General features: G+C 42.3%; 1 protein-coding gene across 1 annotated transcript; it reads right to left on the minus strand.

Annotated features, from left to right (window-relative positions):
* Positions 1-12,040: 12,040 nt before the first annotated feature.
* Positions 12,041-46,917, minus strand: LOC124262028 (secreted frizzled-related protein 3-like). The gene is made up of 5 exons (XM_046696449.1): positions 45,350-46,917; positions 16,363-16,428; positions 15,485-15,753; positions 13,902-14,035; positions 12,041-12,260 (listed from the first exon to the last, which is right to left on the minus strand). The coding sequence occupies exons 1-5, from the start codon at positions 45,822-45,824 to the stop codon at positions 12,221-12,223; spliced, it is 984 nt and encodes a 327-aa protein (XP_046552405.1). The 5' UTR covers positions 45,825-46,917; the 3' UTR covers positions 12,041-12,220.
* Positions 46,918-72,089: the final 25,172 nt, after the last annotated feature.

Below are 72,089 nucleotides of genomic sequence, written 5' to 3' on the forward strand. Positions count from 1 at the left end.
ACTATTTGTAGATGAGTGAGTGAGTGAATGTTGGCAAACACAGCTATCCACTGTAATCGATGGTACCCATAGTACTGACAATCGGGGATCATGATCTGGGCCCGATCCACAAAGCGATCGTAGCGTTAAGATGATCGTAACTCCCATACTTTAACATAGACTTACGACTGTCGTAGCGCTACGATTGCTTTGAGGAAAGGAGCCCAGGTCCAATCGGGGATTCGAACTCACCAGCACCGGATCCTGACAAGACAAATGGAAGTAACCCCGAACAGTGAAATGCGACACCGTAGAAACTGTGTCAACGCTACCTACTTAATTTTGAGAACCATATAAACTATGTACAACTTACGACGTTCAGCATGTTGGCGGCTCCCGGTACGCTGGCCCGATGGTAGTTGTGTCGGTCTACAATGTCCTGCTTCTGCTGGGGGCGAGGCTGATCGGGACGGCGCCTGGATTGTCCGCCAGACACATGGTGTGGTCAGTTCGTAGGGAGGAGTAACTGACATCACATGTCTGGGAGACAAATTAATTATGCATATGGATATCGACGGTGGAAGTGATTTGTTCGTTGTTTAACGCCGCATTCAGGAATATTCCAGCTATATGACGGAGGTCTGTGTACAATCCAGTGATTGATATCATGAACGGCAACCAGTTTTCTTTTACTTTAATTATTGTCTTGATTTTAAAAATGTTCCAGTTCGATTATTTTCTTGTAATTACAGCTATTTTCTCGATATTTAATGTTCTATAAACCTTCGAAATTACGAATTTCTTCTATTACTGCCTCGTATTTCCGAGTTTCTTAAACAAATACTAAAAGCGAGAAATTTCGGTTAAAAAGATAATTTGTGCTACGAGAGTGGCACCCATTAGGCTTTCGTACTTTTACATCCTAACAGGATCAATGCCAGGCATGCTGTATGGCTGTACAGACTGAATAACCTAACCAGCTCCATGCGTCTCAAAAACATCTTTATGGTTTTTTTAGTTGCACCTGTTGGAGTGTGGTTAGTTTTACGCCGCACTAACCAATATTCCAGCTATATGGCGGCGGTCTGTAAATAATCGAGTCTGGACCAGACAATCCAGTGATCAACAGCATAAGCATCGGTCTACGCAATTGGGACACGATGAAATATGTCAACCAATTCAGCGATCCTGTCCACCCGATTCTTTTAGCCACCTCTTACGACAAGCACGGATTACTGAAGATCACTTCTAACCCGTATCTACACGGGTGCATCTGTTGGAAGATACGGTAACGATCAATACAATCTGCCACAAAAACGTTCAGCTTTTATGGGAATATTAACGCATGTGTCGGCGTTTGACTCTGTGAACCGGCTTTATTTTTTCATAGAGTAAAACGACTATTGTTTCACGCCGCACTCGGCAGTAGGCCTGGAATAAAAGTATCCACCTGAAAATTGAATTTGACCGACATGTCAACGTCATGACGTTACTCAAGGCTGAAAAAGTCCCCGAAACACGATAGGTGAAAAGTGTGACATCAATTAAATCACAATGGAAAAAGCAGCTCTTGTTTTTCTCTTTTTAACACCCATCAAACGTGGGTGTATACTTTCTTTTGTTTACATGGAAACCACGCGACGTGTATAAGGACTGGAATTCAAGACCAAAATAGGAGGAGGAAAGTACTCACCGTCGCTCGTCTGCTGCGTGCATAGCCTAAACAAAAACAACAAATGTAAAGACCATGATCGAGATGAAAGCGATCATTTTCGAACGATATATTTCGATTCATGTCTGTTTGAAACAGTGACTGTATAATTGTGTTCAGTATATTTAAAAACGAAGGTAATATTTGTTTGTTTCTTTGTTTAACGCCGGCTCAATGGCTCAGCGTACTTTTGTACCGCATTCAGCAATAATCCAACTATATGATGGCTGTGTGTAAATGATGGACGCTGGATCAGACAATCCGGTGACTGACATCATGCGCATCAATCCTCGCGATTGCTGAAACCCACATGCTCGGGTATACCGCGGACAAACATCGAACCTGGATTCAAACCCACGGTTTCTGGCAAAACCTGAAGGACATGGACTGATCACATCGCTTCACCTGAGACGACGTAACCACCCCATATCTGTTAAGAGAAGTAGTGGTATGGCCAGGTCGGTATTCCAGATCGGCGGTGGGGTAGCCTAGTGGTTAAAGCGTCCGCTCGTTACGCTGAAGAACCGGGTTCGATTTCCCACATGGGTACAGAGTGTGAAGCCCATCTCTGGTGTCCCCGCCTTGATATTGCTGGAATATTGCAAAAAGCGGCGTAAAACTAAACTCACTCACTATTCCAGATCACGTTGGGAACACGACGCTGTGGGTCATGCAAAATCAATGTTAGATTGATCCAAGAAGCTTGTGTTCACGAGGTTTCGGGGTCTATTAATACAGTAGACACTGACTTCATTTCAAAACGATTGTTGCACAATATGTACATACTGACCTTGCTGCTCGGAGGGTAACGCGCAGGGAAGGAAAACACTCGCAACGATGACAACATTGGTGAAACATCCCATGGTCGTGTATGTTACCTCAGAACGACATCGGGTACCGTAAACAACTGTCTTTGAGCGTCAATCTGCTTCAAATCTACTCCCCCGAAGTTCTTTATCACTGTTTCCAGTTCACAGCCTTAGTCACATACCCATGACTTGGCGCACCTCAGTGCGTGGGTGTCATGCTGAAAGGGTAGCTGTCTCCGGGCTCGCGTTTGACCTGAGAAGAATGGCCTACAGTGTCCAGCTCGGCCACCCGTCTGTCCAGATGGCAGAGGTCACTATAAAGCTGCTTAAGTCAGAGACGTATTGAAAAAATATCACCCATACCGATATGTCCGAGATGTGACTGACCTTGTATAAGTTGGATTAGTAAAGAAACAGGACGTTTTCAATAGTTTTTGCCAGCAGACCGCTATCTGAACAGCCTGTCAATATCTTGTATGTTCAATTACGTTATAAGATACTGAACCTGAAAATCCGGTTCGATAAGGTTTTTATTTTTGTGAAGGAGGCCCTCCCAGACAGACATTACTTCGGAAAACAAACATACCAAATGGGGTTAGTATAAGCGTCAGTCTTGTCTTTTTTTGATAAACAATATAGGTCACAGCGTAATGGGTAGCTACTTATTTTCGTCTTGCTAAGTCCAACTGCACTTTATTTTTATGTGTGTGTGTGAGTGAATGTTGTTTCAAGAAAACAACAAAGCTCAAGGTCCGTCATGGTAGGGAGTGAACAATCGAGTCTGGCACAGCCAAGCCAGTGGTTGATAACGCAGTCGTACGTCAAACCTTGGTTGAGTCATGCAAAAACGTTAAAGTATTATTGGATGTTTCCCAGCCTGATGCTCGGCTGGTCACCTCGAGGTCAATATGTTGCATCTGTGCCGGGTATCCATTGTAAACTGGTATCCCAGACTGCGTTCAGACTTCGTACTGGTGGAACAAGAGTATTCGTAGTGGTGGAAGAAAAGTATTGGTACTTGTGGAACAAGAGTATTGATAGTAGTGGAACAAGAATGTTGAAAGTGGTGGAACAAGAATGTTGATAGTGGTGGAACAAGAGTATTAACAGTGGTGGAACAAGAGTGTTGAAAGTGGTGGAACAAGAGTATTGATTGTGGTTGAACAAGAGTATTGATAGTGGTGGAACAAGAGTATTGATTGTGGTGGAACAAGAGTATTGATAGTGGTGGAACAAGAGTATTGATAGTGGTGGAACAAGAGTGTTGAAAGTGGTGGAACAAGAGTGTTGATAGTGGTGGAACAAGAGTATTGATAGTGGTGGAACAAAAGAGTATTGATAGTGGTGGAACAAGAGTATTGATAGTGGTGGAACAAGAGTGGTTGATAGTGGTTGGAACAAGAGTATTGATAGTGGTGGAACAAAGTGGTGGAACAAGAGTGTTGATAGTGGTGGAACAAGAGTGTTGATAGTGGTGGAACAAGAGTTTTGATAGTGGTGGAACAAGAGTGTTGATAGTGGTGGAACAAGAGTATTGATAGTGGTGGAACAAGAGTATTGATAGTGGTGGAACAAGAGTATTGATAGTGGTGGAACAAGAGTATTGATAGTGGTGGAACAAGAGTATTGATAGTGGTGGAACAAGAGTATTGATAGTGGTGGAACAAGAGTATTGATAGTGGTGGAACAAGAGTGTTGATAGTGGTGGAACAAGAGTGTTGATAGTGGTGGAACAAGAGTATTGATAGTGGTGGAACAAGAGTATTGATAGTGGTGGAACAAGAGTATTGATAGTGGTGGAACAAAAGGTATTGATAGTGGTGGAACAAGAGTGTTGATAGTGGTGGAACAAGAGTATTGATAGTGGTGGAACAAGAGTATTGATAGTGGTGGAACAAGAGTATTGATAGTGGTGGAACAAGAGTATTGATAGTGGTGGAACAAGAGTATTGATAGTGGTGGAACAAGAGTGTTGATAGTGGTGGAACAAGAGTATTGATAGTGGTGGAACAAGAGAGTTGATAGTGGTGGAACAAGAGTATTGATAGTGGTGGAACAAGAATTGTATTGATTGTGGTTGAACAAGAGTATTGATAGTGGTGGAACAAGAGTATTGATTGTGGTGGAACAAGAGTGTTGATAGTGGTGGAACAAGAGTATTGATTGTGGTTGAACAAGAGTATTGATAGTGGTGGAACAAGAGTGTTGATAGTGGTGGAACAAGAGTATTGATAGTGGTGTAACAAGAGTAATGATTATGGTTGAACAAGAGTATTGATAGTGGTGGAACAAGAGTATTGATAGTGGTGGAACAAGAGTATTGATAGTGGTGGAACAAGAGTATTGATTGTGGTGGAACAAGAGTATTGATAGTGGTTGAACAAGAGTATTGATAGTGGTGGAACAAGAGTATTGATAGTGGTGGAACAAGAGTATTGATAGTGGTGGAACAAGAGTGTTGATTGTGGTTGAACAGGAGTGTTGAAAGTGGTTGAACAAGAGTATTGATTGTGGTTGAACAAGAGTATTGATAGTGGTGGAACAAGAGTATTGGTAGTGGTTGAACAAGAGTATTGATAGTGGTTGAACAAGAGTGTTGATAGTGGTTGAACAAAAGTATTGATTGTGGTGGAACAAGAGTATTGATAGTGGTTGAACAAGAGTGTTGATAGTGGTTGAACAAAAGTATTGATTGTGGTGGAACAAGAGTATTGATAGTGGTTGAACAAGAGTATTGATAGTGGTGGAACAAGAGTATTGGTAGTGGTTGAACAAGAGTATTGATAGTGGTGGAACAAGAGTATTGATTGTGGTTGAACAAGAGTGTTGATAGTGGTTGAACAAGAGTATTGATTGTGGTGTAACAAGAGTATTGACAGTGGTGGAACAAGAGTGTTGAAAGTGGTGGAACAAGAGTATTGATTGTGGTTGAACAAGAGTATTAATAGTGGTGGAACAAGAGTATTGGTAGTGGTTGAACAAGAGTATTGATAGTGGTGGAACAAGAGTAATGATTGTGGTGGAACAAGAGTGTTGATAGTGGTTGAACAAGAGTATTGATAGTGGTGGAACAAGAGTATTGATAGTGGTGGAACAAGAGTATTGATAGTGGTGGAACAAGAGTATTGATAGTGGTGGAACAAGAGTATTGATAGTGGTGGAACAAGAGTATTGATAGTGGTGGAACAAGAGTATTGGTAGTGAGAAACAAGTCGTTGGTTGTCTTATAACAAGAGTAGTGATAGTGGTGGAACAAGAGTGTTGAAAGTGGTGGAACAAGACTGACTGACTGAGTTTGGTTTTACGCCGCTTTTAGCAATATTCCAGCAACATCACGGCGGGGGACACCAGAAATAGGCTTCACACATTGTACCCGGTGGAACAAGAGGATTGATAGTAGTGGAACAAGAGTGTTGATAGTGGTGGAACAGGAGTATTGGTAGTGGTTGAATATAGTATTTATGTCTTCGGCAACAGTTGGTGTGGTGGAAGTGGAACATTAGCTATTGATAAAGTAGGTGGTGTTAGCAATTGTAGTAGTTGTTGTGGTTGTTTTTGTACTTGTAATAGTGGTGGTAGCAGTATTTGTTGTAGCTGTGGTTCCATTTGGAGAATCTGAAGAGTGAGTGAGTGAGTGAGTTTAGTTTTACGCCGCACTCAGCAATATTCTAGCTATATGGCGGCGGTCTGTAAATAATCGAGTCTGGACCAGACAATCCAGTGATCAACAGCATGAGCATCGATCTACGCAATTGGGAACCGATGACATAAGTCAACCAAGCCAGCGAGCCTGACCACCCGATCCCGTTAGTCGCCGCTTACGACAAGCATGGGTTACTGAAGGTCCATTCTAACCCGGGCCTTCAAGGGTGAGAATCTGAAGAAGACAGTTTATACAAGCGCCAGTATGTCACTGGGAGCAAGACAGTCAGACATGTTGTTGACTTTAATAATGTTGGTCACACCCACAGTGTGACCGATAAAACATCACTATCCTGACCATTCGCCGCCCACCTCAACTCTTTGTCCAATGAACAAAAGCTTGTCGATCGAATACAAGTTGAGCTGGTACGCACTCTTCATTAAGGGAAAGTAACTCTTGTTGCCTTAGCATGGTGAAGCAACAACATTTTGACTAATAGGGGAAAAGTTAACAGATTTCAAGAACAGTTTAAGAAGGCAAACAATTTTGAATACTTCCTTCAAGGATGTCAATATGTTAATGCATCCTCTGAAGCAGAGTTTAGGCCAGATATTTCACTGGGTACAGTTGATGTTTCTTCCGATTTAAATACACCATTTACATGCGATTACCTTATGGGGGCAATTTCTAAAGTTCACAATTCCTCACTCGGAGCAGATAGTATGTGTTATTCGTTGTGTAAGAATATGCATGATTCTCCTCTGATGTGTATTGGATGGGTGAAGACGTATGTTCACTGTGGCGTCTGATTTGCATTGGATGGGTGAAGTAGTCTGTTCACTGTGGCGTCTGATTTGTATTGGATGGGTGAAGTAGTCTGTTCACTGCTGCGTCTGATGTGTATTGGAAGGGTGAAGTAGTATGTTCACTGCGGCGTCTGATGTGTATTGGATGGGTGAAGTAGTCTGTTCACTGCGGCGTCTGATGTGTATTGGGTGGGTGAAGTAGTTTGTTCACTGCGGCGTCTGATGTGTATTGGATGGGTGAAGTAGTCTGATCACTGAGTGCTCTGATGTGCATTGGGTGGGTGGAGTAGTCTGTTCACTGTGGCGTCTGATGTGTATTGGAAGGGTGAAGTAGTTTGTTCACTGCGGCGTCTGATGTGTATTGGATGGGTGAAGTAGTCTGATCACTGAGTGCTCTGATGTGCATTGGGTGGGTGGAGTAGTCTGTTCACTGCTGGGTGTGATGTGTATTGGAAGGGTGAAGTAGCCTGTTCACTGCGATGTCTGATGTGTATTGGAAGGGTGAAGTAGTATGTTCACATGGGATGTCTGATGTGTATTGGATGGGTGAAGTAGTATGTTCACTGCGGCGTCTGATGTGTATTGGATGGGTGAAGTAGTCTGATCACTGAGTGCTCTGATGTGCATTGGGTGGGTGGAGTGGTCTGTTCACTGTGGCGTCTGATGTGTATTGGAAGGGTGAAGTAGTCTGCTCACTGCGTGCTCTGATGTGTATTCGAAGGGTGATGTAGTCTGTTCACATGGGATGTCTGATGTGTATTGGGTGGGTGAAGTAGTCTGTTCACTGCTGCGTCTGATGTGTATTGGGTGGGTGAAGTAGTCTGTTCACTGCTGCGTGTGATGTGTATTGGATGGGTGAAGTAGTCTGTTCACTGCGGCGTCTGATGTGTATTGGATGGGTGAAGTAGTATGTTCACTCTGTGGCGTCTGATTTGTATTGGATGGGTGAAGTAGTCTGTTCACTGCTGCGTATGATGTGTATTGGAAGGGTGAAGTAGTTTGTTCACTGCGGCGTCTGATGTGTATTGGATGGGTGAAGTAGTCTGATCACTGAGTGCTCTGATGTGCATTGGTAGGGTGGAGTAGTCTGTTCACTGCTGCGTGTGATGTGTATTGGAAGGGTGAAGTAGCCTGTTCACTGCGATGTCTGATGTGTATTGGAAGGGTGAAGTAGTATGTTCACATGGGATGTCTGATGTGTATTGGATGGGTGAAGTAGTATGTTCACTGCGGCGTCTGATGTGTATTGGATGGGTGAAGTAGTCTGATCACTGAGTGCTCTGATGTGCATTGGGTGGGTGGAGTGGTCTGTTCACTGTGGCGTCTGATGTGTATTGGAAGGGTGAAGTAGTCTGCTCACTGCGTGCTCTGATGTGTATTCGAAGGGTGATGTAGTCTGTTCACATGGGATGTCTGATGTGTATTGGGTGGGTGAAGTAGTCTGTTCACTGCTGCGTCTGATGTGTATTGGGTGGGTGAAGTAGTCTGTTCACTGCTGCGTGTGATGTGTATTGGATGGGTGAAGTAGTCTGTTCACTGCGGCGTCTGATGTGTATTGGATGGGTGAAGTAGTATGTTCACTCTGTGGCGTCTGATTTGTATTGGATGGGTGAAGTAGTCTGTTCACTGCTGCGTATGATGTGTATTGGAAGGGTGAAGTAGTCTGTTCACTGCAATGTCTGATGTGTATTGGGTGGGTGAAGTAGTCTGTTCACTGCGGCGTCTGATGTGTATTGGGTGGGTGAAGTAGTCTGTTCACTGCGGCGTCTGATGTGTATTGGAAGGGTGAAGTAGTATGTTCACATGGGGTGTCTGATGTGTATTGGATGTGTGAAGTAGTCTGTTCACTGGAGCGTATGATGTGTATTGGGTGGGTGAAGTAGTCTGTTCACTGCTGCAACTGATGTGTATTGGAAGGGTGAAGTAGTCTGTTCACTGCAATGTCTGATGTGTATTGGAAGGGTGAAGTAGTCTGTTCACTGCGATGTCTGATGTGTATTGGAAGGGTGAAGTAGTATGTTCACATGGGATGTCTGATGTGTATTGGATGTGTGAAGTAGTCTGTTCACTGCGGCGTCTGATGTGTATTGGGTGGGTGAAGTAGTCTGTTCACATGGGATGTCTGATGTGTATTGGAAGGGTGAAGTAGTCTGTTCACTGCGATGTCTGATGTGTATTGGAAGGGTGAAGTAGTATGTTCACATGGGATGTCTGATGTGTATTGGATGTGTGAAGTAGTCTGTTCACTGCGGCGTCTGATGTGTATTGGGTGGGTGAAGTAGTCTGTTCACATGGGATGTGTGATGTGTATTGGATGTGTGAAGTAGTCTGTTCACTACGGCGTCTGATGTGTATTGGGTGGGTGAAGTAGTATGTTCACATGGGATGTCTGATGTGTATTGGATGTGTGAAGTAGTCTGTTCACTGCGGCGTCTGATGTGTAGGCCCTATTGGGTGGATGAAGTAGTCTGTTCACATGGGACTACTCAACTCGACACACAGATCAGTTGAACATAATAAGAAAAGCACGCATTATAAGTTAAACACCCCGCTGTGACGAGAGACTTACTTACCAGTCCTTGAAGACGTTCACTGAACGCGACCATAGAAAACACAAACACGATATTAAGCAAATATACATAACTTTATTTTTGTCAACTGCACGCTCTTGACGTATTTTCACAACCATGTTATGCACTGACAACGAGGTTACATCAGCGAGACCCCCAGTACATCAATACATTAACCCTACACGTAACAAGCACAAGTCAGTGGAACTTGAACAGTTCCTTATCAGAGGCAGGTTTAGTCAGTTCGGGGGCCATACTGCTAAAAGCGAAGTGCGCTAAGCCGAAGGCCTCTTGACAACTACCCGGATGTACCGTGTGTCAAGTCTATTCTTAGACAACTAACCGGATGTACCGTGTGTCAAGTCCATTGTTGGAAACCGCAGGTATTATTTGGCACGAACATTGCTCTAAACGGAGCGTAAACATACTCAAACACATGGCAGGAGTGATCTGTGCCTTTTAATTCTGATATATTTGATATATGGGATTGGTAGGACGGGAATATTTAACTTTTTGTCCACGGTCACTACAGAGCATAGAGCATGTCGATCTGGGTGGGGTATGACAGGAATATCGATAGTGAATGTGTATGAATATATCATAGTTATTAGGATATTTTCATGTTGTTTTATTTTTTTCTGCATTAAATTTTACGGAAGTTGAACTTCATACAAACGTAATTATTGCTTCACTTTATAGTTTGTGTTATTCTCTGAAGTTTTGTTACGAATCGTCTTTTCTGGAATAGGCCTCTAAAATTAAGCCCGAAAGTATTTAAAAATTATTCATTTTCGTGGTCATTATATGGTCTAATAACTGCGTAACCAAAAACAAAACCCTGGAAACGTATTGAATTTGCTGGAGGCAATGACCAAAAGAGGGGAAATCGTGATGATTTTACTGACGCTTCTATTACTTTATTACCGGCGTCATTTTCCGTATTTTAGTCCCAGTGGTTTTATAATGTTTACACATAGGCCCCCACTGTGTGTCAGAAAATCGATAAACTAAGCCCCGGATAACTATCCAGCACCCCTACTTTATATTATATACGACATGATCGAAATCCGGACAATTACTCACACATCAATAAATATATCGTATCTTAAGGGTCTCACAAGTATCAAAAGCGCTTGCCCATATCGCGATGTGTGTAGGAGGCATATACACGTGCTTTCCGTGGGGATGCATTTGTTTTGTTTTTTATTAAATCGCCAAAGGCAAAGTTGCTGTGCCGGAAGTATACAAAATAAGGCCTTGTGTTTACACGCTCAAGGCGGAAATAGGCCCCTTGGCGGGCGGTGGTCACATTTAAACCAACTTGGATCTTTAAAGCGTCAATTCGATCAGATCAGACGTACGTGATACAAGATTTGGGGCGTTTCAAATCCTGATCGTAACAAAGCACATGTTATAGGGATATATTTTAATAGTGACAGTAGACCTGTGCAATATTGCTCATACAACGTCTTGGCTACACTGTCAATATGTACATAAATCATAAATACGTTACTAAATATCTACGATCATTGACATAAAAAAATGTTCAAATCTAGTTGGTATTGAAGCAAAAACTAAAATATACATAAGATTCATCTCGCACAAAAATCATATCACAAAAATATATAAATGATAAATGCGTTTCTCGTTTCAAACATAAAGAAGCATCTGCATTGATAACATATACAACGTATTTACAGTGTCTGATCAGCGTATATTTATGACTTTAACAACTAGCAACAAGAGGGAAATGTACAATGAATACGCAAGCATTCAACGATAGGATACGTGTCAAAACCCAACGCGAGTTTTACTTGAATTGCGCACTTAAGTCACGAGGCTAGGTAATCCGGACAAAAAGAACATTGAAATATCGTTACAGTCACAGTACATTTTCAAACGTCCATATTTCCACTTAAGTGAAAGACAACGTTCAGGTGAAAATTTACATCATATACCTTATCTTGTGAACCTCCTTGCAGTTCAGAACCCCTGTAATCCGCATTGTTACTAATTAATTCAGAGAGAGAGAGCGAGAGAGTGAGAGAGAGAGAGAGAGAGAGAGAGAGAGAGAGAGAGAGAGAGAGAGAGAGAGAGAGAGAGAGAGAGAGAGAGAGAGAGAGAGAGAGAGAGAGAGAGAGAGAGAGGCGTCCCGACGGATCACAGACAAGGGTACACACACACAGGAGTTCACCTCACGTCTGACAGAAGCAGCATGTCGATTCACGGTAAGACAAAACATAAATATGCACAAAATGGGACAAAGGTAAGACCAACTGTTGACATATTCGTTAAAGCTTGGTCTGGCTAAAAGAGCTTTGACAGCTTAAAACACACTTCCGCCACAGGCCCCCACTGCGGGTCAGAAAATCCATAAACTAGGCCCCGGTTTAGTATCAACACCCCCTACTATATGTATTATATAGTAGGGGTGTTGTCTGAACTCGGAGCCCTTTATCGATTTTCTGACCCGCAGTGGGGGCCTGTGACTTCCGCCTTTGCTCCAAACCTAACGTCAAAAACTCTTAACTGACAAAGGTCGCCTTTACTTAATGAATGGACAAAAGCGTAACGCTATGAAGATATTTACATCGTGAAAACCTGTACAAGCGATGAGGTTACAAAGTAAGGGAGACAACTCTCATTGTCTAAGGAGCATAGAACTATCTTCATGATTTTAGAGCCGCTTCAAACACTGTCGTTCACTGCGATAATCGAGATTTTCTACGATTCATCCGCTTTCTGAAAAGAGAAATAATACCAGAAACTCTGAAACACCGAACTGAGGGTATTAATATGAAATCTCTCATACGCAACCATTGTTCGAAAAATAATCGGTAGTTCTGAAGTCGTTGAAACACAACGGAGTAGCTAGGTGAAAGATAACTAGCTCGTACATGGTAATGCTCTTGTAGTGTGTTATCCTGTAATACTGTGAGAGATTAGTGATCCTATGAAACTAGTTTGTTTGTATCACAGTCCCACCCGCTAAACAGTATGAAAGGCACTATTCAAAGTAGTTGCTCTTCTTATAATGAAGTAAGGGGTAGACACATGAACAGTGGGTGGGTTAGTAGGTTGAACGTCGGGTATGTGGGTGGTTGAGTGAGCAGGTGGGTAGGTTGGTGGTTCAGTGAGCAGGTGTGTAAGTTCGTATTTAATTGAGCAGGTGTGTAAGTTCGTATTTAATTGAGCAGGTGTTTAAGTTTGTATTTGATTGTGCAGGTGTGTGGGTTGGTGTTTGATTGAAAAGGTGTGTAAGTTGGTGTTTGATTGAGCAGGTGTGTAAGTTCGTATTTAATTGAGCAGGTGTTTAAGTTTGTATTTGATTGAGCAGGTGTGTAAGTTGGTGTTTGATTGAGGAGGTGTGTAGATTGGTGTTTGTGTGAGCAGGTGTGTAAGTTGGTGTTTGATTGAGCAGGTGTGTAAGTTGGTGTTTGATTGAGGAGGTGTGTAGGTTGGTGTTTGATTGCGAAGGTGTGTAAGTTGTGTTTGATTGAGCAGGTGTGTAGGTTGGTGTTTGATTGAGCAGGTGTGTAGGTTGGTATTTGATTGAGCAGGTGTGTAGGTTGGTGTTTGATTGAGGTGTGTAAGTTGGTGTTTGATTGAGCAGGTGTGTAGGTTGGTGTTTGATTGAGCAGCTGTGTAAGTTGGTGTTTGATTGAGCAGGTGTGTAGGTTGGTGTTTGATTGCGAAGGTGTGTAAGATGTGTTTGATTGAGCAGGTGTGTAGGTTGGTGTTGGATTGTGCAGGTGTGTAAGTTGGTGTTTAATTGAGCAGGTGTGTAAGTTCGTATTTGATTGTGCAGGTGTGTACGTTGGTGTTTGATTGAGCAGGTGTTTAAGTTTGTATTTGATTGTGCAGTAGTGTAAGTTGGTGTTTGATTGTGCAGGTGTGTAAGTTTGTATTTGATTGTGCAGGTGTGTGGGTTGGTGTTTGATTGAGAAGGTGTGTAAGTTGGTGTTTGATTGAGAAGGTGTGTAAGTTGGTGTTTGATTGAGCAGGTGTGTACGTTCGTATTTAATTGAGCAGGTGTTTAAGTTTGTATTTGATTGAGCAGGTGTGTAGGTTGGTGTTTGATTGAGAAGGTGTGTAAGTTGGTGTTTGATTGAGCAGGTGTGTAAGTTCGTATTTAATTGAGAAGGTGCTTAGGTCGGCATTTGAGTGAGTGCGTTCAGTTGGTATTTGAGTTAGCGGGTGAGTAAGGTTTTTGACGAGAGAGTGAATGAGTTTGTGTGTTTGTAAGTTGGTGTTTTAGTTAAGTAAGTTGGAATAAGTTGATATATCGAACTAGGTTCTTCGTCATGCCAACGAACACTTGAACTATCAGGCTGCCTAACACCTTAATTTCACAAAAACAATACAATCTTTACATTTTCTTACCTTTTTCGTTTTATGGCTGTTTTCTTGCGTTTGCCAATTTTGTTTGTTTTCTTTAGACTAGTCCTGCCTTTGTGGACGCCATTACTACGCCGGCGTCCGGATGAAGGCGGTCGGTGAAGTCGGCGGTCCCATTTCTGTAACAGACGAGTCGATGATTACTTCCCCGAAATACGTGAGGATCCGGGTTATAATTGATCTTCAGTAACCCATGCTTGTTGTAAGAGGCGACTAACGGGATCGGGTGGTCAGGCTCGCTGACTTGGCTGACACATGTCATCGTATCCCCACTGCGTAGATCGATGCTCATGCTGTTAATCACTGGATTGTCTGGTCCAGACACGATTATTTACAGACCGCGCCATATAGCTGGAATATTGCTAAAAGCGGCGTAAAACTAAATTCACTCACTCACCACTCCTCACTCACAATAGTTGTCACTGCCGAGAGATGTGTTCGGTTCTTTAAGCTTTAAGTCTCTTATCTTCAAGCGCGATCAGAGCGTCTCCGAGTAGTAACGCTAAGAAGAAGGGGATGCGTTTTAGAGTGTCCTGCCTACGGAACCTGATAACGTTTGTTGAGACCCGTTTCAAGGTACACGATACTTGACTAGTCTGACAAAACACTCATGAAGATAAGGCTATCATATTAAGGCAGATAACCTTGCGTTTTACAATTTACTGAGAAATCCATTAAATCATTGACCATGAGGACAGTAACCCCACAGAGGATAGATGTCGCATGTCGACTGAGGGTTTTACTCTGACGCCACTCTGACAGTATTTAATTAATTACCGTATTCATCCTAATCTAGGAACTCCTAAAACGACATGTTAAGCTAATCTATTGAGAACGGATATGGACAATGAATGGATGGGTAAAACGTTGCCATATAAAAAAACACGAGTGATGATTCCTGTTTATCATTTTCACACGGTTAATAAATGCATCAATATTTACATTAGAAACTTGTCAGAATCCTACATAGATATCGGCGTAGTGATACATGTTTTCCATTTCCGTGTGAACCAAAATAGACAAGCTGTTAACTCCTTCCTGGCATATTCATTCACTGAGAAAAAATGTCCCGCGGATTATCTAAATAAATGCTTAACAGATTCTTTCGGAGTAACTGAAGCCTAAATAACGGTATGAAGAAATCGATTTGTCATTTGACTATATCTCCAGTATAATTTCACTGATATTTAGCTTTCGAATCAAACTGCGAGCGCCGGCGAAAAATATCCCACTTCCGGTTAGCTAATTTGCATATTTCTGTCATTGGGGTATGACTAGCCAAGGCTGTACTGAATGCTGAGCCCATGGATGTACAGTAATTCTGTCCCCCGAAGAGGCAAGTCTAGATAAGTGGACAGTATGGTCCCCAGTCTGTTGTTTATTATTTTTTTAGAAATTATCATTTAAGCTATTAATTTTTACCTTAGAGACTTGGGCAAGACAAGGGTATGACGTCTTTTACGTCGTAAGCTTATATCAACGTATTACATGCTTTAGTTAAATTACACACACACACGTAAGCACGAACGCACGAACTAATCGGAATCGTCCTGATCGTTGGCTCCTACCTGAATCTTCTTGACCCACTTATCCTTCCACTTGGCCGCTATTGTGTTGGGCAGGATAAGGAGCCTGTTAAGCCGCTTGTCCTCGTGGCCCAGGATCAGGTATTCCCTCCCCCTTTTGACCGAGGGACACAGGCAGCTGGAGTTGGTCCACAGGTCCACCTCGCTGGTCAGTCCAACCTTGCCGCAGCGTATCACATTGGTCACTTGCACTCTGACCTTCATCTGGCCGCCACTGTTTAACTTCTTCCGGACCACGCGAGCTCTGATTGCTGATGAAAAAAAAGGACAGAGTGAGTGAGTGTGTGAGAGTGTGAATAGGGTTTTCGTGAGGTACAAGTTTAGGGTACTTGGGACATTTGTGGGGCACCCACAGAGGTTGATTGAGTCAAACTAACCCATATTCTTCTAATGGGTAAGGGAGCAGTAGGGTAGCCTAATGGTAAAAGTGTTCGCTCGTCTCGCTCAAGACCCGGGTTCGATTTCCCACATAAGTACAATCCATATAAACTCACAAGATTTGCAAGCACCATAACCATCTTCTTTAGAAAGATTACAATTGTTAAAGATATGAATTGGCCTCATCTGAATACTACTGAAACCGCTTCAACACTCACTCACTAACATCCTCATTCACCTATTAGGTTACTTTGTCACTCATTCATCCATCTAAACTCACCAGGGGGCGACAGTCGAGTGGTTAAGCGTTAGCTCGTTACGCCAAAGATGCGGGTTCGATTCCCCACATGGGGACAATGTGTGAAGCCCAATTCTAGTGTCCCCCGTCGTGATATTGCTCAAAGCGTCGTAAAACTAAACCCATTCACTCACTCCAAACGCACCCACACACTCCCACATTCACTCACTAACTCTATTCTCACCATAATCATAGTGGTGCTTTCTGTAATTCCTCCATTTTGGACGAAGACGTTTTCTGCATTTGCAATCTGAAACATAAAGATGAAAGAAATGGCATATGGGACGTTAAGTGTTTCAGTTCAATATGAAATATATGCTCTTTTGCACGAATAGAACCAAGGATATATTAGAGCCAGATATCATGACACGTCCTGGGTTAGCTGGTCACGAAGTCTCGCCAAGGTGAGTGAGTGAGTTTAGTTTTACGCCGTAGTCAGCAATATCCCAGCTGTATGGCGGCGGTCTGTAAATAATCGAGTCTGGACCAGACAATCCAGTGATCAACTCTCGCCAAGGCCACGCACAAGTTGTAACATATCATAGTGTTGGCCCGGTAAATGCCTTGGGGTGGGGGAGGGGGTGGGACAGACGATGACTTGGGGTGGGGACAAAGATGAACATGACAGTTAAGCACGAGCCACTCCATGTTTATTACTAGTACAGTGACTACGTGTTTCTTCTTATGGTGAAGTTGGGACCAATATGGATTTCTGAAATATCCGTATCACGTATAACATTGCAAATGTGTAACATTGGCAGTGGTGTATCATCGTTCCGTCCCCAGACTGCGTAGTGCGATACTCTCTCCCACGTTTCCATGTGTCTAGCCAGTGTAGTGTTGTGTAGGGTCATAGTATATCCTATTATTCCCCGTCTATAGTCACTGTAGTGTGATGTAGGGTCTTATTACATCACATCACTCCCTGTCTCTATCCAGCGTAGGGTCTTAGTATATCACATTATTCCCCGTCTCTATCCAGCGTAGGGTCTTAGTATATCACATTATTTCCTGTCTCTAGCCAGTATATGGCCTTAGTATATAACATTATTCCCCGTCTCTAGTCAATGTAGGGCCTTAGTATATCCTATATTCCCCGTCTCTAGCCAGTGTAGGGTGTGAGTATATCACAGTATTCCCTGTCTCTAGCCAGTATAGGGCCTTAGTATATCACATTATTCCCCGTCTCTAGCCAGTGCAAGGCCTTAGTATATCACATTATTCCACGTCGCTAGCTAGTGTGGGGCCTTAGTATATCACATTATTCCCTGTTTCTAGCCCGGGTAGGGTCTTAGTATATCACATTATTCTCTGTCACTAGCCCGGGTAGGGATTTCGTATATCACATTATTCTCTGTCTCTAGCCAGTGTAGGGTCTTAGTATATCACATTATTCCCTGTCTCAAGCCAGTGTAGGGTCTTAGGATATCACATTATTCCCTGTCTCTAGCCAGGGTAGGGCCTTAGTATATCACATTATTCCCTGTCTCTAGCCAGGGTAGGGTCTTAGTATATCACATTATTCCCCGTCTCTAGCCAGTGTAGGGCTTAAGTATATCACATTATTCCCTGTCTCTAGCCAATGTAGGACCTTAGTATATCACATTATTCCCCGTCTCTAGCCAGTGCAAGGCCTTAGTATATCACATTATTCCCCGTCTCTAGCCAGTGTAGGGCTTAAGTATATCCCATTATTCCCTGTCCCTAGCCAGTGTAGGGCCTTAGTATATCACATTATTACCGGTCTCTAGCCAGTGTAGGACCTTAGTATATCACATTATTCCCTGTCCCTAGCCAATGTAGGGTCCTAGTATATCACATTATTCCCTGTTTTAGACAGTGTAGGGCCTTAGTATATCACATTATTCCCTGTCCCTAGCCCGGGAAGGGTCTTAGTATATCACATTATTCTATGTCTCTAGCCAATGTAGGGCCTTAATATATCACATTATTCCCTGTCTCTGGCCAGTGTAGTGTGATGTAGGGTCTTAGTATATCACATTATTCTCTGTCTCTAGCCAGGGAAGGGTCTTAGTATATCACATTATTCCCTTTTTTCTAGCCAGTGCAGGGCCTTAATATATCACATTATTCCCTGTCTCTATCCAGTAAAGCGTGATTCTTACTAACATTATTTCCAGTCAGTCTGATATAGAACAGCACAGGTATAAATCCAGACATGACACAACATAATCTCACCACTGGTACGACATGTCTTAATTAATATCCTTCCCATATAGTCTGTCATCTTGCGTAAAACCAACCCACCTTAGCGACCACATTTCTTTGAAAAACATTATGAAACGACTCCGAAAATGAATCGCTGCAATAAAGGGAGCACTGTTATTGGCCTATAAATATTTCCGCTGGGACGCGAGGAATGGTCGGATTGTCTGCGCACCTGCAGATAGCCGTCTGATTGTTTCTTATGTCACAAAACACCAGCTTCAATCGGCGTAATAGATAAAATATACACGCCACTTGACGTTCCGTAAAGCCACAACATGCTTTAGTTTGAAGCATACACCAATTACACTAATATGTTAATTCCTAGTGACGCAACCATTAAGTGGGGAGTAAGGTTGGCCAACAAACACTACCGTATTTCCTCAGGAAGTTACCCGGGATTGTATTGATTTAGCATAGTCGTCATTCATTGCATCTTACCTTTAGAAGTTTAGACAAGGAGCGTGTAATTTCAGATTAAATTACAACACGGACATTGTTCCAAGCTTGTTGATTAAAGACGGGGCGGGATCTTTACAGGTATTGTTTTGCCTTGTACTTAGAGATACCGGAAGTGACGTGGAGGAGCGGGTTAATTTTTATAAAGTGTAGTTTGGTATTCAAACGTGATGACGATACAATGTCAGCCTGTATGACAAGATAAGCGCTTATGTCATACCATCTCTCATCTACTACTACTACCACTACTACTACTACCACTACCACTACTACTACCACTACTACTACCACTACCACCACTACTACTACCACTACAACTACTACTACTACCACTACCACTACCACCACTACTACTACTACCACTACTACTACCACTACCACCACTACTACTACTACCACTAGTACTACCACTACCACCACCACCACCACCACTACTACTACTACCACTACTACCACTACTACTACTACTACCACTACTACTACCACTACCACCAACACTACTACTACTACTACAACTTCTACTACTACAACTACTACTACTACTACGTCCTCAGTGAACATTGCTTTCATTCGGGTCCCCAAAAAACAAGTATTGACCACCTAAAATGTATTATAGCATTATTAATATAACTGATACCCACTTCACAGCTAATAATGAAGATATTCTGTACAGATTAGTGCCTGTTGTTGAAATTCAGACAATTAAAGATAAAACGATCTGTTTACAACATACTCCCAAACATCTGACCATATGTAATATCAGCCTAATGGTCATCATGTATAATATTGATCCTGTGTATCTGCTTGAGTATTGCTAGGCTCACAACTGGACTACTATTTTTCAGAGTCACATAGAATACGTGTTTCCTGGTTCAAAAAACGTGGAGAAACTGTACAATATATGGTTAATTACAGCAGACAAGCATTGGGTTAACACAAGCTGTAACACGGGCCAGTAGCAGCCCGCTAGCACCACTTCCTGGAAACATATACCAATTGTTTTTCTGAGCTATCATCAGTGCCACACACAGAAGCTGTGGAGGAATCTAGAAAGCGTCTAACCTGATAAAGCCCAACTCTTCTCAGCTGTGGAACTGTATGATGAACACCCAAGTCCCGGGGGAACCCCCAAAATAGCCAGCTTCTAACAACAAAGGAATTCCAACCACCTATCAAAAATTTTGGAATTCCAGAACTCATACTTTTAGAAAAAAAACTGATAGCGATGACCTGAACTATAGGTGCACTTTGTGTAGCAACAGGTCTGTGTGATTCCCAGGATCCATACACAGGGGGGTGACTTAAACTGTTCTCCGCGCCGGCTTAATCATTGATGCAAAGGAAGGGGATCTCTTTGATGGTTAAATGACGTTAAAGGAACGGGCAACCAGACCTATCTCCAAATATCCTTAATATACTAGGTTCCCTATGATGTGTCCTTTGACAGACTGAGTCATGGCCTCACCTATCACTCGCGTTACAGTCTTCAAACGTATCAGCTGACGGTGGAAGACGTTCAAACAATTAAGCATGTAGCTATCTTAAGGAGCGATTTTATCAGCTATAACGAGAACCATTGAGTCAGATTATTTTCTTGTTAGGAAATACCTGCCTATGTCTAACTGATGCTCGTTACACAATGTCAGCCCAGGGGCCTGAGGTAACGCGGTGGTTGGCGTGAAAGAAGCTGTATGTACACATATGATCAGACCACTGTCAGACTGACCACTCGACCAGTGAGGCTGGAGCAATCACCAATCGAAGAGCTATCATTTTGACTGGGTTTTGGAGTTTGACTGGGTATAGGAGGAGTGAGGCTGGGTATAGCAGTTTGACTGGGTATAGGAGGAGTGAGGCTGGGTATAGGAGTTTGACTGGGTATAGGAGGAGTGAGGCTGGGTATAGGAGTTTGACTGGGTATAGGAGTTTGACTGGGTATGGGAGGAGTGAGGCTGGAGCAATCACCAATCGAAGAGCTATCATTTTGACTGGGTGTTGGAGTTTGACTGGGTATAGGAGGAGTGAGGCTGGGTATAGGAGGAGTGAGGCTGGGTATATCATTTTGACTGGGTATAGGAGGAGTGAGGCTGGGTATAGGAGGAGTGAGGCTGGGTATAGGAGTTTGATTTGGTATAGGAGGAGTGAGGCTGGGTATAGGAGTTTGACTGGGTATAGGAGGAGTGAGGTTGGGTATAGGAGTTTGACTGGGTATAGGAGTTTGACTGGGTATAGGAGGAGTGAGGCTGGGTATGGTAGGAGTCTATTTAGAGTACAACAGCATTCAGATTAAGTATAGGAGCAGTCAGAGGGTTTGTTTTTTGTTTAACGCCGCACTCAGCAATTTTCCAGCTATATGTTGGCGGTCTGTAAATAATGGAGTCTGGACCAGACAATCCAGTGATCAACAGTATGAGCAGAGTCAGATGGGTATCGGGGCAGTCAGGTTAGGTATAGGAGCAGTCAGATTAGGTATAAGAACTGCCAGATGGGTATAACAGCAGTCAGACGGGGTAAAGGAGCAGTCAGATAATACCACGATAACAGTTTATTGAGTGTTCCAGTGGCTTCAGAACCTGTGAAGGGTTTCTCAAGTACTGCCTCAAGTATTTACTTCCATTGTTTTGTTTGTTTATTTCATAATATACGAAAATTATTTCATCCATGAAATATATTACAACTCGGACCGGCAAAAGGCTTGATTAAAACAACACTTTTGATATTTATCCAGTGAAAACACTAAGCAATTATCTTACGGGATGAGTGAGTGAGTGGGTATGGCCTTTTTAGCAATATCATGGCGGGGGACACCAGAAATGGGCTTCAAACATTGTATCCATGTGGGGAATCGAACTCGGGTCTTTGGCGTGACTAGCCAACGCTTTAACCACTAGGCTACCCCACCGCCCCCCTACAGCGTGAAGTTACCGGTATTGGACAAAGAGTGACCCAGCATGAGGTTACGTGAGTGTCGAGGCTGGTGCTGGCCACACCCATCCCTGTCTAACCACTAGCCACCACCAGTCGTAAATTATTCTTAGGACCTTCAAATGTGTGAAGCCCATTTCTGGTGTCCCCCGCCGTGATATTGCTGGAATATTGCTAAAAGTGGCGTAAAACTCACTCAACCTCCTCAAAACAAGGCTCAAATACACTAAAAATTACCTGAATTTCTTTGCAGTATACATAAAAAATGATTGAATGTTCTACGAAAAACTACTCAAATTTAACCTATGTCCAGATCCGCCGTGTTTTCAAGGCAATTACAAATTACGCAACAATGAGACTGTCGGTTCGATGTGGACTCCACTCGTGGCACCAGACATGGGTATCGCCATTGAGTGATTCATGCCAGACAACCCGACCACCGTATCCTATGTCAGCGAGGACAATCACACCTTATGTTGTCTTAAATAGGAGGCGTGATGTTCCCCGGGAATCAGTATGTCTGACAATCAAAGCTGTTCGCAGCTCTTGGATCCCCTGGCCTAACATCACCCCTAACGTATACACTCAATCCCGACGGAAGAGAAGATTCCATGTCACCGGGTTTCGTCATCTGTCATAGACGAAAATCGTCAGTCACTTCAATGCTAGAAATGTAAACTGGCGGATTAACGCAGTTTATCTTGGAGTGAAAAAATATACAAGGAGAACCTTTGAAAACCGATTGTATTCCTGCGCGGTGTGGAGGTGAGTCGGTCAACCGCGTTACTGCCACTCAAGTCGTGCCTGCGCCGCTCCAATGACGATTTGTGTTGCGGCATTGACAGGTAAGTTGGTTACCTGTATACACATCAAAGGCGTTGCTAGTCCGATTAACAAGGAGCGTTAGCGGTGGGTCGCAACGAACACAACCCCCATTCTCGACGCCCGCGGATAGGGTTACTGTGCAAATCACGAGGCAACGAAATCCCTGGGACTTGATGTCAGAAAACGGCGTTTCAAACCCGTATTGAATTCGACGTCAGATCAGGCCATGATGAGTTACGTCCCATGCGTTTTCATTGCAAAGGGGCCCCCTGTGGGGTGTGGAAGTCACGTGACTCCTCATCTCCTAGGGATGCCGGGAATAAAAGAGGTATTCGTTTCATACACCAGTACATTAAAGACGTGTTTCTTTCCAACCTCAGTAGCATCAATACCTGTATACGAGATGCTCACTGGGGACTTTTCACGCAACGAGATCAAAGAGACATATTATTTCACAGACACCAGTTCGTGTGAAGTGCGTCCAATTTGTTGAGGGTTTCTTCCATGTTGTAACTGATTCAGTCGACTGCCGCGCTGACGGACAGCACGCATGTGTTTGTTGAAGGAACAAGTCAGTGGGGATACATTGTTTTGGTTTCTTGCAACTCATTACGTCATACTTGCAGCTAGTTAAATCAATTATATTGATTATTATTTCAGCTTCCTGTTAAATATGCCTTAGAGTTAAGTGTTTTGAAGAAAAGCTCACGCAGGGACAGTAACTCACCGGCAGGGGAGATAATATAAACTGTGCATTAATTTCACGGTTGGTGTCGTTTGATGAGCATTTTTAACATTGATTCTTTCATGGGATTTTTGTCAAATGGGTTACACCTGTCTTTCTGCACACACTAGGCAGTTCAGAGGCCAGTATTTAGTCTTTAGTGAAATTTCAAACAGAAATAAAGATATCCTAGTACAGGGAAGCTATCCATAAATCGTAGCATTACGCCATTCGTAAGCCCGTGATACAGTATAGCGCTACGATAGGTCGGGATCCAGGGGCCCGTGTGACAAAAGTATGGGAGTTACGATCACCTTAGAGCTACGGCTGTCGTACCTCCTATACTGGGCCTAGATTTTCGAAGCTGTCTTTGCGCTAAGATAGTCGTAAGTTAATGTTAATGTATGGCACATACGACTGACTATCTTAGCGCTTAGAGAGCTTCGAAAATCTAGGCCCTGTAACATACACTAACGACAGTCGTAGCGCTACGATAGCTTTGTGGAATGGGGGCCCAGGGCCTAGATTTTCGAAGCTCTCTTAGCGCTAAGATAATCGTAAGTTAATGTTAATGCATGGCACTTACGACTATCTTAGCGCTAAAAGAGCTTCGAAAATATAGCTACTCAGCGGAGTATATTTTACGAAAAGTTCCAGCTTCGAGTAAAGGCGTAACTACGGAGCTTGACAATGTTAAAAATTAATACGTCTTCTATGGAAAACCACTAAATGAAGATATCAACGTTTGTTGAGGAGGTGGTTGAGGTTGGATGAGGATGTTTGTGCACTTGTGTTGTGATAGGGTTGGGGGAAGTGGAATGCTTTGGGTATTATTGATCATTTTTCAGAATACCCACGGGTACTGAGAACCTACTTAGTCTGGAATCCAGCCACATGGGTAATAAATGGCTATTTGTGTAAGGAATCCCTACGGGTGGAAACGTTAGTGCAGATAGAACGAGACAACACAAAAGGAAGTGTCGTGTTTCAGCCGTTTGTTTCCTAGGACATTAGACATATTTTAAAGTGGGTTACAGTGACTAGGTTTATTTCTTTCCGAATCCGAGTTTAGCTCTGTGCGGGGATTACACTTATATTTCAGGTCTAACATGTGACTACTTCAGGAACGTCAGACAGAGTTTGCGTAATCCGATTCCAAATATTACATCAATGTGACGTTACGAGAATACATGAAGGAATGTCCCCACGGGGAATGCATGAGTGAATGTTGTTTTAAGTCAGCGTCACAAATATCACAGTTTAGTTACATAGGTCTCCACTGGATAAACTTGTAATGAAAGAAACAAACGTCAACGAGTAAATGTGGTCACATCACATAATACATGACCAGGGTTCGTACAGATTATTAGCAATCAAATTTATGTTTTTTCAAGGCCCAATCAAAAATTTAAAGCACATATAAACTCATAATTTGTTGAATAAACACAAGGTTGGTCATATGTGGGACCGACCATCAGGTGGGAATAACTCTTGGCTACATCGCTGCACCTGGAAATAACACCCAGTGCCATTGCAGGTGTTTTTATTGTGTATTATTTTCCTGTAAAATCATAACTTCACACGTTTTGTAAAAAAGAAGGCCTTTTTAGGGCAAATCACTGGCAATTAGGAACTATTCAAGGCTAACATGAATTTATGACATTTTTAGGGTAAAATGTCAAAATTTCATGCTTTTTCTCAAGCCCACGTGAACTCTGGTGACCGTGGCTAATAAGTAAATGAGATTAAACCAGTGATTAAAAGCATGAGCACTAACATGCATCAACAAAATGTCTGATCACCTGATCCCCAATCTTGTCCGCATTTACGACAAGCAAGACGTACATACACGATCAGTATAAGTCCCAAGTGTGTTGTAGAGCAATACAAACTACAACGCTTTTTATCAAAAGCTACGAGGCACAGTAGATAAGCTAGCTGAGGAACAAGCATCATCAGATTAATAACCGGCATTCATGTTTCATATGTTTATCCCATCCGTCAAAAAGTTAAACCTCATCTCAACAAAGGCGCATTGTAATGCTACCAACTTCATTTCGGGTAGAGTCAAAGTTCCGAGATACGAACTCAGAACATTAGCATCTCAGGTCAAACTCAGCCCTGGCCTCTGAACAACAGGTCAACCCGTACTTAACTTCTCCTGTCTCAAAGGAACGTCAGCTAATACGAGAAATCATATGTTTGCATTAGCGTACGGGTTATCAATGACTGGGCTCCTTTAAGCTTTCATTCCAATAAAAATGTAGCCTTCGCCAACGAGCTGGTCCGATGGAAGATATTGCCTGGTGCTTTATCTCCGTACAATTCTGAATGAAGGTGGGCTACCTGTGGTTTTGTTCATCCTTCACTACAATAGAGGGCCTTGTACACCAAGCAAGGTACACAATGTCGGAAAACTTCAAAGGAACATGAACTTCCCTACTCCTGGAGTCAACGCGAGTAAGATTAAAATAAATTTCTCGCATGATAATTTGATTAAAACGCAACATGGAAGACTCATTGTGTACGAGGTGGCGTAGCACATAAAAGCGCTGTGTTGGAGATAAAAACGTTTACCTACAGTTAGCGTGTATCGTTTTCTATTATGGTTGTGGAGGCTACATATCTATGAATTTAACGTCGTTTATGACAGCGATAAGCAACACAGGCGTGATGCATTCAAGTTGTATAGATAACCCTATCTGCTGGTAATATAGGGAACGTTTTCAATGTATTACATGATAGACACGATTCATAATTTCTGAATTTGTTTGTTCCAAATTGGAAAATATGCAATGTTATGGTATACAAGGTTATCGTCTTGGACGTTTGGTTTTGATGATAGTACGTCACGTATACAATTGCAATTCATGTTGTTACTTGTCATTTCAAAGCATAAAACTAATGTTGAAACAAAAAATACGATGTCATATTGCGGTCATACAAGGTTATAGATTTAGCCGTTCCGTTTTTAGCCTATTTAGAAATATTTCTGCTAATAACATTTTTAACATTGTTAATCGCAACCATACACTGGAAACAGGATAAATATTATAATATTCACAACATATTGGTTTTAACACGAAGAATATTGCGGCATTGTGGGTAGATATTATGACACAGGTAATGGTCGTAGTCTGTCTTTCACATTCGGTTTCGTCCTGATAATAATAATTGTGTTTTTCAGCAACATACCCTTATACACCTGTGACCCACTGCTCCACATCTTAATTTAATTAACTCCAACCCATCAAAGTGTCCTTAATTATAAAGAATTGTTGTTGTTTTTATTTCAAAACGATATCAACATTGCCTTTCAATTACCAAACTAAAAGCAGAATCAAAATTTCGCGTACACCAATCCTAAGATCCCAAAATAAAATACATGGTAAAATACACAAAGAGGAAAAAAACTACTTTTTAAATTGACTGTGTGTCTGTTGACTAGAATAATGGATGAAACGGTGAAAGGATCTAGAGGTATAAACACAGATATTAGAGTCTCGAAATTCCAACAGACTGAGCAGACACAGAGTGACATATCGGCGTTTGATGTCTTATATCAAATAGTTTTATGAATGTAATGTAAAGGCAGTTCCAGAGTTGACTCATTTGCCCCGTAGCGATCTACTGCGTCACTGTGACGGGACACAAAGCTAGCTGAGGGCCCTGTCATTCCCGTATGTAATGTATGCCAACCCTCATATTAACCCTACAAATAATACTTACTGTACACTCTAGCATGGTGACACTTGTATATTAAAAAACCTTTGATATATGAACCACAAGAAACATAATGTTTCGTGGATCATTAAAAATGTCATTAAACAAAAGCTAATTCGTTTGAGGTTCCAATAATCCTGTCTAGGATATATCACATGAATACTTCCTACCACGATCAAAGGATCTTCTGAACGCCTTCTTCCAGCATGACTTAGAGATGACCCTTAACGAAAGGCAATGGGACTCTATCATTGATAGGGCTTTGTTGCTACCAATTCAAGACGTGAAAGATATAGTTCTATGTCACTGGAGTTGCGCGAAAAACACACATTTTCTGTTAATGTTCCTGAAGCGAAAAGGTATCAAGGGGAAAGTACCTGTGGATGTGTTTAGGGAGACAGGCCTCATGCTGTTATAGCTATACAATACCTTACACAGCATACAACACTGTTTCTATACGAGCAGGTGTCCCGCGAGTTAAAATGTATTTATCTATACCTTAAAAGAGTAATTTCATTTTTTTAGGGGAAGCAGCAAAAAATGTAAGAAAATATTATTACAACACAACAGTTGGATTTGAAATAAACATAGATCTATCATCTTTCCGCGTCTCATTCTTACTTAATATGATCTACATGTGTTACATCTATATTCCATAATATATATTCCACATTTTCTCCTTGTGTAAAACAGCGAAACAGAGGCCTGCATCGTGACACTCAACCACAAAGGACACATGTCATCAGAACATTGTGACACTCAACCACAAACGACACATGTCATCAGAACATCGTGACACTCAACCACAAACGACCCACGTCATCAGAACATTGTGACACTCAACCACAAACGACCCACGTCATCAGAACATTGTGACACTCAACCACAAACGACACATGTCATCAGAACATTGTGACAGTCAACCACAAACGACCTACGTCATCAGAACATCGTGACACTCAACCAGAAACGACCCACGTCATCAGAACATTGTAACACTCAACCACAAACGACAGACGTCATCAGAACATCGTAACACTCAACCACAAACGACCCACGTCATCAGAACATTGTGACAGTCAACCACAAACGACCTACGTCATCAGAACATCGTGACACTCAACCACAAACGACCCACGTAATCAGAACATTGTGACACTCAACCACAAACGACCCACGTCATCAGAACATCGTGACACTCAACCACAAACGACACATGTCATCAGAACATTGTGACACTCAACCACAAACGACACATGCCATCAGAACATCGTGACACTCAACCACAAACGACACACGTCATCAGAACATTGTGACACTCAACCACAAACGACACATGTCATCAGAACATCGTGACACTCAACCACAAACGACACATGCCATCAGAACATCGTGACACTCAACCACAAACGACACATGTCATCAGAACATCGTGGCACCCACCCACAAACGACTTACGTCATCAGAACATTGTGACACTCAACCACAAACGACCCACGTCATCAGAACATTGTGACAGTCAACCACAAACGACACATGCCATCAGAACATCGTGACACTCAACCACAAACGACACATGCCATCAGAACATCGTGGCACCCACCCACAAACGACACATGCCATCAGAACATCGTGACACTCAACCACAAACGACACATGCCATCAGAACATCGTGGCACCCACCCACAAACGACACACGTCATCAGAACATTGTGACAGTCAACCACAAACGACACACGTCATCAGAACATTGTGACAGTCAACCACAAACGACACATGCCATCAGAACATCGTGACACTCAACCACAAACGACACATGCCATCAGAACATCGTGGCACCCACCCACAAACGACACATGCCATCAGAACATTCTGACAGTCAACCACAAACGACACATGTCATCAGAACATCGTGACACTCAACCACAAACGACACATGCCATCAGAACATCGTGGCACCCAACCACAAACGACACATGCCATCAGAACATTGTGACACTCAACCACAAACGACACACGTCATCAGAACATTGTGACAGTCAACCACAAACGACCTACGTCATCAGAACATGGTGACACTCAACCAGAAACGACCAACGTCTTCAGAACAGCGTGACACTCAACCACAAACGCCCCACGTTATCAGAACATGGTACACACGTTATCAGAACATGGTGACACTCCAGCAGAATCGACACACGACATCAGAACATTGTGACACTTAACCACAAACGACACATGGAGTCGTATAAACCAAGACACACGTTTTGACTTTTCTATCCCTATTTTAATCTGCTTATATGACAAGCTATGACATGTTACCCGGAACCCCTCCAAATATATGGACTGTTTTATATATGGTCACATGACGTATAACGGGAAATGTATTTTTCTTTCCTTGGTTGGTTGTCTTGGCAATGAGTATATTGGAGTATGTGAATTTTGCTTAAAGCCGCTTCTCCAATTTTGCAGCCATTCGGGGCTGATTAAAAGTACTGGTATGTCCAAGAGGTGGCTGAGTGGTCTTACCATTGTGGTTGATAGTTACTGATAATATTTTAACATAATCCCCTATGATCTCCACACACGTCTGATAATGGTGCTGGGTTACTTCATTCCAACTGGTGCAGAAGGCTTCTTCTTGGTCATGTAAAACGTCCTATGCGGCATATTGATGTCATCATTATCATAATGCATTCCAGAGAAGAAGTGGAAATATAATGGTACCGCTTGTGGTGATTACAGAAAGGTTCTATGACTTCAAATCACAGTCATGTGTTGCAGTCATGGAGTGTGCTGAGGTAGACTGTCCTTTTGGAACAACACACATTTCGGGAGATTCCACGACGCTTTGCCTTCATATTCTCAAGCAGTTGTCTAACTAGCTCAGGAAAACATTGGCAATTATTGGCCAGACCTTTCAGGCAACAGTCCACCAGTAGAATTCCACAAGAGCAACATTCAGCTGAAATGATCCCCTTTCTGTGAAGGCAGAGGAGTTGATGTTTCAACTTCTTTTACTGAAACCCATCCATGGTTACAAATCGGACAAACTTCACTTCATCTGCTTCAAAACGACGTCCATTCCAAGAAATGAACCGTTTCTAAAAAGTGGTCAGAATCATTATTAATCAGCGTGATCAAACCTTTGTCATGCCCAGTACGTTCGTCAGAATGTTCTCGGCCTGCTCAAGAGAGATAATACTACATTGGTTGTGTGGCATATAGGGAATCGACCACCATCCTGAATCATGCAATGTGATTCATCAACATTTCCCTTGATGATGGCCGTTGAAGGTCTGCCTGATATAGGGTCATCTCATAGGCTTTCCATTCTATTTTCTACTCCGCCCTCTGTAACGGTTGGAAAGAAAAGTGGAATCATCTCTTTACGCTGACACCACGTGCTTATGGCTGTCTGGCGGAGTTGTTGATATACTTGATGAACGAAACTCAGCCAATATTGTTTGTGACCTCAACAGAGAATGCCTAGTTACTGTGATGCCTGCTGTTGCTGCCTGTTTATGTATTCGGCGTAAAAGCACACTGTAAAAATAGAAAGTATAGTCCAACCGGAGACTTACGTTTTCTCCTGTATAAATGAGTTCCGGGATATTTTAATCTCGGCAGTTATCTCCCTTACCCACATTCAACAGAAGCAAAAACGCTCTAGTGAGTTATGAGAATAATGGTTAATAAAAACGGATATTTGCGATCAAACTTTACTAGACACAATGTTCTAACATTAACTTATTAAGAACTAGGGCCCTTATTCTCGAAACGCTCGTAGCCCTAAGAATTCTTAACTTTGATCATAGCCAATGTGTTAAGAATGGGCTTAAGAAGTTCGTAGCGCTAGGAACCTTTCGAGAATAGCTAGCCAGGATAGTTACGCCCAGATCTGTTCAGCCACCACTGTAGTACAGGGTCCCCCATGTCTTGGACGGGTGCTGTGTTCTTACACACTACTGTAAGAAATCTGTTGATGCAGATAGGTGAATAATATATATATAGAATAGTGGTTGAAGCGTTGGCCCGTTACTCATACATGGGTTCGATTCCACAAATGGGCACGTGTCGTGATATTGACGGAATGCTGTAGAGTGTTGTAAATCTCTGTATACTCGTTCAATCCAACACTAATGCGGGCATTCTTGCAGAATCGTACCGAAGGTTTACCGTTGATGGTTTCTTTTCATTACAAATGTTTATATCATGTGAATTACTGTTTGGCATAGCACTAGCGTCATAAGGATATCACCATGATTACATCAAGGTTTAGCTACACTCATACTATATATCGAACCCATTGATAAACAGGGGTATATACCCCAAAGCTCCTAAAATGTCCAATTTAAATAACAACACAATATGTACCTAGACTATGTACCCGTGAAGATGCGGGTTAGAACTGGTCTTCAGCAACCCATTCTTGTCCTAAGAGGCAAGTAACAGGTTAATGTGATCAGGCTCGCTGACTTGGTTGACACATATCATCGTATCCAAACTGCGTACATCGATGTTCATGCTGTTGATCACTGGATTGTCTGGTCCAGGCTCGATTATTTACAGACCGCCGCCATATAACTGGAATATTGCTGAGTACGGTGTTAAATAACAAATAAACAAAACTACACTTTGGCTTCGGACTCAAGTGCCTGTGTAGATACAGCCTGACGGTAATCTCCGTAAAAGAGAGGTTTCCGAAATATCAAGGTTTATGCAATCGGGGTTATTTATAATATGGGAACTATCACGTGATCGACCACAAGCACAATACCGACATTAGTGACACACGGTATCTATTTCATCGTGATCATCAACGTTAACCTTTGTCCCTACTCCGTTTCTCCCTGTGGTAATATACAAGTCTGTTATGACAGATTAACCAGTACAAATCCTATGAAGTACAGAGGACGCCATCTGTAACAACATATCTGTCGTCAGTGGACTTCGTGACGATACTACAGACATATCTACACATATATTGCATTCATCGAAAACCGCTACATATACGCATATGTACTCCCTCACAATTACCCTATCATGTTGCCTGTGTCTTCGTGCTGAGAAAGCTGTGTCTAACACAGAACATACACCGACACATACAACAAGCGACAAGGACACAGTGTCTCCTTTACAAGGGTGAATGTTGGTACCATGTTAATATATTTGCTTAACGTCTATGTTACGCTATTCTACGGTCTTCATCCACCACAAGTGTTCCCCGAGTTAGGTAAACACGAGCTCACTATATGCATTCAACAACTCGGACGGTTGTTCCTTGAGCGCGAGAGGTTCTTAACAGATGATGCTTAAACACCTTTTGATTCAGACGCTGTTGATACAGATAAGCCGCACGTGTCAAGCAGACAAAACACCTGTTTGGGGAGGAGCGTGATTGTCACATCAAAGGCACCGCCAATATGTCGGCACTTTGATGTTGTGCGAACCTCGCAAAACACGGGTATCTTATTCGTCGCCTCAAAGCTCCTAATCTAGACAATCCTAATAAGCGACCGTCGATCTATACGGTGTTATGTTTTTGCCGGCCCTCTGTGTGATTATCCTTATCGATAAATTTCGAGAATTTGAAAAAAGGGGAACCTATCTACTTAAGACGGGCGCTGAAGACACAATGCGATTTGACATCAGATAAGAAGAACGATATGTGATTATAGGCGGTACGGTGTTTTCAACAATCCTCTGTATGATAGATCGTCGAAATCTGCCCTGTACTCTCTCGCACCATACCGTTACTGCGCTTGACGGTGAGGTGGAGATGGGAGGGGGGTAAATTCTCTCGAGAAACCAGCCAAGTTGTACACTCTACTGTCTATGCCAGCTAAAACTCCCCTTGAACTGCAAACTATCAATCCAAAAGCAGTGCTAAGATAATAATAATAATAATTCAGACGAAATCGTCATGATCGTTCCTTTGATCGTTCATCTCCTCTCAAGCGTCGCCTATAACATATTCAGGCATTCCATAATAAGATTCCACAGATCACGTGTCTCCAGCGATTTCAATGGATGTCTTGCTTCCAATTAACGTAAGCTGTGATTTTTGCCGGAATATAATATATATTTTCAAGCAGTTTATTATATTCCCTTCTCATATATTTAAAAATATTACTGAAAGTAAAATTTGATTAAGAGAAAAATGATTCTTGACGGTATGTATTGTTAACTGTTTACAGACTTTTCGGTGTCTATTACACTGAACACCAGCAATTAAAGCATACACGTGCACGATATGATAAAAGATTACAGTGAGAAGGTGTTAAAATAAAAATATGAATATCTAAATGCTGACGATAATGATAAACCTAAATTAAAGTGAATGCTGATAAAACACATCAAAGGGAGAGGACCAAATTAAACATAAGTGAAAAATGACAGATGTCGGAATTGAAACATTTTTCTGTAGGTTCATTTCACCATGGTGTAAGCATGGCCCTTTTCCGGACAAACGGATAAACCGGCTCGGGAAAGACCGGCACGTGTTATTTGGCTATTTTAGGCAACAAACAAATTGTATAATAAAACATAAAACTGGTGTTCTGATGGCAACATCATAAATCTGGCGTGTCTGATCAAGAAAATGACAGGACGCCGAAACAGAATACGCCCTGTTGTGAATATCCTCAATAACCAAACACCATTCAATAATATCAAATGTGAGGACACTTATCGAATATTTACCACATACTCTGCTCTTCCCAAAACATATTTTCTTTTCCTTATTGTTGATGATAAACATGTTAAAGATTAATAATGGTTTCAAAAGTCGACTCTATTGCATTTACAAAATTCAGACTTGAAATATAGCCTTGTTCAGCGTTACAAGTGGAGGTGTTTCACGGTTGTAGAATTGGACTTCATTTGCAAAGAGGAACGTGCCTAGAAAGAGCTCATGACAGTGTCATTCTAAACCTGACAATACACAGGCCAGATCAACAACTTCAGACTCAAATAGTGAGATTCAATTTAAATTCATCAACATGTTGAGAAATGATAGAGGGTCGTCTTCAAAGGTATACGTAATTTGTCTTACAAAATGTGTTGTTTGAACAATGAATAACAACTTTGTTCAAAGCACTTCCCAAACCTGTGATATAGTTAATACACACTTGCAGTGTGGGTGTTCTTTGTCCAGCGAAACATTTATACTGCGTGCAGTAAATATAAATTGTTAGCCTAACACAACAAAGTCCTAACTTTGATCTACCCAGAACAAAATTGAAACGCCTTGCATCTTAGTTTACCACTTTAACAAAACTCAAATATGCCAGTTCCGGGGAGATTATTACTTTGAATAATTGTGACTAAATACGCCTACCCACCCACGCTACTCAGAGGAGCACGTCAAGATCAACACAGCTCTGACGCAAAGACAGCAGCTAGTGGTGCTGAAAACCAGCATTAGTATGCTCGTCCAGTCTGGTTGGTCGTGGTGAGGAAGGCGGCGACTTAAAACACTGACGAGCTTTTGATCTTTAAGTAACCAAAGGAAGAAATAGATAGGCCCCTTGACACAGAACTTAAGACCTGTGCTAAAAATCACACTTTTGACATATAACAGTTTGTCTAAGGGGTGATCGCGACAAGGATCAGACGTGTCTTCAATGCTAGCAGAACACAACCAAGAGTTGCAGGAGTGTGAGATTTCACTGATAAAGGGTCTACTTTCCAATTAAAGCAAAGTTAAAGCTATTTTAGAGTTCAAAGACACGGAATCGCCCGCTCAGCCCTTGTGGTGTCATCTGGAGAGTGAGTGAGTGGATGACAAAGTGCTCAACAATGTTTGTCGTGTATGGAAATGAACTGGAGATACGAGGTGGAAAAAGGCTGTAGAAAAATATCAGACGCTATAGCGAGGTGGTCAGAAACAAGTACCCGAATTATTATTATTGTTGGTTTGTTATTATAACCAAGTATTAGTTATCTAGTGTTTTCAGTAGTATTATCTTTCAGTAGTATCATGTTTGTTGTTGTTATTGTTGGTGGTGGTAGTGGTGTAAATAAGTATGTTGAACGTCATCTTTGCCAGGAGCAGAGTTAGCCCAATGGTTAAGGAGTTTGCTCGTCACGCCAAAGGCCCGAGTTCGATTCCCCACAGCGGGCAATATGTGAAGTCCTTTATCAAAAGCGTCGTAAAGCAAACTCACTAACAGTTCCACAAGGGAGCTTACTCCGTATAATCCCCGCAGTCTGTCCTCACAAGAGGTAGTATGCTCTAGGGTCCGGTACACATAGGCGGGTTAATTATGGCCCTGAGTGTAACTGAGACAGATTCCCCTTTTAACCAGTGTTACCATGTGTTAATCGTTTTAGCTTGATAATTGTGAAAGAATCTACATCGAAACGCCGCTCTGTGCAGTAAAGAAGAGGTTGCCATCCATAATGTTGTAGGTTTCATTTTTGACTCACCAACTTCTAGAATGGCGATCAAACAATTGACATAAGGCGTTCGATAGGATTACAACAATTCAGACACAGTGGGTTATAAATGTCTGGAGTCAAACAATCCTAGCACTGCTAAATGACCAAGGACTAACCTCACCTAAACATACATAACTGAGAGTAGTTTTGGTTAGCGTTGTCACTTTGACTGAGTTGTCGCGGATCTCTGCAAGCACTTCAAGATGGCTGCTAGTTCAGAAATTCTGGCTACCTCCAGAATCCTGAAGGATAGGCTTGCCCTGACTGGAAATGTTTAGATCGGTAACGGTAAATGCACAACTGCCAAAGACTTTCTTTGTAGTGTGTCTGAACACAACCATCGACAAAAGACATATATACAAGTTTAAGTATCCAAACAAATCGTACAAACGAAGATGAAACAACACAGATGCACACATTGCATAAAGACCACGAAGATGAAGAACATATTCTCCGGTCGCTTCCTTCCTTAGCATGAGTAGCGCCCCATGCAGCCAACATCGCCGAGGTAGATCTGGAAGGAAGCTGAACAAAGGCTGTACAGAGGCTTCGGTCGTCTCTATCTAAGACGACGACGGTAACTATAGTCTTCTCAACCCCAAACAGCTACAGAAGCTGCAGGATGCTTGGACCATCTACACTGATGTCCCTCTTCGTGGTCCTAGTTACGGGACCAAGTGTGCACCATACACACACGAGCTGGTTCAAGCATCTATCCTCTTGTCTTGTCCAACTACGAGGAAGAACCTGATCCAGACGGTTTGATCTACTCAGGTTCAGCTGAGCCTCAACAGACGCCAAGCCCAACAAGGTTCCAGATGAACAAGCTGCATACCTTGCCACGGAGACGGAATTCCCCAACCAGTCATCAAGTACAGGCTCTTTCACTGCTGTCAAATTCTTAAAACTTTGGACTCGTAGTGCTATACAAGAAAGACTCATCAGATTTCAGGAGATCTGCAAGTTAAGAGGATTTGTTGGCGTGCCGACAGCGTCGCCAGCATCTTCTCCAACCCACGCGGATAGAAGGCATGGGTTCGTCCGAGGTGTGGACCATGCAATGGGTTCAACGTTTACTTTGTGAAAACCTTGGTAGATTAGGGAGCCGGATTCCCCTTGACCACGTGGAACCAGAAAAACATCCGAATGACTCGGGACAAGCCACAGCCTGGAAGGACTTCACAGCAGATTTAGCGGTTCATTTCCTTGCAAAACGAAAACGTCGCCATGTTTAGACTGAGAATGAACATAATCAGCGCAAGTTCACAGAATGGACAAAATGTGTACTCCATGTCCAATTTATTCATGTATTTGTTCATTACATTTTCATATATACATCACAAGGTAAAGTCGAAATGGAATCATCAGGAGAAAATGTAATGGGTCTTTGTTTTCCATTAACTGAATTACCCCACAACCTCTGACAAAAAGTGCTGGGTGAAAAAATTATGAAGACCGCAGGCAGGTTACAGAACATATAGTACCGCCGGCACTCAACCGTAATGCAGGTTACAGAACATATAGTACCGCCGGTACTCAACCGTAATGCAAGTTACACAACATATAGTACCGCCGGTACTCAATCGTATTGCAGGTTACAGGACATATAGTACCGCCGGTACTCAACCGTAATGCAGGTTACACAACATATAGTACCGCCGGTACTCAATCGTATTGCAGGTTACAGAACATATAGTACCGCCGGTACTCAACCGTATTGCAGGTTACACAACATATAGTACCGCCGGTACTCAACCGTATTGCAGGTTACAGAACATAGAGTACCGCCGGTACTCAACCGTATTGCAGGTTACAGAACATAGAGTACCGCCGGTACTAAACCGTAATGCAGGTTACACAACATATAGTACCGCCGGTACTCAATCGTATTGCAGGTTACAGAACATATAGTACCGCCGGTACTCAACCGTAATGCAGGTTACAGAACATATAGTACCGCCGGTATTCAACCGTTATGCAGGTTACAGCCATATAGTACCTCCGGTACTCAACCGTAATGCAGGTTACACAACATAGAGTACTGCCGGTACTCAACCGTAATGCAGGCTACACAACATATAGTACCGCCGGTATTCAACTGTATTGCAGGTTACAGAACATAGAGTACCGCCGGTACTCAACCGTAATGCAGGTTACAGCCATATAGTACCGCCGGTATTCAACCGTAATACAGGTAACAGAACATATAGTACCACCGGTACTCAACCGTAATGCAGGTTACAGAACATAAAGTACCGCAGGTACTCAACCGTAATGCAGGTTACAGAACATATAGTACCGCCGGTACTCAACCGTAATGCAGGTTACAGACATATAGTACCGCCGGTACTCAGCCGTATTGCAGGTTACAGAACATATAGTACCGCCGGTACTCAACCGTAATGCAGGCTACACAACATATAGTACCGCCGGTATTCAACCGTATTGCAGGTTACAGAACATAGAGTACCGCCGGTACTCAACCGTAATGCAGGTTACACAACATATAGTACCGCCGGTATTCAACCGTAATGCAGGTTACAGAACATATAGTACCGCCGGTACTCAACCGTATTGCAGGTTACAGAACATAGAGTACTGCCGGTACTCAACCGTATTGCAGGTTACAGAACATATAGTACCGCCGGTACTCAACCGTAATGCAGGTTACAGAACATAGAGTACCGCCGGTACTCAACCGTAATGCAGGTTACAGAACATATAAACTGACGAGCAAAAGAAAGTACACAGGTGTAATTGTTGCTGCAATTCCAAATTTGCGTTCTAACTAGTAAAATTATTGAAGACCACTGATTGTATAGAAAGCAACCATCATGTTTCATTTGCCAAAATGCAACCAAAAACATTTGTACGTGTTATGCAAAATTGTGATTATTGTTCCATGCACGAACACTTTTCTTACAGAGGGTATAAAGCCTGTTTGTCGTGAAGACTGAACAATCACTTGACAAAAATCTCACGAGAAAATGCCAAGATTGACGTCGGCGCAACGAGAACGGGCCACAGGAATGCCGCAAATGGGTGCTTTCAATAGCCATATTGCAAGGACATTGGGTTGCACAGGACAAGCCATAATTCGGCTGTTTAACCGTTTCAATATGACAGGCCAGACATGTGATCGACTCAGAGGTGGACGTCCCAGAGTCAAAACTCCCCAAGAGGATCGCTATCTGCCGGATGTTGACGGTGACGTCGTCAGCAGACGCATCATTGGGTCATCGCGTGAGCCGATTCATAGTGACAAGACGACTTCGTGCTGCTGGCATACGGGCCTACCGACCGTTGCGTGGAATGGCCTTGACCTTCCAGCAAGACGTAGGAACCGTCTGCAGTGGTCATCACTGCATCGATGTTTATTGTTACCATGTCATTTTGCTGATAAAACACGTGTATTGTAGTGTGCTTCAGCATCATTTTCCATTTCATCAATAGGTTTTGTTATTTTTATCTTATTGAAGAAACACAACCTGTGTACTTTATTTTGCTCGTCAGTTTAGTACTGCAGGTTACAGCACATACAGTACCGCCGTTCCTCAGCATATTGCAGGTTACGGGAACCATTACTCGCTAATCAATCACGACCCATGTAGACACTGGTTTTGAATTCGGATATTGTTCCTAATGTGATGGTGTGTTGACGGATCAAGGCGATATTGACCCAAGATTTGTGTTATACAGAAGTCTCCACACAACAGTTGAACAGTGCAGAACGTTCTCTGTTGATAATTAGTCTTACATATCACCGACTTTGTATCAGTTGAAGTATGTACTCTGGCTATGCCCTTTCTTATCAAAGTAATGAAAACACGATCTCCTTCTTGGGGCACGGTCCATTCAAAACCAAGATAAGATCAGACAAGGAGTTTACATAAAGTGCTTTATTCACACATAAAAGCGATTAAAGAGCAATCACCAATCACCTAATTAGGAATCGGATCTGTGAACAGCGCCACGTGCGCTAAATCACAACGCTCTCTAACCTCTGAGCGACACACTACCTGCTCGAGCTAATCTCCGCTTCAAAGACTTGCCCAAGTGATATCTCACACGCCCACTGGATAACACTAGCAGAAATAAACTTATGAATGAAAATCCTTGGCCCAAGGGAATGCTACCAAAAAGTCACCTTTCTGTTAGATGGCACTGGTAAAAAGCCATTACTCAAACTAGGAGCGGACTTGACGGATTGGACGAAGCATGAACATTAAGTAAGCGTTGCACGCACCTCGCCGATCTGTTACGACTTTACAGCGTGCGCACAAGGATTACCTTACACCGTAATGGGTAGATAAGACCTAATTTCACGCCTTCTGTTCAAGATCTCAACATTTAATGCTTTCATATTGTTTAGATCGACTTCTCTGGTATGAGATATGTTGATAACAAAGACACTTAGTATTGAATGACTTAATGATAATCCGCTTGGACAACCGACTAACACGTGTTGGAAATCACTGGCTATCGGCGTTACACATTCATATTTCCGTACTGCTGCCTTAGAATTAAGCATACCTGTGGTTTTACGAACATATTCTACTACATTCACCAGGTACCCATCGACACCGGAGATAGATATCAAACACAGTCACGTACGTCATCAATATGATAATTTTGAAACACCTATTTAACTATGTAACCGTTTTGATGGAACAAAGGCATTTTTTAAATCGCGATTGATGGACAAGAAGTACGGGTGAGCCCTTGGCGATATAGGTCTCACACGTGTGGAGATTCACTTCAAAGTCCAGGGGCAGATATTGAATACGGAGTTGCGCCGCGTTCCATCACAGATATGTCATACTGAAGCTAATGGCACTTATTAGTAACTGGTAATTGTCTGGTTCAGACTCAGCTATACTGACGGGCAAAAGAAACTACACACCTTGATGCCGTTGCACAATGTGATCTCAGCGCTGAGATTACCGTTATTACCATACCATAAAGCTTTGTACAGCGGCACCATGGTGTTTTGTTGACTGTGTCAGTAAGACAGAATAAAAACATTTTTCAAAATATCTGCATTGGTTTTTTTCGAGAATGATTCCCGAAAACAGTTGCCTACTTTCTTACGTAGGTCAGTATATGTACAGTTCGCCGTCATATAGCTGTAATATTGTTGAGTGCGGCATTAAACAACAAACTGTTATCTATTGTAACACGGGTTTACCCTACATTCAGTACTGTCACGGTGGGTTGTGAGAAGTTCAGGCCAGACGAATTAGTGGTTGATAGAAAGAACACCATTCACCGTTGTTGGGCTATCAGACTGTCGGATAAAACTCGATAAATTGCTTAAAATGTAAAGTGATTGCTTAGAGAAATATCATGATGACTTTTGTGAACCAGTTCGTAAGCTTTCCTATCTTACTTTATGAATGATTGATATAAGCTATTTTTCAAGGTTGACTTACCCAACACCATTTCTGCCCTGGCAAAACGACACACAAAGATAAATGCACACACAGAGATTCACACGCTCGCGCACGCACACACAAATCTAAACAAAACCTCAAAGCACGAGATTAACCAACCACACAAAGCAACTCCAACTTGCTAACATATTGAGAATCAATCCCCAACAAACAGTACTCCGTGGCTCGTAGCTCACAATATCGACCACTGGGTTGTTTGTTCCAGAATCGACAATATATATGCCGCCAGTTGGTATATTGCCGAGTGTAGTGTTAGGCAACTAACACATGATCGCGCAGCAAGGCACATCCGTGAAGATCCGGGTTAGAATTGATCTTCCGTAACCCATGCTTGTCGTAAGAAGCGACTAACGGGATCGAGTGGTCAGGCTTGCTGACTTGGTTGACACATGTGATCGTATCCCATTTGCGTAGATCGATGTTCATGCTGTTGATCACTGGATTGTCTGGTCCAGATTCGATTATTTACAGACCGCCGCCATATAGCTGGAATATTGCTGAGTGCGAAGTAAAACTAAACTCACTTCCAAGGCACATCCAGTCCATATTACCCTAAACAAGTAAAAAGAAACTGAAGGTAATTGTCTGGTTTCGTGAGAAAAGCAGCGTCAGAGCTTCTTCCCCGATTGCGTACCTGTAATATATTTCGAAGGTAATGTTATGCATACCTCACCTTCATTGATTGTCAAGTTAGAAAAGGTTGATTATAACATACACCTACTTACAACTAGATAAAGAACACGCCGCCATATCGCTGAAATATTGCTGAGTGCGGCCTAAAACTAAGCTCACTCACTAAATAAAGAACATATCACATGTTGTTGAGGAGGACGGGTATATTGTAAACAATGAATATAACTTGTGAAAAATCCATTCAAACCATTTTAAACTAATTTGGAGGAAACCACTAACAACGCATGTTCTGTTAAAATAAAAAGCAAACTATTTCCTTGACGTACATAGTGGTAGGGAGACACCGCTCTCACTTTGAAATACGATCACGTCTAAGCAGCCTTAAACGCTATCATAGACCACATTTAAGGAAAGCCACATTTTAAAAAGGTTTGTAATATATGCTTTAACATACAGATATATGTTCATGCTGAAAAAAACGCTTACATGGAAAAGCTTTCTCATTGCTTGGGACGGCAGCCAAATTCAAAAGGTATTTTGAATGGAGAAATGCTGGAGATATATGAATGCAAGATAGGACCCCATGTCGATGTTGGGAATGTTTTTTCATGGCTATATTGCACCGTCTGATGGTGCGTCCCGTCACGGGTTAATGGGTGTAGTAATATAGGACCCATAAAGAAACCTTATTGAAAACAAATAGCTGGAGAGAAAATAGCCACACGTTGGTGATAGCCCAGTGAGCGTTATCATTACGGTTGTACCTGTACACTCAGGAAAGTGCTTTCCGTTTGACGTCAGAGTAGAAGAATCTGTCATATTTATCCCATTTACACTTTAGGTCTGCATTGTGAACTAAGGTCAGTAATTGAACGTCAGATGTTCAAAATATTCATACAAATTATCAGTGTATGATAACTCAGAAACTGTATATTTTGTAGACTTTTATTTAATCGTACTTGACACAATTCTTATGCTACAACTATGCGTTATGATAATGTTTCGGAATAAAGCTTTCACTACACATGTTTTTGTAAATTGAAGGACTTAACGCGAGAGACAGTCACATAGTACGTTGCTCAAATGAGCAAGTCTTGGTTCGAGGATACCGTCCGAGCACATTATTCTTTTTCAGAAGATTTCTTTTGATCATCAAGAGAACATGAATTATCCTTCATATTGTCAACAGACCCATGACTCGTCTACGACGGCCGATTGTTTTCTTTCCTGTCATTGTTAAACATATTTTTCCAGCCCAGTTTTTCCCATTGATGTGTTTTAGTGTGGTATTTGACACGGTCCCAGTAGTTAAAAACATACACAACAACGTTTCATGTCTGCTCAACTGTTATAATAACAAAGTGGTGTATAGCGTTACGCAGATTATTAAGTTAGCCAAATCTGAAGCTTTCTTACTTTGTTCCTCAAATATTCCCTTCAAGTAAAGGTTCTATCCGATAAACATTTCTCCATATACGATGACGACAGAACTAGCTATGCCCAAGAAGGTAAACGATTCCTTAGATCTCCAAGAGGTACATTTGGGAGTATTGACAGTATTCTAGTTAGACATTGTTCCCGATCTTTTCAATGTTTACAAACCAATTCGTTTAATCTTTTTCTCTTTGATGCAAATACTACTTATTCCGTGGATTTCTAGAATTGCCGTAAGCAGTACAAGAAATCTCGCCTCTTACTCCACACAAGTCCGTGGCACGTTAAGCGCTCTGGAATGGCCAGAGACCAATTCTTCCGAGCCGAGGTTATAAGCATACAGCATAGCATACAATGGCTGTCATCGTCTCGTCACAAAGAACTATGTGTATAATGATAACATGATAGACATATGAGGGTATAGAATTCACATTGACGAAACAACCGATGCTGGAGTTTGTCTTCAAAGAGAACTGGGCTTAGATGAATGTAGAAGAAAGAAAAACGTATTTGGTTTTGATAGTAAGTGTATTAAGATAAATACAATATGAACATTGTATATGAACTACAATGCTTTATACACAATGTGTCGCCTCCTGTACGTTAACTCATTGAGATACACGTAACTGCTAACGATATAAGCAGTGTAGACTTGCAGAATTCTCTAAGGTAATTAATAGTTTTAATGAACATTTCTAAAATAACAGTCTGGCGTCCGTTTATCTTGCCACTTTAATGGATAGACTTACTATACATCCATGGACCTAGCTTTGAGTACAGCCATGGAGCAAGGCTATGATTAGTAGTGTAGTGTGTATTGACAACACCCTGTCACAACAAGTCAATGTTTCAAATATGGATATGCGCGGAAACCGTTCCATTGGGACAGAGACACCCCTGTCAAATTCATCCTGACTGGTCTCAAATACCTCGTGGTTGGTGATATGATGGTTAATATTTCACCACTTCTCATTATGAACAAACATATGAAAACAAAACAAATACAGATAATGGCATAGATCCTGTCTGAGTTGAAACGGGATGTCCAGGAAGGAAAAACGTGGATGTGTTCGACTTTAGGACATAGGACTACGCCAGGGAAAACGCATTACACCTCCGTTGTTACTGTCAAACGAACCAACTAAAGCATTCTGGGTTTACCTAGTGTCCCACATGGGGAAAGTGAACACACCTGAAACGTGGGTGTATCTGTGTCCTTACATGCATCATTTAGTCACACATGACAGGAAAACAGATTGTGTCTACAGTGAATGAGGACTGTTTTCACGACACATTGGAAAAGAAATCAAATGAAACCTTAATAACGTTGAAATCATGTCCTTCATCTCACGTTATAAGATCTTCTACTCGGACGACTATTCATCCGCTTTCAAAGATGTTTTGGGCCTTAAACTAAGACGTGACATGAACATAATGACAGTTTACAAGCTATCCCATCACATAAACTGAATCCCGCCCACTTTCCAATGACTTCCAATATCAACGTTAAATAGTACCTAGCACCTTTAAATCCCAAATCAACGTGTCAAGGTAATTGGTATCAATCCCCTTTGTACACTAACATGCGAATATTACGATCAGCGGGCAGTGCACACATTCTAGCTTTTCCAATCACTCGCTGAGAGTGTTTGTTTCCGAGAGCTCAACACGTGTTCTGTGGGACAATATGTAAACATCGCCATTACGGGAACACTCTGTCGGGGCGCTGGTGAATCGCTGGATTCCTAGGGGACTGTGATAGGGCCCAGTTTACCTTAATCGCAAATGATCAAAGCGAAAGATCAAAGGATTTCGGGTCATCTCTACAAGAGGTCATCAAAACACGCGGCGAGAATTAAAGGAGCATGTCCACCAAATATGATTTTCATGTACTCGCGTGTACAGAAAACATCATTATTTAGCCACAATGGCTTTACAGAACAATAACGGACTGACAGATAAAAGTCCCATTAGAAGAAGTGGCCTGTGTCATATCGAATAACTGAAGATATATTGATAAAAGATGTAAATAATAGCCAGTGTCGTTCACTTTAGCTTATACCACAGCGCTTTTTTAGAGAGATTCCTCAAAACGTATAATTTGTTGAAGTTTATGTATGACTTTAGTTTTATAATGCAATCTATTCCATTTCTACTTACACCAATAGTAAGTGTAGTTAATATGTAATGTAATGTAAATATATTATGATTATTTAATAGTGTTATAATCAACAGGTGTGACATAGAATACTGCAGCATTATGATCAAAACTGATATCATTTTACAAGTTGTCATGCTTTTGAGAAGATAAGAAATCAACTTACCTTTTCTCCTTGATGGTGAAACAATGGCCTCGGGGGACACACATACCCCCCTCTCATATCGGGGGAGTCGCGAGCAGTCCAAGGCCTCGGGCCACGACACATTATAAGCGTTCATGACGGGCTCACACCCTGCCCTCGCCTTTTCGCAAACACCCTTGCACGGGGGGATAGGGTCGGGTTGGAAAGAGATTGTGCATATTGGTACATATATGGAACATAAGAAAAACAACAATGTTTCACTGCAGTTTTGGTTCAAGAGCAGCTCAAATCGTTCAAAGGCGAGCCTTGCATTCTCCTGGCTGCTATGACGGTGCAGGTTGGGCATCCGTGTCATATTGTAAGGCATAGATCGGCACTGTGGGATTTTTATAGGCTCGCATTGTTCGAGACGGTCAATAAATGCCTCTCCGGTCGAAAACGAAACAAGAAGAGGAGATAAGAGAAGTTTTAAACAAATCAAAGTCCGCATACACATCGTCTGTTTGTACAAGTATGTAAAATTCAAAACGTAAAGTATATGTGCGTTCACATGGAGAAAAAAATATAATCACGTGTAAATATTCTGACTCAAATACTGCCACATCCAATATCGTTTGTGCTTAAGTGTCATTCCTTGAAATCCATACTTCAGTTCCACAAAGAAACAACATTTGTTCAAATGTATTTTACAAATTTGCTCCGAAAACGATCCGCTTCGTCAAAGTGTCGTCTGCTCTCCTATCCAAGAACGGTCACTCTAGGCGACTCAAGTTCCGCGCGCGCTCGTCTCGTGCACATCTACAAGTGACAGACGACAGTAAGCAAAGCGAGGTAAAATGTCCATCATGTGGCGTGTGTATCGGGTACCTCGTGAAACGCAGGGCGGGATCAACACTGACGGGGAGTATCCCTCCTCCAAACTTACCCCCAATCAGGTCCTCCAATTTTTTCCTTCACAAACAAGTCACGGTAGGGATAGGTGATTTGTTTCTATCATTCACATCGACAATTTCTGACGCGTAGCGGCCGACGACTCATGTTTTAAACTCGGTTTACCTTCTCGCTCCTTTGTGTCGCGATTCCGTGTTTGTATTTGAGTCCCCTGGCTTGCGTCGTAGTCTGTCTATTTCTCGATAGATTTTCCCATCATCAAAGTGCGTGTCAAGTATACCGGAGCGGCCTCCCATAGCGGGATTTGCTCCGGGTTATCGAGTCTTATCTCTGTCCTCTTGCACATCATACGGCCGAATTCGCTCCCCACTTCAAAATAAAGGCCCAGCAATTCGTGTAGTCAAACTCTGTATTACAGTAGGACTGAGCCGCTGAAACTGATATTATCAAATGTATTAGACACTCTACAGTCGATAGCTACAGGCAAGCTGGCCATCACAATAGCTGTGTAAACAGTCACTGTACATCCATTGCCAGGATTCTTCCACTGGCCCTGCTGTAGTCTTTGATAGTGGTTCTTTTACTCAAGTCGCTATCTTAAGAAGTCTATTGCTTGATCGACGAAACCGATCACAACACCCCACTTTCAAATACTGTGTTACTGTATATGAGCGGCGAAATTACAAACTTCACAGACAGACGAGCTGTGGGATATAGGGAGGGGGGTGGTAGGGGTTGAGGGGTGGGGTGGAGGGTCTCTCAGGTTCAGCGTCTCTTCAACTGATAAAACCCTAAGAAATAGCGTTCGCTGTTGGGGTTATTCTCGCTTCCGTGTTAGCAAGGAGAATACTACACGACAGGTGAACGGTTTATCCCGCCGACTACAAATAATAACAGAGCTTGAAATTGGCCGGACTTTAAGCCAGGTTTTCTCGTTTTACCACGAGTATCCTTTGAACTGTGCAGTTCTAAAAGTGATAATCTTCTTATCAAAAGAAGAAGAAAGATGATCCTTCTATTGTTCTTGTGTACAGTCAGTTGGCGAGTTATAAGTAACGACTAGGGTGTTTGTGTGCCTGCCAACTCCGCCCTCCACACGCAGGGAAGGCTTTATGAGTTCATCATACCATCTCAGTAAAGAAAATGTAGAATTGTCGGAAACATCAAAAGAAGATCTTGGGCCGTGGCCTCACTGTCTGGGGACGACATACTTGAAGGTGCCCCTAATCGTCGATTGGGACTAATTATCAAAGAAAACACCGGGTAATGTTGTGAACGACACTCCCAGGAATTACTTTGACGTTAATTGTCTGTGACCTTTACCTTAACATAACCTCTAGGGTCAAGGTCGGCTGGCGTAATGTCTGCATGACGTGCTTTAATGAGTTTTGCAGATCTCCACACGGAGTTACCTCAAGTTGGCTGCGTCAGATTATGAAGTCGGTGAATCCTGAAAATTAATGGTGAATGTGGGGTTTTGGTATGTCACTTAATAATCAGAGATCTTGTATCCTGTGTCAGTAATGATAATAATAATAATCACAATGTGCATATTTATAATGCGCTAAATCCACACCTTATAGTTCTCAATGTGCCACATCATTACCCCAGTCAATCTAGATATCAATGTTCACTCGAGTTGGATTTTCAGCTGCTTGGGGAGTACACAACCCAGGCTACCTATGAGGCAGGTGAAAGTTAACATCTAATCCTGTCGGGTATCCATTCACTGCTGGATAAGGTACAGGGCCAATTAGAACAAGAAACTTGCCTACGTGCCATACATACTTGCCGTAAGAGAGGACTTACGGGATCGGGTGATAGACTCGCAGACAGGGTTGATGCATGTCACCGTGTCCCCGTTGCGTAGATGAGGTGGTGAGGTGAGGTGAAATTGGGTTTAACGTCGTGCTTGAGAATATCTCGCTCATATAACGACGTGCATGCGTGTGTATGTGTATGTGCGGCTGCTTGTACTAGTCCAGACTTAAGTCTGGCTATAGTGCTAGCCCACTGAGATACCATGCCGCAGTGAAGCATGAATACCCCACTCAGACACATTATACCGAGCCGACCAGTCCTTTTTGTACCCATTAATGCCGAGCGCCAGGCAGGGAACAACAAGTACCATATTTTAACGTCTTTTGGTATGACGCGGTCGGGGATCGAACCCGCGACCTTCCGCTCCTCCGGGTAGACGCTCTAACCACTACACCACGGAGGCGGTCCGTCGTGTGGATCAATGCTCATAAAAACGAAATGTGTTGCATGATATGTGTTACATGGTACATGTTACATGGTACATGGTACATGTGGACTATTGCCTCTATCCAGTCTTACATTACTCCACATTAAAGCAACGCCGCTCTTGGAGCGAAAGCCAGTCCAATATCGATACTTGGTGTATATTTCCGATATTTCCTGAACATGACTGGCTGACTGAGTATAGTTTTACGCCGCTTTTAGCAATATTCCAGCAATATCACGGCGGGGGACACCAGAAATGGGCTTCACACATTGTACCCATGTGGGGAATCGAACCCGGGTCTTCGGCGTGATGAGGGAACGCTTTAACCACCAGGCTAGTCCACGCCCTTCCTGATCATGAGTCTGGTGTCCAAGCTATATAGTAGCACATGATGCTATCACTGTATCTTGCAACACTATACGTACATCTTTAAGCTGCAGCCTACTATATCTGTTATATCTGAGAAAGGTAAGTTGTGAAGCAACCATCAACAATAGCAACTTACATATCATCCCGGCCATCGGTGAGTAGAATGTTCCACGGATAATATGAGCCACACAAGAAATTACGGAAACAACTGATGCATCGATTACAGCAGCAGTTATTGTGAAAATGTCGAACGAACGGTTACTAACAAAACTGACGAAGAATCACGTACACATGAAACTATAAAATACATCGGTTACCAATGAATGTATGGGGAAAACAGTTACTTAACTTAACTATAGTAATAACAATTACTTGTAACTTAATACTGGTTGTTACTTATTTAGTTTCCAGACATTTTATGTTAGTTATGAAGATACTTGATACGTTAGTTGAATGTAAAATTGCAGTATCGACAATTATTGATTTTAATCAGTAACCTGTTTTTAAGTTACGGGACAACAAGTGGTTACTAATGACTGTTCCGGATGAACAACGAGTAATGATGTTTCCGTAGTATAAAGTACGTACTATGAAGTTTCCAGGTAATGACTTGCTGATGGCTTTACAGGGCGATCAGTTACATATGACGTTTCCAGGTAATGACTTGCTGATGACTTTACAGGGCGATCAGTTACATATGAAGTTTCCAGGTAACGACTTACTGATGACTTTACAGGGCGATCAGTTACATATGAAGTTTCCAGGTAACGACTTACTGATGACTTTACAGGGCGATCAGTTACATATGAAGTTTCCAGGTAACGACTTACTGGTGACTTTACAGGGCGATCAGTTACATATGAAGTTTCCAGGTAACGACTTACTGGTGACTTTACAGGGCGATCAGTTACATATGAAGTTTCCAGGTAATGACTTACTGATGACTTTACAGGGCGATCAGTTACATATGAAGTTTCCAGGTAATGACTTACTGATGACTTTACAGGGCGATCAGTTACATATGAAGTTTCCAGGTAACGACTTACTGATGACTTTACAGGGCGATCAGTTACATATGAAGTTTCCAGGTAACGACTTACTGGTGACTTTACAGGGCGATCAGTTACATATGAAGTTTCCAGGTAATGACTTACTGATGACATTACAGGGCGATCAGTTACATATGAAGTTTCCAGGTAATGACTTACTGATGACATTACAGGGCGATCAGTTACATATGAAGTTTCCAGGTAACGACTTACTGGTGACTTTACAGGGCGATCAGTTACATATGAAGTTTCCAGGTAACGACTTACTGATGACTTTACAGGGCGATCAGTTACATATGAAGTTTCCAGGTAATGAGTGAGTGAGTATGGTTTACGCCGCTTTTAGCAATATTCCAGCCAAATCACGGCGGGGACACCAGAAATGGGCTTCACACATTGTACCCATGCGGGGGATGAGTTACCCGGGTCTTCGGCGTGACGAGCGAACGCTTTAACCATAAGGCTACCCCGCCGCCCTCCAGGTAATGACTTACTGATGACTTTACAGGGCGATCAGTTACATATGAAGTTTCCAGGTAACGACTTACTGGTGACTTTACAGGGCGATCAGTTACATATGAAGTTTCCAGGTAACGACTTACTGGTGACATTACAGGGCGATCAGTTACATATGAAGTTTCCAGGTAACGACTTACTGGTGACTTTACAGGGCGATCAGTTACATATGAAGTTTCCAGGTAATGACTTACTGATGACATTACAGGGCGATCAGTTACATATGAAGTTTCCAGGTAACGACTTACTGGTGACTTTACAGGGCGATCAGTTACATATGAAGTTTCCAGGTAACGACTTACTGGTGACTTTACAGGGCGATCAGTTACATATGAAGTTTCCAGGTAACGACTTACCGACTTACTGGTGACTTTACAGGGCGATCAGTTTACATATGAAGTTTCGCAAAGGTAACGACTTACTGATGACTTTACAGGGCGATCAGTTACATATGAAGTTTCAGGTAACGACTTACTGGTGACTTTACAGGGCGATCAGTTACATATGAAGTTTCATATGAAGTTTCCAGGTAACGACTTACGACTACTGTAATGACTTGACTTTACAGGGCGATCAGTTACATATGAAGTTTCCAGGTAATGACTTACTGGTGACTTTACAGGGCGATCAGTTACATATGAAGTTTCCAGGTAACGACTTACTGGTGACTTTACAGGGCGATCGACTATGAAGTTTCCAGGTAACGACTTACTGGTGACTTTACAGGGCGATCAGTTACATATGAAGTTTCAGTTGACTTTACAGGCGATCAGTTTCATATGAAGTTTCCAGGTAATGACTTACTGATGACTTTACAGGGCGACAGGTAACGACTAACGACTTACTGATGACTTTACAGGGCGATCAGTTACATATGAAGTTTCCAGGTAACGACTTACTGGTGACTTTACAGGGCGATCAGTTACATATGAAGTTTCCAGGTAACGACTTACTGGTGACTTTACAGGGCGATCAGTTACATATGAAGTTTCCAGGTAACGACTTACTGGTGACAGGGCGATCAGTTACATGGGCGATCAGTAACATATGAAGTTTCCAGGTAACGACTTACTGAGGTAACGACTTTACTTTACAGGGCGATCAGTTACATATGAAGTTTCCAGGTAACGACTTACTGGTGACTTTACAGGGCGATCAGTTACATATGAAGTTTCCAGGTAACGACTTACTGATGACTTTACAGGGCGATCAGTTACATATGAAGTTTCCAGGTAACGACTTACTGGTGACTTTACAGGGCGATCAGTTACATATGAAGTTTCCAGGTAACGACTTACTGATGACTTTACAGGGCGATCAGTTACATATGAAGTTTCCAGGTAACGACTTACTGGTGACTTTACAGGGCGATCAGTTTCATATGAAGTTTCCAGGTAACGACTTACTGGTGACTTTACAGGGCGATCAGTTACATATGAAGTTTCCAGGTAACGACTTACTGGTGACATTACAGGGCGATCAGTTACATATGAAGTTTCCAGGTAACGACTTACTGGTGACTTTACAGGGCGATCAGTTACATATGAAGTTTCCAGGTAACGACTTACTGGTGACTTTACAGGGCGATCAGTTACATATGAAGTTTCCAGGTAACGACTTACTGGTGACTTTACAGGGCGATCAGTTACATATGAAGTTTCCAGGTAACGACTTACTGGTGACTTTACAGGGCGATCAGTTACATATATGAAGTTTCCAGGTAACGACTTACTGGTGACTTTACAGGGCGATCAGTTACATATGAAGTTTCCAGGTAACGACTTACTGGTGACTTTACAGGGCGATCAGTTACATATGAAGTTTCCAGGTAACGACTTACTGGTGACTTTACAGGGCGATCAGTTACATATGAAGTTTCAGGTAACGACTTACTGGTGACTTTACAGGGCGATCAGTTTCATATGAAGTTTCCAGGTAACGACTTACTGATGACTTTACAGGGCGATCAGTTACATATGAAGTTTCCAGGTAACGACTTACTGATGACTTTACAGGGCGATCAGTTACATATGAAGTTTCCAGGTAACGACTTACTGGTGACTTTACAGGGCGATCAGTTACATATGAAGTTTCCAGGTAACGACTTACTGGTGACTTTACAGGGCGATCAGTTACATATGAAGTTTCCAGGTAACGACTTACTGGTGACTTTACAGGGCGATCAGTTACATATGAAGTTTCCAGGTAATGACTTACTGGTGACATTACAGGGCGATCAGTTACATATAAAGTTTCCAGGTAATGACTTACTGATGACGTTACAGGGCGATTAGTTACATATAAAGTTTTCAGGTAATGACTTACTGATGACTTTACAGGGCGATCAGTTACATATGCAATCGACGTGTTATCACCCTTTTAACCGTTACTTATGACGTTGCAGGACAATCAGTTGTAGCTGATGATGAAGTTACCATTATTGAGTTATAATTTCAAATAGTCCAGCAAGGCATTGATGCATTTGATTTATATCTGTCACACAATCTTTTCATTTTTAGGAACCACCAACACCATTTCATCCAGGTTGGTAGTCCTAAGGAAGTGTTGCAGTACATTGGCAGCTCGTGCTTTAATTACTTAACGCCGCACTCAGCAATATCCCAGCTATATGTTTGTAATAATCGAATCTCAACCAGCCAATCCTGAGCTCAACAGCATGAGCATCGATCTCCGCAATTGGGATACGCTGGCATGTGTCAACCAAATCAGCGAACCTGAGCACCCGACCCCGTTAGTCGCCTGTTACGACAAGCATGGGTAGCTGAAGACTGATTCTAACCCGGATCTTCACAGATGACAGCTCGTGATGTAAATAAAACTACCAGTGGCTGCCAAGGCTTATCATACTCCTGCCAGCCGGTCGTCATGTAATCACAGGTGACTTCTCCAGTGTAGAAAAACGCAGAAAAGTTCTCTATTGTTGAAAATTTGGAACCTTCGTCGGTGATTCAAATGTTGACCAAAATATCGTGATTATTGGGATTAAAACATTTCAAACATTTGAGATGCCGTCAGAGAAGATGTAAAAAGGGACCAAAGAGAGCAGAACCCAGCTGAACGTATTTCAGTTCGAGTCAGTGCGTGATCATGTCACTGGCAAAATGCAAGAACTGCAAAAGACGACATAAATCAGATTGCCATGCATAAATAGATTGTGTTTGTTCCCAAGCATACGGTCTCAAAGAACATAACGTGATGATGTCATTGGCGAAATGCAAGAACTGCAAAAGACGACATAAATCAGATTGCCATGCATTAATAGATTGTGTTTGTTCCTAAAGGATAAGGTCTCAAAGAACGTAACGTGATGATGTCATTGGCGAAATGCAAGAACTGCAAAAGACGACATAAATCAGATTGCCATGCATAAATAGATTGTGTTTGTTCCCAAGGATAAGGCCTCAAAGAACATAACGTGATGATGTCATTGGCGAAATGCAAGAACTGCAAAAGACGACATAAATCAGATTGCCATGCATAAATAGATTGTGTTTGTTCCCAAGGATAAGGCCTCAAAGAACATAACGTGATGATGTCATTGGCGAAATGCAAGAACTGCAAAAGACGACATAAATCAGATTGCCATGCATAAATAGATTGTGTTTGTTCCCAAGCATAAGGTCTCAAAGAACATAACGAATATCTAAAGACATAAAACTGACGAGGAAAAGTAAGTACACATGTGTAATTGTTGTTGCAATCCCAAATATGCGTTCTAACTAATAGAATTATTGAAAAACATTGATTGTATAGAACGCAACCATCATGTTTCATTTGCCAAAATGCAACCAAAAACATTTGTACGTGTTTTGCACGAATTTTTGCAAAATTGTGATTATTGTCCCATGCACCAGCACTTTTCTGACAGAGAGTATAAAACCTGTTTGTCGTGAAGACTGAACAATCACTTGACAGAAATCTCAAGAGGAAATGCTAAGATTGACGTCGGCGCAACGAGAACGGGCCAAAGGAATGACACAAATGGGTGCTTTCAACAGCGACATTGCAAGGACATTGGGTTGCACAAGACAAACAATAATTCGACTGTTTAACCGTTTCAGGACGACAGGCCAGACATGTGATCGACCCAGAAGTGGACGTTCCAGAGTCACAACACCCCAAGAGGATCGCTATCTGCGGGTTATTCACTAGTCTGTCTCACAGTCCCTGAACCACATTAATTTCCCTACTGCCAAGCCCTCTCTGCTGTGCTAAAGCCCTAAATAAAGCAAGTCTAGATTTCCTCAGGTTGTTTGTTACTATCAAAATTAAATATATTCAGAGACTAAGCCTTAGTCTAGTTATTCACCTACACAACTGGATGTTGACGGTGACGTCATCAGCAGCCACATCACTGGGTCATCGCGTAAGCCGATTCACAGTGACAAGACGACTTCGTCCTGCTGGCATTAGACTAAGGCTTAGTCTCTGAATATATTTAATTTTGATAGTAACAAACAACCTGAGGAAATCTAGACTTGCTTTATTTAGGGCTTTAGCACAGCAGAGAGGGCTTGGCAGTAGGGAAATTAATGTGGTTCAGGGACTGTGAGACAGACTATGCTGGCATGTATGGGCCTACCGACCGCTGCGTGGAATGGCCTTGACCTTCCGGCATCGTAGGAACCGTCTGCAGTGGTCATCACTGCATCGCTGTTTATTGTTACAATGTCATACATTTTCCATTTCATCAAAAGGTTTTGTTATTTTGTATCTTATTGGAAGAAACACAACCTGTGTACTTTCTTTTTGCACATCAGTTTATGAATATGAACTGAAAGAACTTAGTATAAGTATCACGTGATGCCACGTATAGAGCACGTGTGTCGACTGAGGAACAAACCATGCTTCAGAATGTCAACATGTACCTGAAGACAATGTCCATGCCTCTTCAAGCAAATTTACCACCAAATCCACGTATCAAAGATTAACCACCATCCTTAATTCTATCAAGGAAGGACTTTTCTTTCTTTATATTCTCGGAAAATATTTAAGATAAGTATAATGCTATGTGAAATCTCAAAACTTCAAAAGATTTTTTGCAATCTTAGTTCTGTCAAACATTGGAACATTGTACGCGGGAGTGGTGGCCACAGATACAGGCACACATCTATCTACAGAGTTCCGGGGCATTTTGTCTAAAGGCAAAGCAAATGCCACGTGTCGTTTACTGAAAAAACAGCATGCTACATGCATCACTTCCTCACTGCGACCTGTAAGTAAAACTGTAGAGAAAAACATCTAGGCAAGAAACAGGCATCACTGCAATTTTTAAAGAATCAACAAGATTTCATATGAAGAGGATGACATCAACTTTTAAATAATCAACATTCTATGTATTCAGAGCAATAGTCCTGCAGCTCCAGACGGTTGTGTTTAATTTTCTTTTGAGGTTCAATTGCTCATTCTTTCTCCCAAGATTTGGAAGAGAGACTCTTAAGAAGTCGTTTTGTCAAGGTTATAGCACTCAAGGCCTCAATAAAGCTTTCAAAACGTTTTATGTTTGTCATATGGTTGACATTTTCAAATTTGATGCATCACTGACAAAAAAATGCTCTTCCCTATTTGGACATTTGCCACATGTTCCGGTTTTTTTTCCCAAATGTCCTGCATATGTTTGTGACTCATAATATAGTCGGAATCGTGCAATCGACTCTACTGAGTTTTTTAACGCACATGGGAGGGTTTTTCTTAAAAAAATATATTTGATTAGAATATTTACTTTCAAGTTACCATTGACCTATTTCATAAGAAGTACAGGGGCAGTCGGTTACTCATGGAGTCACCTGGTAAACGTTAGCGGTCTTTTATTTATTAAGATATTAGACAATGTTTACTTCTGAATTTCCTTCAGAAGTAAAAGATTGTCTAATGTCCTAATAAGTAGTTGTACTTACTTATGAGGTTATCGGGTCATACAAGGGAACTTAAGGTGTTACGGACTAAATAGTTTCATTTGAGGTTTTGGGACAATTTTTAGTAACTTATGAACTTACCAGGTTATCAGTAACCTTACTTGACAATCAGTTACTCGTAAAGTTTCAGGAGAATAGTCACTTGAAATTAACGTACGATCGTGTTTTACTGAGATAAAGGGTAATGATAATAACAGTTTTGTTGATGATAATTACAACATGTGGTTTGGTAACTTCATAACAAACTTCTGACTGTTACCTTACGATTGTCCGGTAACTTCATTACTAACTTCTGACTGTACCTTACGATTGTCCGGTAACTTCATAACTAACGTCTGACTGTACCTTACGATTGTCCGGTAACTTCATAACTAACTTCTGACTGTACCTTACGATTGTCTGGTAACTTCATAACTAACTTCTGACTGTACCTTACGATTGTCCGGTAACGTAATAACAAACTTCTGACTGTACCTTACGATTGTCTGGTAACTTCATAACTTACTTCTGACTGTACCTTACGATTGTCCGGTAACTTCATAACTAACTTCTGACTGTACCTTACTGATTGTACCTGGATTAACTTCATAACTAACTTCTGACTGTACCTTACGATTGTAACTTACATTGTCTGACTTCTGACTGTACCTTACGATTTGTCTGGTAACTTCATAACTAACTTCTGACTGTACCTTACGATTGTCCGGTAACTTCATAACTAACTTCTGACTGTACCTTACGATTGTCTGGTAACTTCATAACTAACTTCTGACTGTACCTTACGATTGTCCGGTAACTTCATAACTAACTTCTGACTGTACCTTACGATTGTCTGGTAACTTCATAACTAACTTCTGACTGTACCTTACGATTGTCTGGTAACTTCTGACTGTAACTTAACTAACTTCTGACTGTACCTTACGATTGTCTGGTAACTTCATAACTAACTTCTGACTGTACCTTACGATTGTCTGGTAACTTCATAACTAACTTCTGACTGTACCTTACGATTGTCTGGTAACTTCATAACTAACTTCTGACTGTACCTTACGATTGTCCGGTAACTTCTTAACTAACTTCTGACTGTACCTTACGATTGTCCGGTTACTTCATAACTAACTGACTGTACATTACGATTGTCCGGTAACTTCATAACTAACTTCTGACTGTATGTTAACGCCACACTTAGTTACTACAGGGCAATCTCAACCTACTTATGAAGTTACCGTACGATCGTGATGTTAACTGGGTATCAGTTAAATTTGAATTTACCACACTCAGTAGATTTAATTTGAAGTCACCGTACAATCATTTACTTTTGGAGTTACCGCGCAGCGAAGTCCAGATGATGTTACTGGACAATCTGTAGATGCGTATGAAGTTACCCAACAAGGTTGCTGTAGAGGTTGCCGCAACTTAGTACAATAACAAAGTCCAGAATTGTGAGACCAACTCATTCAACTGGATATATTAATTAGTGTTATTTGATACATCTAATCACTTGTATATTGCATCACTACGCTCCTTCTAATCCTTGCAAACACTCGTGCAGCGTGCTCTGTCGTACAGCGTGCTCTGACAAACGGAAATCTGGAAATCGTGGAAATCTCAAAACGAGGCTCGGCCGCTAGAAAAGTTTGGCGGTCTGGTGCGAACTTGATATTATATCAATCACATTGTACGTTACAAATACACTTAATAAGCACAAAGAACACATAACAGGTGTAACCAGTGAGCCAGATGAATTGTGAATCACCGTACGACCTCTTCAAACAGGGTCAGTCTGCGACGTCTTAGTTGTCGACATGCTGCCTAAACCTCGACATAAAATATAGAAATACGATTTTTTTTTAAAACTTTAAAATTAAAATTAATTTGTAATTACCATTTTCTTATGAAACAAGGAATTGGAATTTAGTGTAACCATAGTTGTTTGTAGTGTCTCTTTTCACTTTCACGAGAAAATTCGGATAGGCTGAAAAACAGGACATTGTCTGAATTGGTTAATGAGATTCATGTTTCGGTTTGTGAAGTTACCAGGTAATGAGTCGCCTCTCATGACGTTACCAACAATCAGGAGGTACAGAGGAAGTTACCAGACAATCGGTTCGTTATGAAGTTACCAGACAATCGGTTCATTATGAAGTTATCAGGTAAAGACTATCTCCTGGGAAGTTACCGACAGAGCAACTCCTACAAATTGTTCCGACTGACCATGATCTGATGTATAAAAGCCTGAAAACATCTCCCTAGACACATAGAACACTGTATCCCTTTGACGACACGAGAAATGAAAGCCAGGGAGATAAGTGTACTGGCGTTTCTCAGCGACACAGATAAGGTGTAATATGCCGCGAGCCGTCATTCAGTCGTCTTTGATATCTGACAAACGTGCGGGCGAGATGTTTGATTAAAGGCGTCGTTAGCAGCCCTAACTACGACCAGAGACGCGCGGTCCTTTTCAAATTAACCGTTATAGAAAAGACGTCGAAGCTGGAACTGTCTGTCGACGTCGCTGTTGCACATCCCAGCGACGATCAGACAGACTCAAGGTAAAGGTCCACTGTGTTCCGGAACTCCCGACGGACCTCTGTTGGTCTGTTAATTGAGCGACGAGTCAGTTTAATGATTATAGGTCCTTCTCTCAACCCCTAACCAAACGAAAGACGTCAGGTATAAGATACAGTAACATGCTGTGTATCGCCATCACTGCGGACGGTACCTTGTCTGGAACAATCGTTCTGGATAAAACATGTCCATTATGACGAATGTCTGGATTAACAGAACAGAACAGAATTTTACTTCAGTAACAGGCCTCTGGCCCAAAATACATATACATAAATTGATGGATAATTAGAGTACATATGTATTTCATTTAGATTTGTGTTTCTTGTCAACAAAGTATAAACATAGACATACATTAACAAATGTTCGGTATAACTGCTGTCCGCATGGACAAATGTAGGGGTTTACAAAATTTCCAAATTGTCCGAGTTGACAAATTACCAGATTAACAATTGTCCGGATCAAAATATATTCGGGTTAATGAATCTTGGTACTTAATGTATCATAACCTATAGCTCCCACAGTAAAAGTACAAGTGAGTGAGTGAGTTTACTTTTACTCCGGTTTTAGCAATATTCCGGCAATATCACGGCGGGTTACACCAGAAATGGGCGTAACATAATGTACCCATGTGGAGAATCGTACCCAGGCCTTCGGCGTGACGAGTGAACGCTCTCACCACTGGGCTACCCCATCGCCACTGTAACTGTACAACATCAGGCTGGTGGATTAACGTTTTCTACGAGAACACCTCATTTCAAATATGAAGTGTAACAGCCAAGTGGCTAAAGCGTTCACTCGTCACGCCGAAGACCTAGGTTCGATTCCCTACATGGGTATAATGTGGTAAGACCATTTTGGTGTTCCCCGCCGTGATATTGCTGGAATATTGCCAAAGCGACGTAAAACCTTACTCACTCATTCGATAAATCACATTTAGATTACATCACATTTAGGACGATAGTATGCTAGGAATATCTTGTTTCCTATCCCCGTGAGTTCAAATTTCATCCCAGAAATTGTGAAAATAACGATGTGGACTAGATGCGTCCTTTTTTATCTTTAGATGGTTACTACAACTACTTCCTGAGTGAGTGAGTTTAGTTTTACGCCGCACTCAGCAAGATTCCAGTTATATGGCGGCAGTCTGTAAATAATCGAGTCTGGACCAGACAATCCAGTGATCAACAGCAAGAGCATCGATCTACGCAACTGGGATACGATGACATGTGTCAACCAAGTCAGCGAGCCTGACCACCCGATCCCGTTAGTCGCCTCTTACGACAAGCATGGGCTACTGAAGATCAGTTCTAATCAGGATCTTCACGGGTGAGTGAGTGAGGAGAGGTTAAAGACTGCATATCATAATGACTCAATATATCTTCTTTTAAGCGCCTTGAGCATACTAAATTGTGTGGATTGTTGCGCTATACAAGTTGCCTTATTATTAAACTGACTGACTGAGTTTGGTTTTACTCCGCTTTTAGCAATATTCCAGCAACATCACGGCGGGGGACACCAGAAATGGGCTTCACTTCACACATTGTGCCCATGTGGGGATTCGAACCCGGGTCTTCGGCGTGACGAGCCAACGCTTTAACCATTAGGCTACCCCACCGCCCCTCCTTATTATTAAAGACACCTTCAGCATAAGCGTAGACCCATTTGTTCATGATACTGATGTTTCCTTCTTGTCATACCCATGCACACGCCCATGATCAATGCTGGATTCGAACAGATGTGTGCCAGCTAAGGCGCACACCTCTGCAGTGATATTAGGTTCTCACCTGGGTCGCGATTCATGATGGCGGGGTTTTATGGTTAGGTAAATCTGAATTAAGATGATTATTATGCCTCACTCGTGTCCACGACAACTGACATGTTCACACAAACACGGTGCTTCATTGACTTGGTTTACGCCGCGTTTAGCAACATCACAACGACGACTTACGTATTGAGAATAAGAAGAATCGAACCAAGAACTTTAACCTCTAGGCCACCCTGCTGCCCCTAATACACACGTCGGGTATTCGATAATGGTCCCAACTGCGTAGGTCGATGGTCATGCTGTTGATCACTGGATTGTCTGGTCCAGACTCGAGAATTTACAGCCCGCCGCCATATAGCTGTGTGCGGCGTCAAACAACTAACAAAATTCAGTAACAGTAACCGGCTTACTGCTGGCCTTTTCTACAGGGTATACATATAGGGGAGTGTCGGGTGTACAGGTAGAGGAGCGTCGGGTGTACAAGTAGAGGAGCGTCGGGTGTACAAGTAGAGGAGCGTCTGGTGTACAGGTAGAGGAGCGTCGGGTGTACAGGTACAGGTAGAGGAGCGTCGGGTGTACAGGTAGAGGAGCGTCGGGTGTACAAGTAGAGGAGCGTCGGGTGTACAAGTAGAGGAGCGTCGGGTGTACAGGTAGAGGAGCGTCGGGTGTACAGGTAGAGGAGCGTCGGGTGTACAAGTAGAGGAGCGTCGGGGTAGTGTACAAGTAGAGGAGCGTCGGGTGTACAAGTAGAGGAGCGTCTGGTGTACAGGTAGAGGAGCGTCGGGTGTACAGGTAGAGGAGCGTCGGGTGTACAAGTAGAGGAGCGTCGGGTGTACAGGTAGAGGAGCGTCGGGTGTACAGGTAGAGGAGCGTCGGGTGTACAAGTAGAGGAGCGTCGGGTGTACAGGTAGAGGAGCGTCGGGTGTACAGGTAGAGGAGCGTCGGGTGTACAAGTAGAGGAGCGTCTGGTGTACAGGTAGAGGAGCGTCGGGTGTACAGGTAGAGGAGCGTCGGGTGTACAAGTAGAGGAGCGTCGGGTGTACAAGTAAAGGAACGTGGATGGATGTACTGAAAAGAGTAAGCGATTTGATGGGACATATTATATTTTTAGCCAATGAGCTACCTTGCTCTTTTAAGTGCGGGGCAGGTTAAGTCCAAGGTCGTCAATGGCGAACGGGCACGACACAATTCTGTTTGCGATGAATAAATGTACGTAAACTCATTATGACAGTTAGATGTAAATGTCTCCGTCTCTAGCGCGCTGACATGTGCCATCAGTTCAGCATGTTTTGGTGCCTGTCGTATGTGTATACTGTGAAATAAACAAGAAAATGGGTGAGTTACCGCTACAAATTCTGAGCAGGGATTTTGGCTCGGAATTGAGAAATCACGACTTTTCGAGCTTCCGAAGACCCTAGCTCCCAAAGTACTGGTTCGATTTTTGTGCTCTATGTCTTATTTTGTAGGTAAATCTATTGGCTTGAAATGTGTGCATACTTTAAATGGGACAGATACAGGGGGCATTGTTGAATTCGTCCTGAAACGAACTTGGTGTGTTGACCTCGTTACATCCCTTTCCTTTTATATAGTGATAAGACCCCGTTAGTGACACTACATACCTTGATGGCAGTTTTTAGCGTTACAGGCCCCTGTGGCTGAGACCACCAAGCATAGTTGTACACTTGGTCCGGTCTAGTAAAGTCATATTTGACGGTCGCGCAATTTGGAACCAGAACTACTCCTTGACTATTCGCTTGTCACCGGAAATCTGGTACCGGAAGTAAGCTGGGCCCCGTCTCGCATATCGCAAGTTGGCACGCGCAAAGGGAGTCGTGAACCAGCTTAGTACATAATCGTCAAACGTGAAGTGATGTGCTGAGCTGGTAGTAATGGTGACAGTTCAGGTGGTCGCGTGTTACATAAGGTCTTCAAGGCTTAGGGTGTGGACCGATTACTTGTTATAAGTATATACGTAGAGAAACAAATAAAGGAACACAGGAAAATCAAGCGTTCCTTTAATATTTTCCAGTTTTCATCGCCACAGCACTATTCAAAGCTTGTGGTGAAAACTAGAAAATATTAAAGGAACACTTGAATTTTCCCGTGTTCCGTGATTTGTTTCTCTACGTAATATTCTATTTTCATTTTTTAAAGAAGTTATTCCATTGTCTCATTAGATCCGTTCTCTGCGACAGCCCGGAAGCGATCGCTGTCACTAATCAAATGTCGATGTTGATAACAACCGCGACAATACTGGATGTGGTCTCCGATGTCATTCTCAACTCCCTAAGGAGTATACAACCTAAACAGCCTAAAAGTAACACAGCAAACTCATCCAAGGAAGTTAGAAACAAAATGATTTTGTCCTGGTGAGCCAATCAAATGGCTAGAAAGTACACAAATATGAGTCAAATAATATCACAGCCAAATGAAGACGGTGTGCACACCAAAGCGGGTACCACACAGTGAACATGTGGGGAATCGAACCCGAGTCTTTGGTGAGGCGACCGACCACTGTAACCACCAGGCTACACAATCCAGGCAGTGTATAAAGAACGACAACCTGTTGTGTTCCGTTCAGACCACACGCGTCAGAAATACATTCACATTCATGCATGTAACTGTTTGAAGTACTTCCGTTTGTTACAGAAGGGTAAGGTAGACGTGTATTTCTCGAGTTGACTGTTTAAAAGATCGCCTCGTTAATGCTGAATAACGGACCCTGTTGAATACGTATATCCCGTAAGACCTGTTTGTTAAATCAAGCAGACATTTAGCGTTTAACCTGGACATACACGATAATATCTCCCGACCACTAGTCACATCATGTTAGACCTGGAAGGGATTAAAACAAACTAAAGAGCCCACACCGGAAGTAGTAAAATGTTTTAAAAAATTAAAATCCCACAACCATCTGAAGTTATTCCGTGCACTGAGAAAACATGACCTGAACTAAAAAAGGCCCACAATGAAATAGAAATATTTGTTCCAATGTGTTTACCCATAAACCTAATTTGTTATAAACGTAAACATATTTCTGACTGGATTGCATGCTGCACAGAAATACCTCGTGAGTGATTATGTACATGTTTTGTTGCATCCCGCCGTTTCACTTTGTTGTGTTGGAGGAACATGAAAGGAGCCCGGTGTTGTACTGACGGTAACCCTGCTGGTTCTCTGATGAGATGTATTTCGGCAATAGACAATTGTTTCCGTACATGTTTTCAAACATTTAGATAGAACGAGGTATTTTACGTCCTTCCCCCTAAAGCAGATTCCACGTCTCCCAGACCAATATTGACATTCCTCGCGCTCTGGGCAATCTTCTCAGTCATTACGAATAACAAGTTGTAATTCACCCAATTAAGGCCTTTTCCAAAGTGACGGGATTTTTTACAATATGAAAAGTAATACATCATTTCTTTGTTCACTTATTTTGTCCCTCAAGATAGTTCTGGAACAGTTTATAAAAAAGTGAGAATGCAAAATCATTATTTAAGTTCGAAACGATTGTAGTCAAAACGTCTTTGTTCGATGAACGTCTTAAGAAGTTGGGTGATTAAATGTTGTTCAGTGCCGCAACGATACAGGCAATTTGTACAGAGTGCCGCTCTGGAATCTGGCCAGCCAACGTGGCTCAACCCTCCTTATCATTGGGAGGAATCTCGGTTTCATAAAAATGCTCCTGTTAGTGTGTATGCATGATCCGCCTACTTGTCTTCGTGTGGTAACATAGTTTTGTTTCTATCTGTTTGTGTATCTTGAGAGAATCACTTCAAACAATATTTAGTTCATTACGGGATCGGCGAACAGGATTTGGGATGAATGTTTCTGCTTGAACATAGACATACACACAGTGTGTGGAATATTATTACAATATTGCACAGGATGGGCACGGGCAATTGACAGGTTGATAGGTGTATTGCAAGACTATATGCATGTATTTCAGATTATCATATCGCGTTCCGAATTGTGGTGTAGTGTTGACTTAAGAGGTGAAGACTTTCAAGCTTGAAAAGTTTCTCATCAATGCAGTCTTCATTTCCATCATCAATGAATCATCTACATAGTCTTTCTATGAAACAATAAGGGATGATATAAAACTACCTTTATCGGGACACAATGGATAGTATAATCTATTTTCATTTGAAGAATAACATATTCCTTCACTCTGGTGAATGGGTAGCCTAGTGGTTAAAGTGTTCGCTCGTCATGCTAGAATTGGTTGTTTTGTTTTGTTTAACGCCGCACTCAGCAGAATTCCAGCCATATGGCGGCGGTCTGTAAATAATCGAGTCTGGACCAGACAATCCAGTGTTCAATGAGCACCGATCTGCGCAATTGGGACCCAATGACATGTGTCAACCAAGTCAGCGAGCCTGACCACCCGATCCCGTTAGTCGCCTCTTACGACAAGCATGGGTTACTGAAGATCGATATTCTAACCCGGACCTTCACGGGTCTCCTTCCTTGAATGATACAAAATGTTCACTATGTACATTTTCTGTCAGTTTTTATTCAGTTCCATTTTGTAGCAAGATTAAACCATTGAGAACTGGTTCAGAGTTGTAGCCCTCTAATGGTATTTGTCACTGACAACTGTGCTCAGTTAAGTGATACTTATCTTCAGCACAATTTATTTGTCTAAGGCTATCGGACAAGTGTGAATTGCAAAGGCTGGACTATCCAATACTTGTCATCTGTAGGAGACTTACTCCTTCAGGTCTGATGATGAACGTTAATTAAAGTTAATTAAAAGAAAGGAATTTTGTGGAATTTGTTACAAAGCGTAAGAAACTGTTTTTGCTGTTCATTTGCATACCATTGTTACACAAAGTTTTAAAATACACACTGGAGTTTATTTATATTAAACACTGCAGTGTAGCACCACACACATGCTCCTTCACCAGAGTGAGTGAGTATGGTTTTGCGCTGTTTCTAGCAATATTCCAGCAATATCACGGCGGGGGACACCAGAAATGGGCTTCACAATCAAGTGATCAACAGCATGAGTATTGTTCTACGCAACTGGGATACGATGACATGTGTCAAATAAGTCCGTTAACCTGACCACCCGATCCCGTTAGTCGTCTCTTACGACAAGCATGGGTAACTGAAGACCAATTCTAACTCGGACCTTCACGGATTCGTCATGCTAGAGACCTGGGTTCGATTCCCTACATGGGTACTATGTGTTAAGCCCATTTCCGCTGTCCCTCCGCTGTGATATAGCTGGAATGTTGCCGAGAGCGGAGTAAAACACCACCTACTCACTCCAGTGAAATAACGCTCTATTGCCGGAACTACTTTCAGTCTGTGTCATTGACGATAAGCAACTGTATCTGAGTGGTCAGTAGCACCATTCTCTTCCCACAGAGGTTACTCCTGTCATGTCTTCCTACGTAACCTCTGTTCTAATACGGCCCTTTCAGGGTGTGAGCGTTCAAGACTCGTGATTGGAGGCAATCAGATTTAGTTGTGCAATCAGCGACGTTGTTTCAAAAGTTATCATTCGCCAGGCCTCGGTCATTTCCGTATGCATTGGGAAAACTAGAACGTCTTCCCGAGCGCGATGCGCAAACGTTTCTTCTAGACAGAACTCAGTCATGTAATGGCGGATCAATGGCGTCTCCATCGGCTTCGTTGACAACGAACAAGCTCGCCATTAAATGTCCCCGGCAGAAGAGGGATATTTGCTTGTATTAGTCAAGTTGAGCAAGTGTTGGGAAGAAATATCAAGAAGAATCAGGGATTGGGATGTAACTTTGTCTGCCTCTCATAAATGATAGCGATGATCGTTTTGGCTTCACCGATACATGGGAGAATCTCGTAAGATAGGGACTTGCCACTACCAGTTTTAGTCCCGACAAACACATCTTGTCCATTGATTCCTGCACTCTCCATTGCTAGTTACTGATTTTCAGTTAAACATGAAATACCGAATCTTTCCTTCGCACGTTGATCAACTAACACCATGGAGGCCGCCATGGTGGATCTAAGTCTATTTAACACGTGTTCTGATTGGATAGAAAGAAGGGAGATAATTTGTGTTGCGATATTTTGCCGCTAGGGGATTTTACGAGGACCGGGAAATATGGCCGTATTAGAACAGAGGTTATGTAGGAAGATATGACAGGAGTAACCTCTGTGGGAAGAGAATGCAGTAGCACATGCGTGCTGCTTTATTTCAATGGAAGTATAAGTTTTGTCAGGTCTTTCGGTGCGATGAAAATATTTCTGGACAGTGTGAGTCTGTGAATCAGCTCATCCGTCAACCAACGTCTCTGAACAACATCATACCCGACGTGGGTACGTTAGATTAATGTGACACTGTAATGTGACTGTAGCCCACATCACGGGTGTAACATGATACGTTACTCTAGTGGTCAAGTGAGAGAGAGAGAGAGAGAGAGAGAGAGAAAGAGAGAGAGAGAGAGAGAGAGAGAGAGAGAGAGAGAGAGAGAGAGAGAGAGAGAGAGAGAGAGAGAGAGAGAGAAGAGAAGAGAGAGAGAGAAGAGAGAGAGAGAGAAAACAAGAGAGAGAGAGAGAAAGAGAGAGTGAGAGAAACAAGAGAGAGAGAAAGAGAGAGAGAGAGAGAGAAAGAGGAGAGAGAAAACAAGAGAGGGAGAGAGAAAAAAAAAGAAGAGAAAGATAGTGAGAGAGAAAAGAGAAAACAAAAGAGAAAGAGAGAAAACGAGAGAGAGAGAGAGAGAGAGAGAGAGAGAGAGAGAGAGAGAGAGAGAGAGAGAGAGAGAGAGAGAGAGAGAGAGAGACAGAGAGAGACAGAGACAGAGTCAATGTGTGAGTGTGTATGTAACATTTCGACACCACGTGCATTGAGAATATAAAACTTTGAATTGAAACTTTGTATATGGAATGTTTTTTCAAACTCCTTTTAGACACTTTCGAAAGCCTGGAGTGGGTCTTCACCACGGACACCAGAACACAACCTGATAACTAAGAACAGGTGCCTATGAGTATACCTAGTACCCGATGACAAGGTCGAATCAAAGAAGGTTGCGAAAACCACCATATTACCTGTTCCCATGCAAGTACCACTAAACGTATGTCAATATAGTTCCTGCGTATGTTTACACGTACGTACACTCCAAGCATTATGTAAAGTTTACGTATAACGCCACTCCGCACGTGTGACGGGGTCTGATTCCGCCAGCCATATCACCTCCCGGTCTCGACAAACACAGCACCGTTGCTGAAGTGTCGTGGACGTCCGTTACACCAACTGCTACCCACTTATACACGGAGGAACACGACAATAGTTGCCTTCACTGTAAACTGACAAAATCCACACGGGCAACCGGCGCTCATCTTTTTTTCAATTAAATCGCTTCTCCCATCGACTATCATTATAAATCGGGACTTTACTGGCGTAGTATTTCCCCAAAACGCGGAGTAATTGATGCGATTGTCTGGTGGGACTGTGAGGGAACGGTTGTGATACCGTGCCGGCATTTAGTCGTATTATGCGTAATTGGATGTGAATTTCCCATACCGTCGCTTATCACATGCTAAAGTTTACACGCAAAAAGCAACGAGTGGGTTCAACCTTAAACGGCGTGTTATCCGATCTACGAAGATTGAGGTAGAGTATGGAAAACAAACATATTAGTCCACTGTGGCTCGCATACAGACTGTGATCACAGTTTGTGAAAAGCTGCTAACACTGGCTGTTTAGATCTTCTATACATTGCCTTTGTATGGCTACTCTTTTGCGAGCGTCTTTCTGGTCAATTAGAACACACTTTAGGCTTCTTTCATAATTATTTTTTCAAAACGGCTCCGCGCGCATCCTTTCTAAGAATCACATTTCCCGCAAACAGTTTGCGCTATCATACTTCAAGTATATCCAGCGTTTTGTAATATCCCACAATGCACCTATCTGATCTATTGTGCTACACCATATCCCGACTGAACCTCCATGTGTAACCGCAACAACTCCGGTAATTAACGCTTCTCACACCTTCTCCACATTCATACAGAGAAAGAGAAAAGTAAAAAAGAGTCTGAAGAAGGCGAAATGAATATAATTACCCGATAGGGTGAGGATTTAAAGGGGCCCGTCAGATGTCTGGACCACCGGAGTGTTGAGACGAACGCTTTGTCCGAGAGTCCTTTCATCTTGCCGCAGCCACGACGCGACAGGGTTGACCCCTGTGGAGCTTTTGTAACGACGGTGTAATCCGGTAAGCGCTATTGTCCACCTCGGTGAGAAACAGAAGGGCCGAAAAAGCAACATTTGCTGCTAATTTGTCGGAGGAAAAATGACACAGAAATAACCCTCCCCCTCCTCCCTTGATAGGAGTGAGCTGTCAGAGTGTACTAGCGTCTCCTCATCAAAGTGAGAGTGAATCTCCTCATCTCTGGGTAGAATTAGCTGTACGGTTATCATCGAATCTCCTCATCTCTGGGTAGAATTAGCTGTACGGTTATCATCGAATCTCCTCATCTCTGGGTAGAATTAGCTGTACGGTTATCATCGAATCTCCTCATCTCTGGGTAGAATTAGCTGTACGGTTATCATCGAATCTCCTCATCTCTGGGTAGAATTAGCTGTACGGTTATCATAGAATCTCCTCATCTGTGAGTAGAGTGAACTATCAGGTTATCATAGAATCTCCTCATCTCCAGGTAGAATGAGCTGTACGGTTATCATAGAATCTCCTCATCTCCAGGTAGAATGAGCTGTACGGTTATCATAGAATCTCCTCATCTATGAGTACAGTGCCATAGAACCCCCTCATGTCTCGACAGAATGAGCTGTAAGGTTATTCTTGATTCTCCTCATCTATGGCTACAGTTAACTACCAGGTTATCATAGAATCTCCTCATCTCTGGGTAGAATGAGCTGTAAGATTATCATAGAATCTCCTTCTCAGTTAACTCAGGTTATCATAGAATCTCCTCATCTCTATGGGTAGAGTCATAATCTCCTCACCTGGGTAGAATGAACTGGTTATCATTAGAATCTGAACCAGGTTATCATAGAATCATCTGGGTAGAAATGTACGGCTGTAAGATTATCATTAAATCTCTGTATTAAGATTATCATAGTATCTCAGTGAACTATCAGAACTATCAGGTTATCATAGAATCTCCTCATCTCTAGGTTGAATGAGCTGTAAGATTATCATTAAATCTTCTCAACTATTGGTACAGTGAACTATCAGGTTATCATAGAATCTCCTCATCTCTGGGTAGAATGAGCTGTAAGATTATCATTAAATCTTCTCAACTATTGGTAGTGTGAACTATCACGTTATCACAGAATCTCCTCATCTAAAGTGAGAGTGAACTATATGTATCAGGTTGTTATAGAATGTCCTCATCTAGGGCTAGAGTGAGCTTTCGGGATATCGTACTGTCTCCTCTTACATAAGTGGAGTAAGCTGTTGGGTTATCATAGCATCAGCTCACCTACATGCAGAGTGAGCTTCATGTTATACTGCTATGTTCTCAGGTAGGGTGGAGTGTCACCTACAGATAGGTTTATTGTGTGGTTTGGGTGATTGGGTGGGTAAGTCAGCTCATCATGGCGTCTCATCACCTACAGATAGGTTTATTGTGTGGTTGGGGTGATTGGGTGGGTAGGTCAGCTCGTCTATGGGAAGGGTGACCTCAGTTGGTGACCTCAGTGGGTTACCACAGAGCTTCCTCGTCTACGGGGTGAAGTGAACTGTGGGGTTATCAGGCTGTTACCTAGTGTATAGGTAAAGTGATCTTTGAGGGTTGTCAGGCTGTTACCTAGTGTATAGGTAAAGTGATCTGTGAGGGTTATCAGGCTGTTACCTAGTGTATAGGTAAAGTGATCTGAGGGTTATCAGGCTGTTACCTAGTGTATAGGTAAAGTGATCTGTGAGGGTTATCAGGCTGTTACCTAGTGTATAGGTAAAGTGATCTGTGAGGGTTATCAGGCTGTTACCTAGTGTATAGGTAAAGTGATCTGTGAGGGTTATCAGGCTGTTACCTAGTGTATAGGTAAAGTGATCTGTGAGGGTTATCAGGCTGTTACCTAGTGTATAGGCAAAGTGATCTGTGAGGGTTATCGGGGTGTTACCAAGTATATGAATGAGGTGAGCTGTGAGGCTTATCGGGCTGTTACCTAGTGCATAAGTAAGATGTGAGGGTTATCAGGCTATTACCAAGTATATGAGTGAGGTGAGCTGTGAGGGTTATAAGGCTGTTACCTAGTATATGAGTGAGGTGAGCTGTGGGTTATCAGGCTGTTACCTAGTATATGAGTGAGGTGAGCTGTGAGGGTTTTCAGGCTGTTACTTAGTGCATAAGTGATCTGTGAGGGTTATCAGGCTATTTCCAAGTTTTTGAGTGAGGTGAGCTGTGAGGGTTATCGGGCTGTTACCTAGTATATGAGTGAGGTGAGATGTGAGAGTTATCAGGCTGTTACCTAGCGTATAAGTGAGCTGTGAGGGTTATCAGGCTATTACCAAGTATATGAGTGAGGTGAGCTGTGAGGGTTATGAGACTCATACCTTCTGTATACACTGTGTATGTGAGCTGCCAGGTCTATCAGGCTGTTACCTAGTATATGAGTGAAGTGTGCTCTTAGGGTTATGAGACTAATACCTACTGTACACACTGTGTATTTGAACTGCCAGGTTTATCAGGCTGTGTGTATGTATGAGCTGCTGTGGGTTTATCAGGCTGCTACCTAGAGTATAAGTAGAAGGGAGCTGTGTGAGGGTTATCAGGCTGTTACCCAGTGTATAAGTAAGATGTGAGGGTTATCAGGCTGTTACCAAGTATATGGGTGAGGTGAGCTGTGAGGCTTATCAGGCTGTTACTTAGTGTATAAAGTGAGCTGTGAGGGTTATCAGGCTATTACCAAGTATATGAGTGAGGTGAGCTGTGAGGGCTATCAGGCTGTTACCTAGTATATGAGTGAGGTGAGCTGTGAGGGTTATCAGGCTGTTACCTAGTATATGAGTGAGGGCAGTGAGGGTTATCAGGCTGTTACTGTTACCTAGTATATGAGTGAGCTGTGAGGGTTATCAGGCTATTACCAAGTATATGAGTGAGGTGAGCTGTGAGGGTTATCGGGCTGTTACCTAGCGTATAAGTGAGCTGTGAGGGTTATCGGGCTGTTACCTAGTATATGAGTGAGCTGTGAGGGTTATCAGGCTATTACCAAGTATATGAATGAAGTGAGCTGTGAGGGTTATCGGGCTGTTACCTAGTGTATAAGTGAGGTGAGGAGGGTTATCAGGCTATTACCAAGTACATGAGTGAGGTGAGCTGTGAGGGTTATCGGTGTCGGGCTGTTACCTAGTGTATAAGTGAGCTGTGAGGGTTATCAGGCTATTACCAAGTATATGAGTGAGGTGATCTGTAAGGGTTATCAGGCTGTTACCTAGTGTATGAGTGAGGTGTGAGAGTTATCAGG

The sequence above is a fragment of the Haliotis rubra genome, unplaced genomic scaffold, assembly GCF_003918875.1.
Source record: "Haliotis rubra isolate DU_JTF1 unplaced genomic scaffold, ASM391887v1 Scf82, whole genome shotgun sequence".
In the NCBI taxonomy this organism is placed as follows: domain Eukaryota; kingdom Metazoa; phylum Mollusca; class Gastropoda; order Lepetellida; family Haliotidae; genus Haliotis; species Haliotis rubra.

What these genes read in the sequence shown, in the direction of transcription:
- LOC124262028 (XM_046696449.1), bottom strand. Translation starts at nt 45,824, where the DNA reads ATGTGTATGCGGACTTTGATTTGTTTAAAACTTCTCTTATCTCCTCTT. An exon ending in AGTGGGTCAAGAAGATTCAG is followed by an intron (nt 14,036 to 15,484) that starts GTAGGAGCCAAC and finishes CGTCTGTTACAG; the next exon opens with AAATGGGACCGCCGACTTCA. An exon ending in ACAGCCATAAAACGAAAAAG is followed by an intron (nt 12,261 to 13,901) that starts GTAAGAAAATGT and finishes TTCTCTTTTCAG; the next exon opens with AAAGCGGATGAATCGTAGAA.